This window comes from Gorilla gorilla, chromosome 11, assembly GCF_029281585.2.
Source record: "Gorilla gorilla gorilla isolate KB3781 chromosome 11, NHGRI_mGorGor1-v2.1_pri, whole genome shotgun sequence".
Taxonomy (NCBI): Eukaryota; Metazoa; Chordata; class Mammalia; order Primates; family Hominidae; genus Gorilla; species Gorilla gorilla.
The window spans coordinates 32,804,402-32,876,490 of record NC_073235.2 but is presented as its reverse complement, the minus strand read 5'-3'; the positions used below and the strand labels follow the sequence as shown (position 1 = coordinate 32,876,490).

At 41.8% G+C, this 72,089-nt stretch overlaps 1 protein-coding gene and 1 non-coding gene across 2 annotated transcripts; both read right to left on the bottom strand.

Annotated features, from left to right (window-relative positions):
* Positions 1-25,777: 25,777 nt before the first annotated feature.
* LOC115933765 (POTE ankyrin domain family member H-like) lies at positions 25,778-63,257 on the bottom strand. The gene is given in 12 exon segments (XM_031008733.3): positions 25,778-26,349; positions 26,352-27,102; positions 28,610-28,733; positions 41,015-41,199; positions 41,545-41,589; positions 43,258-43,328; positions 48,630-48,700; positions 51,163-51,300; positions 52,606-52,712; positions 55,492-55,665; positions 55,825-55,939; positions 60,600-63,257. Coding segments are annotated over 12 exon segments (2,985 nt in total). The 5' UTR covers positions 61,232-63,257.
* On the bottom strand, positions 49,823-49,929 carry LOC115933811 (U6 spliceosomal RNA). Its single transcript, XR_004069665.2, has one exon. It is a non-coding gene; the product is annotated as a U6 spliceosomal RNA (small nuclear RNA).
* Positions 63,258-72,089: the final 8,832 nt, after the last annotated feature.

Below are 72,089 nucleotides of genomic sequence, written 5' to 3'. Positions count from 1 at the left end.
CGGAGGACTATTCAGCCATAACAAAGAATAAGATCCAGTCACTGTCAGTAACATTGATGGAATATTATGGATCATTATGTTAAGTGAAATAAGCCAGTCACAGAAAGACAAATGTCACATGTTCTCACTAATTTGTGGAATCTAAAATCAAAACAAACTCACGGACATAGAGAGTATAAGGATGGTTATCAGAGGCTGGGAAAGGTAGTCGGCAGGGGCGGTTTGTGGGAAGGTGGGGATGGCTAATGGGTATAAAAATAGAGAGTTAATAAGACCTACTATTTGATAGCACAATAGGGTGACTATATTCAATAATAATTTAATTGTACATTTTGACATAACTAAGACTGTAATTGAATTTTTTATAACTTGAAGGATAAATGCTTGAGGGGAGGGATACCCCATTCCCCATGATGTGCTTATTTCACATTGCATGCCTGTATCAAAACATCTCATGGACCCCACATACTATGTACCCACAACACATACGATGTACCCACAACACATACTATGTACCCACAACATTTTTAAACAATCTAATACAATTTTTTAAATGGCACTTACTTTTTGTTACCTTCAACTATTGTAAAATATGTTCTATTATTTATGATTAGCCCTGTTTGAAAACAAATTTTAAAAACACTATTTAAAACCAAATAAATGGACTAGGAGTAACTTGCATAAAAATGACAGAAATTGCTGCTACTTCTTCTAATTATTGAGATGGTGTTTCTATATTTGTGAAATTATCTGATAGAAAATTGAATTGTTTCCAACATTATTTTTCATAATTAAACATGTTATATTGCTACTTCTTTAAAAGTAGCCTTTAAAATATTACCAACCTATTTTAAAGTCTACTTGCCAAAATATTAAACTATTCTTTAAAAAAGTAATTTATTTAATTACCTAGCTTCCTCAAGCAATGTCCTCATTTTCTCAAGCAATTATCTGATTTTCCCAAGCAATTGATATTATCAAGTTGCGCTAGTTAACTGCTGAGAATCATTGTCTACATATGAGATAAATCATCTGTCAGTCCTTTAAAGACTTTATGAGCCATAGAGATTGTAGTCCAATCTGTATGATCGACTTTAAACATTGGATAATTGACACTCCATGTTGCCTGTAAGCCTATTTCACAGCAGCTGAGTGATGTTAATAGGTACTTCTTGGAGTGCCATTTTCCTTATAACCCTTAGATTAATTCAGATTGACTGAGTTCTGTGTCAGTGGAAATTGCCAGAATTATATCATTGTGCTTTGCATCTAGTTTCACTTTTCCAAAAGCCTACACAGATTTCAGATGTTTAGAAAATAGCTCGTTTTCCTTCTGGGTAATCTTTTTCATGTCACCACTCTTGTCAGCATCTACGTTGGGCAAATTTCCTAGAACCTCCCTTTTGCTTCTTTTAAAATACGAAAACAAAATCAACGTAGCGCAGCAAGCCAGGGAAAGTCTGCTTTGATTGACTTACGACCATACTCACCCAGCAGTTCCTTCAGATGTGGCTTCCGAAGTCAGACACTGAGTCCACGCGCTGTCCTCCTGCCTGCAGAAGTGGCTCTGAGAGCTGTTTGAGGAGAAAATGTGGGACTTTGGGCTTCAGCCCGAGGAGAACACGGTGGAGATGGAGGAGCCCCTGGGCGTTCGCAGGTTAACTGAAAACATGAGAGGACACAACCTGTCACTAACCTGTAAAGAACTCTGACCAAGCCGACTGGGCACTCTTGTCTGCGCGCCTGCCTTTGCCACCACGTGTGCGAGAATGCCTGGGGCATGACTGGGCCATCCCAGTGTTCTTATTTCTAGCCATTCCGAGGTTATCCCTCAGCAAAACGCCAGAGGCTGGCAGACACAGTGGAGCATCCTGCAGTAGGGATCCGAAGCCGTACAATCTCCAAAGGGCCACTTGACCGCGTCCCAGAAGCTCCAGCTCAGGCTGAACATTGCCCAGAAAGCACAGATCGTCTTTGGCAAGACCTCCCGGATTGTGGTTTTAATTTGCATTTCTCTGATGGCCAGTGATGAACATTTATTCATGTGTCTGTTGGCTGCATAAATGTCTTCTTTTGGTAAGTTGTCTGTTCATATCCTCCCACTTTTTGATGTGATTGTTTTTTTCTTGTACATTTGTTTAAGTTCTTTGTAGATTCTGGATATTAGCCCTTTGTCAGACGGGTAGATTGCAAATATTTTCTCCCATTCTGTAAGTTGCCTGTTCACTCTAATGGTAGTTTCTTTTGCTGTGCAGAAGCTCTTTAGTTTAATTAGATCCCATTTGTCAATTTTGGCTTTTGTTGCCATTGCTTTTGGTGTTTTAGACATGAAGTCCTTGCCCGTGCCAATGTCCTGAATGGTAATGCCTAGGTTTTCTTCTAGAGTTTTTATGGTTTTAGGTCTAACATTTAAGTCTTTCATCCATCTTGAAAAGTTAATAATAATAATAATAATAATAAAATGGAAGAAATTTAAAAAAAAAAAAAAAAAGGCCTCCCGGAGACCAGGAACTTGGTCGGTGCTCGCGGGCTGAGATCGAGCTCTGGGGCGCCTTCCTGTCCTTCTGCTTCTTCCTTGGCCGCCTTAGTGGGCGCGCCTCGCCATGGGTCTCCCTGCGGGCGGCGCGGTGGTGCTCCTGGATGTCACCCCCAGGCGCTTTTGAGACTGCGACCGGCACGGGCGCATGGCACCTGCGGATTGGCCTCCCCACGCCCGGCTCAGGTACCTCCAGCGCTCCGCAGTGCGGGCTGCAGGCGACCTCAACGTGGAGCTGCTGCCAGCGCCACAGGCCCCAGGGAGGCCCAGGATCTGCTTCCCAGTCCCAAGAAGGGCAGTTTCGGAAAGTCTTTGGCATGATGGAAGGCGGCGCCCATGCGGGGCGGGGCTGAGAACTAGGCTGGCGCCGCTGCCTGGTAAGCGGGAACCAAGAGACCCACGGCCTCCATCAAGAACCAGGTGCTTCTCCAAATCCCGGACTTCTAGGAGGAGCAACGGCGTCAAGCTGGCTGACACCAGGAACACCCATAAGTCCCCGCTCCTGTCTGTCCTTCCGCACTCAGGAGCGGGGATGGCCGCAGGGACGCCATCCGCCCATAAACCGCTGGTGTTTGCTGCCATGGTGCGCGGAGATGCGGTCCCCGAGGCCACTTTCGGCCAGGACGCCAGGATCTTATCAGCGGCGGCATCCCGCTCTGACACTCAGTACTGACTTTCCCCAGACATTGCTGGATTTTTTCCTTTTTAAAACAATTTTGCAGTGGGAGAACAAAAAAGGGCATAGTCAGAGCTTTTGCAAAATTCTCCTGGACCTGTTGTTCTATGGTGTTCACCTCTGCGTTTTACTGACCACTAATGGGCCAGAGCTCCTAAGGCCTATAGGGGTCCCCCTGCCCCACCGGGCGCTTTAGACACCCCTGAGGGACATTCGCAGCTCAGGAGGATAAAGATCCTCAGGGGCCTGCTGCGAGGGGGACACACAGCCCCTCGGCCGTCACGTCTTCCTCCATTCCAGCCTGGAAAGAGAGACCTTGCCCTCCACCCCACAGGCCTTCATGACCTTGGGACCCACTCTTTAGAGGCCACGTGCGTTTCCACTGCCAAAGCAATGACACAGGAGATGGAAAGAAATTCTTGGCCGGGCGCGGTGGCTCACACCTGTAGTCCCAACATTTTGGGAGGCCAAAGCAGGCGGATCACGAGGTCAGGAGATCGAGACCATCCTGGCTAGCAAGGTGAAACCCCGTCTCTACTAAGAACACACAAAAAGTTGGCGGGCACCTGTAGTCCCAGCTACTCGGGAGGCTGAGGCAGGAGAATGGCGTGAACCCAGGAGGCGGAGCTTGCAGTGAGCGGAGATCCCGCCACTGCACTCCAGGCTGGGGGACAGAGCGAGACGTCTCAGAAAAAAAAAAAATTTCACCCTCACTATATGCCCAAGTAATTTCTCGATCAGAGCCCAGAGTCATGGGACCCACACCACCAGCTGACACATGAAAGTGTGGCAACGATGTGGTGGTGTCTCTGTGTGACAGCGTGGTGGTGTGTCTGTGTGGCAGTGTGTCCGCATTTGTGTGGTGGTGTATCCATGTGGCAGTGTGTCTGTGTGGTGCTATCTCCACGTGGTGGTGTATCTGCATGGTGATGTCTCCGTGTGACAGTGTTTGTGTATGTGTGTGACGGTCTGTGTCCTTGTGTCCACATGGCAGTGTGGTGGTGTGACAGTGTGGAGGTGTGTCCATGGGACGGTGTGGCGGTGTGTCTGTGTGTGGCAGTGTCTGTGTGTTCATGTGTGTGATGGTGTGTCCATGTGACAGTGTGGTGATGTCTCGTGTGTGTGTCCCTGTGGTAGTGTGACGGTGTGTCCATGTGGTGATGTCTCCGTGTGTCCATTTAACAGTGTGCTGATGTCCCCATGTGTCTGTGTGTCCCTGCGGTAGTGTGGTAGGGTGTCCGTGTGGCGATTTCTCCGTATGTCTGTGTGTCCGTCCATGTGACTGTGCCAGTGTGTCCGTGTGACGGTGTGTCCATGTGGTAATGTCTTCACGTGTCTGTACATGTGAGTCTGGTCATGTATCCATGTGGCAGTGTCTCCGTGTAACAATGTGGCGGTGTTCCCTCCCAGCTTGCGGAGCTGGCATCTTTCCCTCTCAGCCCAGGATGCCTCAGGAGGCCCCAGCTTGAACATAAAATATTGATATTTTACACATTTGCACATAATTAGAATTTCGAAGCCGTAATTTCAGATAAGGTAGTCTAGGACATGACAATATTGATGTAAGAAAGCCATAAGCAATGTTTATTTTCAATCAGATTTACTAAAAAATTTTATTGAACTGGTCAATTTTCTTTGCCAATATTACTATATTCTTATTTCTAGTAATAGAAGTGTGAAAAAGCATCAAGGAAACTTAAATTGCATTCTCATACTGACTGCATACAACAATTCTGAAAACAGTGGAAGTTATATATATCCCCCATAAGTAAAACATGAGTAACACAACAAAAGAAAAATTAATAGGAGACAATTCAAATAATGGCGACTTGTTATTCTCATCTAGTTAAGTACTATTATTTTCTAACAGCAATTTGCTATTTCAAATATATTATCTGAGATGTCTATAATATATTTATATTTTGAGACGCTATACAAATTTGAGCCAATGACATAGAATTCTACAAATCAAGAAGCTTATTCTGGGGCCATTTCTTTTGATGTTTTCTCTAAACTACTAAAGAGGCATTAATGATCCATAAATTATATTATCTACATTTACAGCATTTAAAATGTGTTCAGCATGAAATATTAGCTACAGGAGAAGCTAAATAAATTAAACATGGAATAACGATTTGTCCTTAAATATAATTTACAAGAAGACTTTGATATTTGCTTTTCACAAGTGAAGCATTCTTATAAAGTGTCATAACCTTTTTGGGGAAACTCTGGGGAAAATGGAGAAACTCTGAAGGGTTTTAAGTATCTTTCCTGAAGCTGCAGACTCCATAACCTCTCTTTACAAAGAGCTCCTGCAGCTCCTACAGAAATGAGTGGCTGAGATTGTTGATTGCATAGCAGAGCTTCTCATCCAAACCCTTTCCCTTTTTAGTGTCTGTGTATCAGTATAAAAGTTCTATAAACTGTAGTTACTTATTTTAATCCCAAAGCACAGTAACAATATATTTCATCCTAGGGTTGGCAGTTTCTCTGAGTGCTTTGTTTAATTATCATGATAATATCTCCGGGATTCCAAAGAGCCTAAAAAGTAAAATATTTTAAAAAGAGGAAAGGGAGAAAGGGAAAGAAAATAAAATTAACAGCCCATTCTGTCACTATTATTAAACAGAAGAATACCTTTCTGTTAATCTAATTAAAATTAGTGACATCATTTAAAATTTATGTCTTCAACAAAAGTTTGGAATCCAGAAAAAGACCTTTAATTTGCTAATAAATATATTTGAATTGAAGTCCTTATATATTACTTTAAATAAATAACACAAGATGAATTATGATGTAGAGAATTCTATCCCTCATTGTCCAAAATCTAATAGTTAAATTGAACTTGTTAAATAATATTTTTGTCCAGGCATGAGGCTTACACCTGGAATCCCAATAGTTTGGGAGGCAAAGGCAGGTGGATTGCTTGAGCTGAGGAGTTGCAGACCAGGCTTGGCAACATGGTGAAACCCAATCCTTACAAAAAAAAAAAATTTAGCCAGGCATAGTGGCTTGCCTGTAGTCCCAGCTACTCAGGAGGATGAGGTGGGAGGATCACCTGAGCCTGGGGAAGCTGGGGTGCAGTAAGCCATGATTGTGCCACTGCACTCCAGCTTGGGCAACAGACTGAGACCCTGTCTCGAAAGAAGCAAGGGAAGGGAACGGAGGGGAGGGGAGGGGGAAAAAGGAGAGAGAGGAAGGAAGGAAGGAAGGAAGGAAGGAAGGAAGGAAGGAAGGAAGGAAGGAAGGAAGGAAGGAAGAAAGAAAAATAACGGTTTTGGTGCCAATAATCTTTGTAGAATTTTGCTTTAATGAAATAGATTTAACTAAGTAGTGACATGATCTGCTTAAGTGTATTGACCCTAGCAATCAGAGGCATCTGAATCCCCACAATGACTTGACAGTTACATTTGACATTGATTCTCCTATCATACCTACGGCATAGTCGGAATTTCAGAATTCCAACTTTCCCTATGCTATTTGAGCACATTGTTTAACATCTCTAAGACTCGATATTTTTACTCTTAAGATACTACTACTAATAGTACGTAGTTTTTATGATATAATGTGTATCAAAAGCATTATACTTTCAGGCAGACAGCAATTTCTCAATAAATATTTACTAATGTTTTAGTACAAACATGAAAATTGGATGATATTTATGACACTGTTGGTTCTCCTTCTAGAAACATTTGTTTCTAAAACTTGTTTTCATGTTAGAGCACTATTTTGTGTTCAAATTGAAAATACTATATGTTCAGATTTTTTAAAAAACAGTATTGCATGAATGTTTTAATAAAAATATTCCTAAATGAGCTTGAGCAAGGAGGACAGGGGAGAAAAGTAAAGTAAGACTTTGTGGCATAGGAGACATTTGGTGGAAATCTTTCAGCTCAACTAAGATTTGAAAAAAAAAAAAATTTGTTATAAAAAATGTAAAGGCAGGATTTACCCTGATGAGCTTGTGGAGAAAATACAAAGTCTAACATAATTCAAAAGAGACTAATCAGTCAAAGTAGTTTTGAAGGAAATATCTTGAAGAGAGAGAACATAAAATGCAGATCAGGTATGTAATTATTTTAATAATCTATCCATGAGATAAAAAGCATTGGCTTTTTTTTTTATTTGTCAAAAACGGACAATAGTTTCAAGAACCATTCTTTGTTGAGCCTAAAGAGGATTTTACATTTTGAGCCAGTGACATATTGTGCTAAGTAGGATAATATCCTAATTTGTGTCTATATCAACAATTTTGTTCTCAATAAAAACACTTTATTCACACAACTGATGATCATCTGCATTTGATTTAGTGCTGAACTGTCAAAGGGGAGCTAACAAAAACAAAATATTAGAGTTGCAAGCAGCGTAAGTGGAAAATAATGATCATATTCAACGCATTACTGAAATAAGAAAACAAAGCAAAAAATAAATAAGAAAAAAATTGACTACATGAACATTTGCTTCTCTCCTAAGAATCAAAACCCTTAATTTTCTGTGGCAAAAAAGCATCTGGGTCCATGAACCCACGCAAAAGTCTACTGTTTCTGGGAGATAAGAAGAAGCAAAACACATCAGCTTTCAGAGAAGGTTAAGAAACCTCTCATACCCTACCCTATCCCACCTGAGACCAGGCAAAGGATCACTGCTTCTGGGGGAGGGATGTAAGAAAAATACTTCTCCATCAGGACAGGAACAAGGATTGTTTTGGGGCCCAGGATTTTGCACTAATGCAGAATCGTGCTACTGTGGTAAAGGGTTGGAAAATCTCCATCCAGTGACCACAGACAAAGGTGCATTGTTCCTATGGAATGAGAAATAAAATAGTATGTCCTTATTGTGGGGTTGAAATTTTGCAATGATATAAATCAAAGGTTTTCTACCACTGAGGTGGGAGGAGGGCAAGGTATTATTTCTTCCTCAAAAAACAACACAGATAAGAGACAGTTTGACTCCCACTAGAATAAGAGTCAGGAAGTGCTAAAAATATCCCTTCTCTGAGTGTCCAATGATGAAATTGGCTCAAAAATAACATGAATCATCCCTCTGCCCCCAACCTGAATTTTCTGCCTAGTCACACACACACACACAAAATGATGTTCTACAGTTACAGAGGAACAAGAAATTGGAGAGAGACCCTCCTATGACATATGTGGTAAGGACTACAGAAAGATAACTGTGCAACCGGAGCACTGGCATATGCCCTCCAGAGCCTAAGGCCCCACACAAGGCGCATGATATAGCAGCCGACTGCTGGAGAAATCTTGAGTTACATGTTTCACTGAATGTTTCAGACACTGCAGCAAAAACCAACCTTTGTTCCTGCCCACACTAATAGCATGACACAGACCAAAATGAAATGTAAATATAAAACAATCTCGACATAAATAATTGTCTCATCATCTACTGTTTTTCTACATCTGATGATGTGCATTTTTTAGAAATTGGAAGACACATAAAAGCAAGTTAGAAATTTGAGTTGTGAGTTATAATATTTTCAAAAGATAAAAAGTCAACAGAATCAAATTCAGAGATAATTCAGATGTTGGAACTAAATGCAAGTAATTTAAAATAATAATGATCAAAATGTTAAAGAATCTAGTTAAAAAAAGACAACATGTAGGGAAAAATGAGGAATTTCAGCAGAGATAGGAAGAGTAAAAGGCAAAAGCTAGAAATAAGTGAAAGCATGAGAACAGAGATGAAGAATTACAACAGCAAGTTGATTAGCAGACTGGTCATCAGAGCTAAAGAAAGAAAACAGTAAATTTTATGCTATGTCAATACAAATTATTTGAATGGTAGCACAAAAGGAGAAAAGAGAAAAACAAAATAAACCAATGAGCCAAGCAAATAAAATACTCCAGTGAATCCACCAATTCTCTGGTAATATGAAATTAACTAAAATACAATTAACTGGAATACCAGGAGAGTAAAAACAGAATGTGAGAGAAGAAAAATTTGAAAAAGATGACTAAGGAGACCAAATAACCTCAAAAAGATCCAAGAAAGATTAATACAAAATTTAAAGAACGCAAGAATAATCACACAGTCAAACTGCTGAAAACCAACGATTAGCATAAATCTTGAATTCAGTCACAGAAAAATAGGAACACTGTGTAGAGAGATAAACAGAAACAGACATTACACTGAACTGCTTGTCAGCAACTCTACAAGTCAGAAACCAATGATACAAAATTTTTAAATAACTGAAAAAAGTCAACCCCCAATCTTATATCCATTAACTCTATAGCGAAAATAACAATTAAATGAAGACATTTTCAGATTAACACTGGAAGAGTCCCTTGCTAACAGGTCTGCACTAAAATAAATGTCAAAATCATTTCTTGAGGCAAAAGGAATATGGAAGCAGATGAAAGTTGAAACTACACAAAGAAATAAAGAGTGCCAGAGAAGATACAAAGCTATATTGCCCAATCATTTTACATTGCTCTAAAGATAATTGTCTTACTAAAAAAGAGTAACTTTATATTATGGAATTCATAATATTTGATATTATAATGCATGACATAAAGAGTATAAAGGAGAGAGGAAACAGAAATATACATTTTAAGGTTTTTACACCATAGTTGGTATAATACAAATTATAGGTTACTGTAATAAGCTAGAATAGGTATTGGAATCTCTAGAGAAACCATGAACATTTTCAAAAGATGGTATGTGCATTAATATTTTCATAGAACTTCCAGCTTTTGTTTTTCTTCATTTAATTTTATTTATTTATTTATTTACTTTTGAGATGGAGTCTCGCCCTGTTGCCCAGGCTGGAGTGCAATGGCCTGATCTCAGCTCACTGCAACCTCCACCTCCCAGGTTCCAATGATTCTCCTGCCTCAGCCTCCCAAGTAGCTGGGATTACAGGTGCCCACCACCATGCCCAGTTAATTTTTGTATTTTTAGTAGAGACAGGGTTTCACCTTGTTGGCCAGGCTTGTCTCAAACTCCTGACCTGGTGATCAACCACCTCAGCTTCCCAAAGTGCTGGGATTACAGACTTGAGACACCATGCTAGGCCCCAGCTTTTATTTTTCCAGGTAGTTGTTGTGTTATTACATGTGAAGTAAGGTTATTCTTAAATATCCATGTTTTGAGAATAATGACAAATTAATTTATCTCAATCTAAATAACATTTTAATATGGAATATTTAAATATTTTTATTATTTTTAACAGAAGTCATTCTGACTGGTGTGAGATAGTATCTCATTGATGTTTTGTTTTGCATTCTCTAATGATTAGTGATGGTATGCATGTGTTAATATGCTTGTTGGCCACATATGTGTTCTTTTGAAAACTGTCTGTTCATGTTCTTTGCCCATTTTTTAATGGGGTTATTTTTTTCTTGTTGATTTGTCTAAGTCTCTTATAGATTCTGGATAGTAGGCCTTTGCTGTATGCATAGTGTGTGAATGTTTCCTTCCATTCTGTATGCTGTCTGTTCAATCCCCCTTGAGTTTCTCATGCTGTGCAGAAGCAGCTCTTTAGTTTAATTAAATCACACTTGTCAATTTTCATTTTTCTGGCAATGCTTTTGAGGACTTACCCATAAATTCACTGCCATGTGCAAAGTCCAGACGAATATTTCCTAAGTTTTCTTCCACGATTTTTATAGTCAGAGGATGTAATCTTATGCCAATGGGTCTTAATAATCAAATGACTCCACAGTAATAATCATTACTCTGAAAAATCTATTTTGTTATAATGATGGAAATTTAAATATTTGAAAGTAAAAACAGATGCCACCTTTTTGCTAGAACTCTACAAGGCAAATTGCTATAAGAGAGGCAGAGGAAACACAATATATATATCCAAAATATAATTTGCAGTGAAATAAATGAAAGCACATTATAAATAAACTTACCTGATTTTACAAACTAACCTGTAAAGGGATTTCTACTAATTTTTCTATTGCCTGCATTGCCCTTTCTTCTACATCCAATTTATATTTTTGTACTTTACCAATGTGTCTTCACCAATGTGCAGTTTCCATGTTTTTTAAGATTTAATATTACTTCTTCCAACATCTTTTTATCCTCCTCAAGTTTTTTATATTCCGGTTGTACTTTTTTCATAGATAATAACTCCTGTTGAATAACTTCTTCTTAGTCAAATAGACATATTTTGAAGATACAGCTTCCAGCTTTGCTGTAAGATCATCAAACTACATTAATAAAATAATATAGCTTGATAATGAAATAGGCTGAGAATAATCTCATACAAAACCAATAACAAATTCTGAAATACATTTACTTGCAATAAAATGTTATCTATAATGTTGATTCTTTAAATGTTAACTCGTACTCAGAAATTCAAGAACAAAGTAAAAGCCACCATGAATCACAAACATATATTCTTTACTCTCATCATCTTTGCCACAGAACTTTTGCACTTGATCTTACTTTTATTTTTCTGATAATTTGTGTTTTTTCCTTCTTAAATGGGTCTAAGTTAATTCTTATTAGAAAGTTTCAAACCCCCTTCTCTCATCATCATGCCCCAAAATTTGTCAAAAAAAAGTTTCAGAGATATTATATTGAGTTATTTAGGCCAAAGTCAATAAATGACTCTTAGAATAAGACTTTGAAAATAATGTAATACTCTACGCTAGGCATGGTGTATCATGCATGTAATCCTAGCACTGTAGGAGGCTGTGGAAGAAAGATCACTTGAGGTCAGGAATTTGAGATCAGCCAGAGCAACATAGTGATACCATAATCTCGACAAAAAAAAAAAAAAAAAACCATGTAAAAAAATTAGCCAGGCATGATGCTTTATGCTTGTAGATCCAACTAGTTGGGAGATTAAGGCAAAAGGATGGCTTGGACTCAGAGTTCAGGGCTGTGGTGAATTATGATCAAACCACTGCACTTCTGCCTCGATGACAAAGACCATATCTCAAAAAAACACAAAATAATCCTATAAATAAGTATTCTAATGCCACAAGCCTTTTCCCAGGCTGTAAATGTTTTATGCTAATTTGAATTGCATTTTAAAAAGTAATGACTCTTGGGGTAAAGGACATAGAATACAGCACTGAGAAATAAATCCACTTATTTACCTTACCAGAAATAAATGCACATTCTTGCGTTACAAGAGCTCCTGAAGTAAGCACTAAACGTGGAAAGGAACAACCAGTACCAGCCACTACAAAAACATACCAAATTGTAAAGACTATTGACACTATAAAGAAACTGCATTAACTAATGGGAAAAATTAAAAACTAGCAACAACATGACAGGATAAATTTCACATGTAACAATACTAAACTTAAATATAAATGGGCTAAATGCCCCAGTTAAAAGACACAGACTGGCAAGTTGGATAAAGAGTAAAGACCCATTGGTGTCCTGTATTCAGGAGACCCATCTCATGTGCAAAGACACACATAGGTTTAAAATAAAGGGATGGGGGAATATTTACCAAGCAAATGGAAAGCAAAAGAAAAGCAGGGTTTGCAATCCTAGTCTCTGATAAAACAGACTTTAACTGAAAAAGATCAAGAGAGACAAAGAACGGCACTACAAAGCAGTGCCATCAGCTTTTCCTCAGGCCTCTGCTCCATCAGCCATCAGGTGGCAGCCACTCAGGCTGTTGGAACCTGGCCATCCCTGCTTCTTTGAGTGGGTGAGGTTGGTGGCTGCTCCACCTGCTCCTGGCACACCCTTGCAGAGGTGGCTGGTTGCTCTTTGAGCCAGCTTGGCCTTGCCTGGCATGCACAGGCCCCGGGGACTGACATGCTGCTCTGAATGAGTTTATCCTGACTCTGTCAAATTCTACGTCTGGCCTGGGCCACAGAAGCACAAGTCCCCTGGGTGGTAATACTGGCTGCTTTCTGGACTGGAACATAAACTCCTCCTCAAGACGACCTGTGGTCTGCCTCTTGGCAACCAAGAAGCCTGCAGTGTCATATGACCCATGAGGCATGGATGGAAGGCCCAAAGGCAGCGCGCACCCTGGTCCTGAGCCTGCTGCTCCTTTCCTCTATATGGCTCCATTTGTAGCACAGTTGTTTCACTGAGGCTTGTGCATGCCGGGCAAGGGCAAGCTGGCTCAAAGAGCAACCAGCTATCTTTGCACGGATGCGCCAGCAGCAGGTGGACCAGCCACCAACCTAACACGCTGCTAGTCAGGCTAAATCAGTTCTTCTACCATAAAGATAGGGCCACAGTGCCATCTGGTTTTACTAAGGCCTCTGCTTCATCAGCCATTAGGTGGCACCCACTCAGGCTGTGGGAACCTGGCTACCCGGGCTTCCTTGAGTGGGTGAGCTGGTGGCTGCTCCACCTGCTCTAGGCGCACCCTTGCAGAGGTGACTGGTTGCTCTTTGAGCCAGCTTGGCCTTGCCTGGCATGCACAGACCCCAGCTACGGACACGCTGCTCCAAGTGAGCTTGTCCTGTCTAGGGCCAAATTCTAAGTCTGGCCAGGGATACAGAAGGCCGAGTCCCCTGGATGGTAATCCTGGCTGCTTTCTGCACATGAACATAAAGTCCTTCTCAAGATGGCCTGTGGTCCGCCTCTTGGCAACCAAGAAGCCCACAGTGTCATACGACCCATGAGGCATGGACTGAAGGCCCAAAGGCAGCGCACACCCTGCTCCTGAGCCTGCTGCTCCTTTCCTCTATATGGCTCCATTTGTAGCACAGTAGTGGCACTGAGGCTTCTGCATGCCGGGCAAGGCTAACAGGGCTCAAAGAGCAATCAGCCACCTCTGCAAGGGTGTGCCAGAAGCTGGTGGAACAGCCACCAACCTCACTGGCTACAGGACGTGGAACACCAGTTTTTCTACCATAAAGGTAGGACCACAGGGCCATCCACTTTTCCTAAGGCCTCTGCTCCATTAGCCATCAGGTGGCAGCCACTTGGGCTGTGGGAACCTGGCCATCCACTTCCTTGACTGCATGAGGTTGGTGGCTGGTCCACCTCCTCCAGGCGCACCCTTGCAGAGGTGGCTGGTTGCTCCTTGAGCCAGCGTGGCCTTGCCTGGCATGCACAGGCCCCAGCTACTGACACGCTGCCCCGAGTGAGCCTCTCCTGCCTTGGCACAAATTCTAAGTCTGGCCAGGGCCACAGAAGGCCGAGTCCTCTGCATGGTAATCCTGGCTACTTTCTGCAGTGGAACATAAAGTCCTTCTCAAGACGGCCTGTGGTTGGCCTCTTGGCAACAAAGAATTGTACAGTGCCATACGAGCCCTGAGGCATGGACTGGAGCCCCGAAGGCAGCGCACACCCTGCTCCTGAGCCTGCTGCTCGTTTCCTCTCTGTGGCTCCATTTGTAGCACAGTTGTTGCACTGAAGCTTGTGCATGCCGGGCAAGGCCAAGCTGGCTCAAAGAGCCACCACACACCTCTGCAAGGGTGTGCCAGGAGCAGGTGCACCAGTCACCAACTAGTGGCCGGACATGGTACATCAGTTCTTCTACCCTAAAGGTGGGCCACAGTGCCATCTGCTTTTCCTAAGGCCACTGCTCCATCAGCAATTAGGTGGCAGCCAAGGCAGGACAAGCTCACTCAGAGCAGCATGTTAGTACCTGGGGCCTGTGCTTGCCAGGGAGGCCAAGCTGGCTCAAAGAGCAACCAGCCAACTCTGCAAGGTCTGGCCAGGGCTACAGAAGGCCACCCTGAATGGTAATCCTAGCTGCCTTCTGCACTTGAACATAAAGTCCTCCCCAAGATGGCCTGTGGTCTGCCTCTTGGCAACCAAGAAGCCTGCAGTGCCATATGACGCCTGAGGCATGGACTGGAGCCCCAAAGGCAGTGCACACCCTGCTCCTGAACCTGCTGCTTATTTCCTCTATATGGCTCCATTTGGAGCACGGTTGTTGCACTGAAGCTTGTGCGTGCCAGGCAAGGCCAAGCTGGCTCAAAGAGCAACCAGCCACCTCTGCAAGGGTGTGCCAGGAGCAGGCGGACCAGTTACCAGCCTCAGTCGCTGCCGGACATGGTACATCAGTTCTTCTACCCTAAAGGTAGGGCCAAGAGGCAGACCACAGGCCGTCATGAGGAAGAATTTATGTTCAAGTGCAGAAAGCAGGCAGGATTACCACTCAGGAGACTCAGCCTTCTGTGGACCACAGTGCCATACGAGCTCTGAGGCATGGACTACTGCCATCTGCTTTATAGAAAAATTAACTTCGGATGAATTGAAGAGTTAAATGTGCCATCTCATTTTCCTCAGGCCTCTGCTCCATCTGCCATCAGGTGGCAGCCACTCAGCATTCTGTAACCTGGCCATCCCTGCTTCCCTGAGTGGGTGAGGTTGATGGCTAGTCCAATTGGTCGAGGAGCACCATTGCAGAGGTAGCTGGTTGCTCTTTGAGCCAGTTTGGCCTCCCTGGCATTCACAGGCCCCAGGTACTAACACACTGCTCCGAGTGAGCTTGTCCTGCCTTGCCACAAATTCTAAGTCTGGCCACAGCCACAGAAGGCCGAGTCCCCTGGGTGGTAATCCCGGCTGCTTTCTGCACTTGAACATAAAGTCCTCCTCAAGACGGCTTGTGGTCTGCCTCTTGACAACCATGAAGCCCGCAGTGCTATATGACGCCTGAGGCATGGACTGGAGCTCCAAAGGCAGCGCACACCCTGCTCCTGAGCCTGCTGCTTGTTTCCTCTCTGTGGCTCCATTTGCTGCACAGTTGTAGCACTGAAGCTTGTGCATGCTGGGCAAGGCCAAGCTGGCTCAAAGAGCAACCAGACACCTCTACAAGGGTGTGCCAGGAGCAGGTGCACCAGTCACCAACTAGCGGACAGACATCGTACATCAGTTCTTCTACCCTAAAGGGGGGCCACAGTGCCATCTGCTTTTCCTAAGGCCTCTGCTCCATTAGCAATTAGGTGGCAGCCAAGGCAGGACAAGCTCACTCGGAGCAGTGTGTTAGTACCTGGGGCCTGTGCATGCCAGGGAGGCCAAGCTGGCTCAAAGAGCAACCAGCCACCTCTGCAAGGTCTGGCCAGGGCTACAGAAGGCCCCCCTGGATGGCAATCCTGGCTGCTTTCTGCACATGGACATAAAGTCCTCCTCAAGATGGCCTGTATTCTGCCTCTAGGCAACCGAGAAGCCCGCAGTGCTATACAACCCGAGGCATGGACTGGACTTCCAAAAACAGCACACACCCTGCTCCTGAGCCTGCTGCTCATTTCCTCTCTGTGGCTCCATTTGTAGCACAGTAGTTGCACTGAGGCTTGTGCATGACGGGCAAGGCCAAGCTGGCTCAAAGAGCAACCAGCCACCTCTGCAAGGCTGGGCCAGGAGCAGGTGGACCAGCCACCAACCTCACTCTATGCCAGACATGGTACATTGGTTCTTCTACCCTAAAGGTAGGGCCAAGAGGCAGACCACAGGCCATCCTGAGGAGGACTTTATGTTCAAGTGCAGAAAGCAGCCAGGATTGCCACCCAGGGGACTCGGCCTTCTGTGGTCCGCAGTGCCATACGAGCTCTGAGGCATAAACTGGTGCCATTTGCTTTACAGAAAAATTAACTTAAGATTCATTAAAGAGTTAAACATGCCATCTTATTTTCCTCAGGCCTCTGCTCCATCAGCCATCAGGTGGCAGTCACTCAGGCTGTTATAACCTGGCCATCCCTGCTTCCTTGAGTGGGTGAGGTTGGTGGCTGGTCCAACTGGTCCAGGCACACCCTTGCAGAGGTGGCTGGTTGTTCCTTGAGCCAGCTTGGCCTTGCCTGGCATGCACACGCCCCAGGTACGGACACGCTGCCTTGAGTGAGCTTGTCCCGCCTTGGCACAAATTCTAAGTCTGGCCAGGGCTACAGAAGGCCGAGTCCCCTGGATGGTAATCCTGGCTGCTTTCCGCACTTGAACATAAAGTCCTCCTCAAGACGGCCTGTGGTCTGCCTCTTGGCAACCAAGAAGCCCCCAGTGCTATACGATGCCTGAGGCATGGACTGGAGCCCCAAAGGCAGTGCACGCCCTGCTCCTGAGCCTGCTGCTTGTTTCCTCGCTGTGGCTCTATTTGTAGCACAGTTGTTGCACTGAAGCTTGCATGCCAGGCAAGGCCAAGCTGGCTCAAAGAGCAACCAGCCACCTCTGCGAGGGTGTGCCAGGAGCAGGTGCACCAGTCACCAACTAGCGGCCGGATATGGTACCTCAGTTATTCCACCCTAAAGGTGGGCCACAGTGCCATCTGCTTGCTTTTCCTAAGGCCTCTGCTCCATCAGCAATTAGGTGGCAGCCAAGACAAGACAAACTCACTCAGAGCAGCGTGTTAGTACCTGGGACCTGTGCATGCCAGGGAGGCCAAGCTGGCTCAAAGAGCAACCAGCCACCTCTGCAAGATCTGGCCAGGGCTACAGAAGGCCCCCCTGCATGGTAACCCTGGCAGCTTTCTGCACTTGAACATAAAGTCCTCCTCAAGATGGCCTGTGGTCTGCCTCTAGGCAACCAAGAAGCCCGCAGTGCTATATGACCCCTGAGGCATGGACTGGAGCCCCAAAGGCAGCGCACACCCTGTTCCTGAGCCTGCTGCTCGTTTCCTCTCTGTGGCTCCATTTGTAGCACAGTAGTTGCACTGAGGCTTGTGCATGACGGGCAAGGCCAAGCTGGCTCAAAGAGCAACAAGCCACCTCTGCAAGGCTGGGCCAGGAGCAGGTGGACCAGCCACCAACCTCACTCGCTGCCAGACATGGTTCCTCAGTTCTTCTACCCTAAAGGTAGGGCCAAGAGGCAGACCACAGGCCGTCTTGAGGAGGACTTTATGTTCAAGTGCAGAAAGCAGCCAGGATTGCCACACAGGGGACTCGGCCTTCTGTGGTCCACAGTGCCATACGAGCTCTGAGGCATGGACTGGTGCCATCTGCTTTATAAAAAAATTAACTTAAGATCCATTAAAGAGTGAAACATGCCATCTGATTTGCCTCAGGCCTCTGCTCCATCAGCCATCAGGTGGCAGCCACTCAGGCTGTACATCCCTGTCATCCCTGTCATGTACATCACTTCATGTACATCACCGTCATGTACATCACTTCTTCCACCCTAAAGGTAGGGCCACAGGGCCATGTGCTTTTCCTAAGGCCTCTGCTCCATCAGCAATTAGGTGACAGCCACTCAGGCTGTGGGAACCTGGCCATCCCTGCTTCCTTCAGTAGGTGAGGTGGTGGATGCTCCGCCTGCTCTAGGTGCACCCTTGCAGAGGTGGCTGGTTGCTCTTTGAGCCAGCTTGGCCTTGCCTGGCATGCACAGGCCCCATGTACTAACACGCTGCTCCGAGTGAGCATGTCCTGCCTTGGCCAAATTCTACATCTGGCCAGGGCCACAGAAGGCCAAGTGCGCTGGGTGGTAATCCTGGCTGCTTACTGCACTTGAACATAGAGTCTTCCTCAAGACGGCCTGTGGTCTGCCTCTTGGCAACCAAGAAGCCCGCAGTACCATACGACGCCTGAGGCATGGAATGGAGCCCCAAAGGCAGCGCACACCCTGCTCCTGAGCCTGCTGCTTGTTTCCTCTCTGTGGCTCCATTTGTAGCACAGTTATTGCACTGAAGCTTGTGCATGCCGGGCAAGGCCAAGCTGGCTCAAAGAGCCACCAGACACCTCTGCAAGAGTGTGCCAGGAGCAAGTGCACCAGTCACCAACTAGCAGCTGGACATGGTACATCAGTTCTTCTACCCTAAAGGTGGGCCACAGTGCCATCTGCTTTTCCTAAGGCCTCTGCTCCATCAGCAATTAGGTGGCAGCCAAGGCAGGACAAGCTCACTTGGAGCAGCGTGTTAGTACCTGGGGCCTGTGCATGCCAGCGAGGGAGGCCAAGCTGGCTCAAAGAGCAACCAGCCACCTCTGCAAGGGTGTGCCAGGAGCAGCCGGACCAGCCACCAACCTCACTTGCTGCCAGACATGGTACATCGGTTCTTCTACCCTAAAGGTAGGGCCAAGAGGCAGACCACAGGCCGTCTTGAGGAGGACTTTATGTTCAAGTGCAGAAACCAGCCAGGATTGCCACCCAGGGGACTCGGCCTTCTGTGGTCCGCAGTGCCATACGAGCTCTGAGGTGTGGACTGGTGCCATCTGCTTTATAGAAAAATTAACTTAAGATCCATTAAAGAGTTAAACATGCCAGCTGATTTTCCTCAGGCCTCTGCTCCCTCAGCCCTCAGGTGGCAGCCACTCAGGCTGTTGTAACCTGGCCATCCCTGCTTCCTTCAGTGGGTGAGGTTGGTGGCTGGACCAACTGGTCCAAGCGTACCCTTGCAGAGGTGGCTGGTTGCTCCTTGAGCCAGCTTGGCCTTGCCTGGCATGCACACGCCCCAGGTACTGACACGCTGCTCCAAGTGAGCATGTCCTGCCTTGACACAAATTCTAAGTGTGGCCAGGGCCACAGAAGGCCGAGTCCCCTGGATGGTAATCCTGGCTGCTTTCTGCACTTAAACATAAAGTCCTCCTCAAGACGGCCTGTGGTCTGCCTCTAGGCAACCAAGAAGCCTGCAGTGCTATACAACCCCTGAGGCATGGACTGGAGCCCCAAAGGCAGCGCACACCCTGCTCCTGAGCCTGCTGCTCATTTCCTCTCTGTGGCTCCATTTGTAGCACAGTTGTTGCAGTGAGGCTTGTGCATGCCGGGCAAGGCCAAGCTGGCTCAAAGAGCAACCAGCCACCTCTGTAAGGGTCCACCTGGAGCAGGTGGGCCAGCCACCAACCTCACCCACTCAAGGAAGTAGGGAATGTGTGTTTGTGCCATTCATTTCCCTACAAGTACATTTCCCCTGAGGGTGGTGGCCTACCTTTTCTTCTAGGTTTTTTGCTTTTAGGTCTAACGTTTAAGTCTTTTATCCTTCTTAATTTTTGTATAAAGTGTAAGGAAGTGGACCAGTTTCAGTTTTCTGCATATGGCTAGCCAGTTTTCTTAACACCATTTGTTAAATAGGGAATCCTTTCCCCAGTGCTTACCTTTGTCAGTTTTGTCAAAGATCTGATGGTTTTACACGTGTGGTGTCATTTATGTGGCCTCTGTTCTGTTCCATTGGTCTATATACCTGGTTTGGTACCAGTACCATGCTGTTTATATTACTGTGGCCTTGTAGAATAGTTTGAAGTCAGGTACTGGGATGCCTCCAGCTTTGTTCTTTTTGCTTAGGATTGTCTTGGCTATACAGACTCTTTTTTGTTTCCATATGAAATTTGAAGTAATTTTTCTAATTTTGTGAAGAAAGTCAATGGTAGCTTGATGGGGATAGCACTGAATCTATAAATCACTTTGGGGGGTATGGCACTCAGGCACAGAAATGTCCTTGTGTTAGGCAATACCATTCAGGACATAGGCATGGGCAGAGACTTCATCACTACAACACCAAAAGCAATGGCAACAAAAGCCAAAATTGACAAATGGGATCTAATTAAGCTAAATAGTGTTTGCAGAGCAAAAGAAACTATCATCAGAGTGAACAGGCAACCCACAGAATGGGAGAAAATTTTTGCAATCTATCCATCTGACAAAGGGCTAATATGCAGAATCTACAAAGAACTTAAACAAATTTACAAGAAAAAAAAAACCCATCAAAAAGTGGGCAAAGGATATGAACAGACACTTCCCAAAGAAGACATTTATGCAGCCAAAGAACAAGTGAAGCAAACCACATCATCACTGGTCATTAGAGAAATGGAAATCAAAACCACAGTGAGATATAATCTCACGCCACTTAGAATGACCATCATTAAGACATCAGGAAACAAGAGATGCTAGAGAGGACATGGAGAAATAGGAACGCTTTTACACTCTTGGTGGTAGTATAAATTAGTTCAACCATTGTGGAAGACAGTGTGACAATTCCTCAAGGATCTACAACCAGAAATACATTTAACCCAGCAATCCCATTACTGCGTATATACTGAAAAAATAATAAATCATTCTAATATAAAGACACATGCACACGTATGTTTACTGCGGCACAGTTCACAACAGCAAACACTTGGAACCAACCCAAATGCACATCAATGATAGACTGGATAATGTGGCATATATACACTATGGAATACTATGCAGCCATAAAAAAAGGATGAGTTCGTGTCCTTTGCAGGGACATGGATGAAGCTGGAAAGCATCATTCTCAGTAAACTATCGCAAGGACAAAAAACCAAATACCGCACGTTCTCACTCATAGGTGGGAATTGAAAAATGAGAAAACATGGACACAGGAAGGGGTACGTAACACACCAGGGACTGTTGTGGGGTGGGGGGAGGGGGAGGGATAGGATTAGGAGATACACTTAATGCTAAATGACGAGTTAATGGGTGCAGCACACCAACATGGCCCATGTATACATATGGAACAAACCTGCACGTTGTGCACATGTACCCTAAAACTTAAAGCATAATAATAATAAAATTATAAAATTTAAAAAACGTTTTAAAAAATTTCCAACTGGTTTTTTTGTTTTCTGTTTTGTTTTGTTTTGGTTTGGTTTTTTTTGTTTTGGGGTTTTTTTTTTCTTTTTTTATTGTTTGTTTTTTTGTTTTTTTGTTTTGTTTTGTTTTGGCAGCCACAGGAGTTTTAGCCAATTCAGATGCCTTGCTCCCCACAATTTGGAACATTCCTTTGGATTTGACCAAGTCAGGAAGAGATGGGAGAGAAGTGAAACAGCAACAATAAACCCCAAACATAAACAAAAAGAGTTAAGCAAAACAAACAAATGCACAATTCATATGATTACTGAGTGTTCTAATGGTAAGGAGAAATTAAAAGCAGCTGGTGGGTCATCTTAAATGTTAGTCATTAAGGAAAAATTTTAAGACAAACTCTAATTCAGCTACTTACCTGGAAATAAGGCTCAGGCTGGTGATTGTTCTCTGCCATCTTAGATGCTGGAAAAAACTTACACTCACCTTCCCTGTCAGAAGCAAGCTGAAACTCAGGAAAGGAGGTGCCTGCTCTCCATCATCATGGAAGCAGGAAAACTTGCCTTCCTTGCTGGAAATGAGCAAAACTTCAGAAAAGGAGTTGTACAGCAAAATCAACCTTACATCTCAACCAAATTTTGGGAGATCAGGGACTCTCTGCAGGGGAGAAGCTCCACAACCTCAGCAAATTATCCTATTGGTTTGGGCAATAAAAATAGCCCAGGTTGGTATCAAGCAATAATGAGAATTATCAAAGGTCAGGACCACCTTTGTAATGTCCTTCTCTTTTTTTATCTTTATTGGTATAGTCTGTTTTGTCAGAAACTAGGAGTGCAACACCTGCTTTTTTCTGTTTTCCATTTGCTTGAAATATCTCTCCATTCCTTTATTTTGAGCCTATGCATGGCACTGCACGTGAGATGGGTTTCTTGAAGACGGCATACTCCAGTGGGTCTTGGTTCTTTATCCAGCTTGCCCCCTGTGTCTTTCAATGGGAGCATTTAGCCCATTTACATTTAAGCTTAGCAATGGTATGTGTGGATTTGATCCTGTCATCATGCTGTCAGCTGGTTATTTTGCAGACTTACGTATGTGGTTCGTTTTTAGCATCACTGGTCTGTGTACTTCAGAGCGTTTTTATAGTGGCAGGTGATGATCTTTTCTTTCCATATTTAGTGCTTCCTTCAGGAGCTCTCGTAAGGTAGATCTGGTGATACCGAATTCTCTCAGCATTTGCTTGTCTGAAAAGGATCTTATTTCTCCTTCACTTATGATGCTTAATTTTGCTGGACATGAAATTCTGGGCTGAAATTTCTTTTCTTTAATGGCAGTTGATGTGGGTTGGGGTGTGTGCTGCACTCCCATGTGCTGTAGGGCAAGTACAGCAAAACCCACCTGTGTAGACACACACAGCAAAGTGATGTAAGGCAGTATGGAGAGGTAATGTGCAGGCTGGTTTGTGGCTGTAGGGGCCACCTTGCTGCAGCTCTCCACTGATATGGTATGCTACACTAGCACGGAAGCTATAGTGTGGGCATCCGAGAGTGCCCTGTAAGCAGGTGTGGCCAGGCTGGGGCCCTGGGAGAGACAAGCAGACTAAGGAGTGCTGAAATCAGACCAGCCCCATCTCAAGTGCAAGATTGCCCAGCCTCCAGATATCAGGTCTCAGAGGAGAACTCTCTCAAAGTGAACCCCCAGCACAGCACAGCTGCTCTACACAAACATGGCTAGACTTCTTTTATTAAGCAAGTCCCCTTTTTTAAAACAGGAACTCTTGGACCTGATCTCTGCTGGGCAATCTTGCACATGAGATGTGGCTGGTCTGACCTCAGCATTCCAAAAGTGCTGGGATAAAGTGTCTCACAACGGCAAGTAGACCCTAGAGAGAGAGCTGTCCCAGCCCTCTGGGCTCCACATCACCTGACTTGCTGCTCCAACACTTTGCTTGTCTCCTGGGTGCTCCATCCCAGAGACATGTGAGTTAGCAATCACTTAGTGTAATCGGCCCAGGATGGAGGGTCTGTGCTGTGGGCCCAAGCCAGGGTTCCCTGTCTGGTGATGAGTAGTGGAGGGTGTGTGGTACCCGTGGGAGATGGACTGGCTTGTTCTTTGGGTCAACTGCAGCTTATTGGAGGTGTTGATATGGCACTTAGGGTCTTTGCTCCCTTGATATATCTTCTGAGGGTAGCAAGGGCAATTCTACTGCAGAGGCAGTGGCAGAAACGATTTCATTTGCTCCTGGAAGCTCTGTCCAAAAAACTGCCGAGCTGCTCCTGGCTTGATAGCTCCGGTGGGGGGCTGGCTAGAGACCCAGGCCAGGAGGACCTGCCCATCAAGTAGAGTCCGGCCACTTTTCTGTAGGGCTGCTGTGGTATGCTGGGGGTCCCTCCAGTCCCTAATTGCCTTGTATTTTCCAGGGAAGATGATAGCCTGGCCCTTCCTCTGGGAGCTCTGTACCACTGAGGTACGAACCTGTTGCCAATCTGAACACACCTATAAGATGTGGCTGGAGGCAAGTTGAGGAGTCTTACCTAGTCAGGAGGAACAAGCACAGGGACTTGCTTTAAAAAAAAGTCTGGCCACGTTTTTATAGAGCAGCTGTGCTGTGCTGGGGGTTCACTTCAGCCCCTGGTCCGCCTCAGACACTCTGAAGCCCTAAGGCTGAAGTGCCTGGGTTACCCAAAAAGCAAAGATGACAATCTGGTCCTCCCCCTGGGAGCCCTGACTCAGGGAAGCCTGAGACCTCTGTCAGCCAGACAACAGCAGTCAAGGTAGCCAGAGACCCTGGTTGAAAGACTTCACCCGCTGACTAGAAAAGTGATCAGGGACTGACGTAAACAAGAGTCTGGCCACGTTTTTGTAGCGTGGCTGTGCTGTGCTGAGGTACCTCTTCCACCCCTTGTCAGCTTGGGCTCTCCAAAGCCCGCAGGCCAGAAAGGCTAGTCGCCAAAACAGCAAAGGTGGGGGCCTGTCCCTCTCTCCGGGAGCTCTGTCCCAGAAACATTTCACATTTCCATTGACCAAGGAATGCTGGTGGGGGTAGCTGGAGGCCCCACTTGGGAGGTCCTGTCCAGTGAGGTGGAACAGGATGAGGGGCCTGCTTACAGAAGCAGTCTGGCCATGATTTGGTAAAGCAGCTATGCTGTGCTGTGGGATCTCTTCTGTCTCTTGTCGGTTTGTACTCTCCAAAGCCCGCAGGCTGGAATGACTAAGTTGCCTGAACGGAAAGATGGCAGCCTGCCCCGTCTTTTCTCTCAGAGTTTTATCTTGTTTCATGGAGCTTAATTTTTAGTCTGTTGATTTTACTGTCTTCATTAGACTTATTGAGAAGGAATCTATTATATTTTAGGTTAGATAAATGAGAATTCATTGTCTTCTGTAAATAAACCTGTTTATGTCTTGTTCTCTGGAAAGAAGTCTCTTTCAGATATCTGACTTTGGTCACAATCATGTAGAGCAGTAGCCAGTCTACAATGATGTAATTGACTTTCCATTTCCAGTGTTTCCTCGTTGTGTCTTACATTGTCCAGTTCAGAACTGAGCATTTTATTCTCAGTTGTCAACATGCTAAGCTGTCCACTGTACTGAAATATTGTGCTTCCTCATTCAATTTTTTTTAAGGTGTGCAGTTTTATCCAACTCTCCTCAAGTCAGAGTACAGGTAAGCCCTGGCTGCCTCCAGCCACTCTCAGGGAGACCAAAAGCCTTCATATACCCCAAGTTGAGGTACAAAAAAGGAGGGCCATGAAGGCTGATCATTCAAAATAAAAAAAGTTAAAAAGTATCAAGGCGAAGATTCAAAAAATTTTGCATTACGTAATCTGCACGAAAGCAATGCTATCACCTCCCCTGTGTGAACTAGGGAGAGGACTGGGCCATTCTCCTTAGAGAGAAGTGGGGTGGCTTTTAACAGGGCAAGGGGCTTCCTGAAACAATGCATCTCACATTATTTGGAATGACTATTGAAAAGAAGAACAATGTACAATCAAAGTCCTTGGCCACATTGTAGAACTTTGGGGGAAGCTCACTCCAACCGACTGCTATCACCTTCACCATTCCGGTTTTTAAATCCTGAGTCAAGCCAATAAAAAACAAAACAAAAAATGAAAACAAGGAAACAAATAAAGCCATGCCAATCTCATGTTGTTTTCTGAGAAGTTTGGTTTTGTCAAGAAAGGGTGTAACGCAACTAAGTCAGAGTCCACCTAGAAGCATTTGCAGTGGACAATGGAGGGGCCTGACTTATCATACTCCTGCTTGCTGATCCACATCTGCTGGAAGGTGGACAGCGAGGCCAGGATGGAGCCACCGACCCACACGGAGTACTTGCGCTTTGGAGGAGCAATGATCTTGATCTTCATCGTGCTAGGCGCCAGGGCAGCGATCTCCTTCTGCATCCTGTGGGCGATGCCAGGGTACATGGTGGTGCCGCCAGACAGCACTGTGTTGGTGTACAGGTCTTTGCGGATGTCCACATCAGACTTCATGATGGAGTTGAAGGTAGTTTCATGGATGCCACAGGATTCCATGCCCAGGAAGCAAGGCTGGAAGAGCGCCTCGGGGCAGCGGAACCGCTCGTTGCCGATGGTGATGACCTGACCATCGGGCAGCTCGTAGCTCTTCTCTAGGGAGGAGCTGGAGGCTGCCGTGGCCATCTCCTGCTCGAAGTCCGGGGCAACATAGCACAGCTTCTCTTTGATGTCACGCACCATTTCCTGCTCGGCCGTGGTGGCGAACCTATAGCCATGCTCGGTGAGGATCTTCATGAGGTAGTCAGTTCCCGCCCAGCCAGGTCTAGGCGCAGGGTGGCATGGGGGAGGGCATTCCCCTCATAGATGGGCACAGTGTGGGTGACCCCGTCACCAGAGTCCATCACGATGCCAGTAGTACGGCCAGAGGTGTACAGGGACAGCACGGCCTGGATGGCCACGTACATGGCTGGGGTGTTGAAGGTCTCAAACATGATCTGGGTCATCTTCTCGTGGTTGGCCTTGGGGTTCAGGGGGGCCTCAGTCAGCAGGATGGGGTGCTCCTCAGGAGCCACACGCAGCTCATTGTAGAAGGTGTGGTGCCAGATCTTCTCCATGTCGTCCCAGTTGGTGATGATGCCATGCTCCATGGGGTACTTCAGGGTCAGCATGCCTCTCTTGCTCTGGGCCTCTTTGCCCACATAGGACTCCTTCTGATGCATGCCCTCCATCATGCCCTGGTGCCTGGGGCGCCCCACGATGGAAAGGATGACAGCCCGGGGGGCATCGTCACCCGCAAACCCAGCCTTGCACATGCCAGAGCCGTTGTCAATGACGAGCACGGCGGTATCATCATCCATGGTGAGCTCATTCAATTGTAGAGCCTTTAAAAGATTATCATTCTTTTTTTCCACACTTTCAGTTTCCTCCAAATATTTCTTTTCTCTTAGCTGGCTCTGATGTTTCATTGTGTCTAGCTCCAGTCTTAGCATGGCAATTTCTTCCTGCAACGTACTATTTTCATGCAAGAGGTCTTTTTCTTTCTTATAACTAAGAGAAAGCTAAGTAAACAAAGGCAACTTTCAGTTAGCACTCAATAGATTGACATATCATGATTTCTTCTGAAATTAAAAAATAACATGTATTTGTATAATGAAAGAATCCCCATAGTGGATATTTAACTGGAAAAAAATTGGACAAAACTTCAAACCTAATAGAGTGTAAATTCCTCTAGTGATTTATTTTTCATAGTCTTTAAATAAAGATTTAAACTTTTAGGAATCTTCTCCTGAATTCCTAAAAGTTTAAATATTTACTTAAAGACTATGAAAAATAAATCACTAGAGGATTTTGAAGAATCTCAGAATTAAAAAAGACTTTCTCTGAGTTACAAAAAACCCAGAGGCATAAAATATAAGATTAATACATTTGACTGTATTTTTAAGATTAGGTTTACACTCTGATATGTAACCTATCAACCACACCATCCTAACAGCCTTAGCTATGCATAGATTTGGACAGAAGCAATTTCTCAAACTTCTTTAAGTTTCTTTTACTGAAGAGTGTTTCACCGATATTCTACATTTCTAATATTTTTATACTGTTATAAGAATTATATTTATTTATAACTGTTAAATCTAAGCACCGTACCCTTCCACACTGTACACATCTGTATCTAGGCATTGCACTTCTACATACAATACTGAACTCATTTAATTAAGATCGCGATTCTTAAAAGGAGAGGTCAAAAAATATACACAGATGCAGGATTTTCCCCAGGCCTGCTGATGCTACTTCTAGTGATCCTCCACAAAACCACAGTTACTTCTGTGGTGTAAATATATAAATACAAGAGAAGCCTTTTGTTTCAAAATATGAATGGTAAATAAGATACAACTTATAGAGATTTTCTTAGAAATCATGAGATTATTTCCCATTGTGATAACTTATTTCCTCTTTATATTATTTGAAACAGTAGTAACTCTGAAATAGGGGAAATATACTGAACTATTTCTCTAGCAACAAAATACTTATCAATAAATGATCACTAAATGTGTATCATGGCATGTCATTGTTTTCTAACCTCTTTACATTGAAATGAGAAACTACTTGGAGCAAACTGTTCCTCTCCACAAAAGTAAGGATAATGACATCCACAATGTGGCCTCTGACCCAGCTATACATTTCCTACTTTCCTATCAGTGAAAACAATCAATTGACTTCTCTATTAACATTTTTTAAAAAACTAATGTCCAAAAACAAGAAAATCTGTTTTCAGTAGCAAAACTTTTTATATGGAAAGATCATCAATTCTTATGAAAAGTATCAAATGCTTCTCCTCTGGACTGAGGCCATTGTGAAGGTCACTACTCAACTGTTGCAGGCAAATGGAGGTGAATTAAGAACATGGCTTTATCCTATATGTACATATATAGATACATGACAAAGCATATATAGAATATATACAAAAATATATATGACTTAAAAATCCTTTATATTTCCAAAATATCTACTTTTTAAAAAATATATACACATATAAAAACATTTGAAAATAACTAAAGAAAATACCTCAGAATTCATTTTCTTTTCTGCCACTTCTATCTGCTTTTCTTCATGAATCAGAATCTCATCTTGTAATATTCCAGTGTTCTGTTCTTCAGAAAGTTGCTTCTGAATATCATTTTGTTCGTCACTAGAAGAAATTTTAATTTTCATGAAATACTGGAGGTGTCCCTAAAATGATCTACAGGGCAAGATGGCGCCATCAGATGTCATTCACACAATGTATATCTGCACATTATTCCAAGCAAGGCAAAGGGGTCACACATTTGTTAAACAGGTGTCCCCAACCATGCTGGCACCAGGGACTGGTTTTGTGGAAGACAATTTTTCCAGGAACCTGAGGTGGGGGATGGTTCCAGGATTCAAGAACATTACATTCATTGTGCACTTTATTTCTATTATTATTAATATATAATGAAATAATTATATAACTCACCAAAATGTAGAATCAGTGGGAGCCCTGAGCTTGAGTTCCTGCAACTAGATGATCCTATCTGGGGGTGACGGGAGATGGTGACAGATCATAAAGAATTCAATTCTTATAAGGAGTGAACAACCTATATCGCCCTGCATGAGCAACTTACAACAGGGTTCAGGTCACACTCTTAGGACAATCTAACGCCACCACTGATCTGACAGGAGGAGGAGCTCAGGCAGTAATGCGAGTGACACAGAGTGGCTGTAAACAGATGAAGCTTCACTTACTCACCTGCCTCTAACCTCCTGCTGTGTGGCCCAGGTCCTAACAGGCCAGGGACTGCTACTGGTCCGTGGCCTGTAACCCATACTTTTATGTTTATTTTTTGGAAACACTTTCCACTTATATTCTTGATTCCTATGTATTTTACAAACAACTTAGAAATTCCTTTTAGAACAACACAGGGTCTAATATCATGCTTTTAACATAGGACTTTGAATTAATTTTATCATTGTATGAGAGAGATGTGAAATAAACTAATCATTAAGCACTTTCCATTTTACTTTTATTTCATGCATATTAAGAATAAAACTGGGAAGTCCTAGGCAGAGCAATTGGGCAAGAGAAATAAAGGGCATCCAGATTAGAAAAGAGGAAGTCAAACTATCTCTTCACCAATGATATGATCTTATACCTAGAAAACCCTAAAGACTCCTACAAAACACTCCTAGATTTGATACATGAATTCAGTAAAGTCTCAGAGGTTACAAAATAAATGAATACCAATCAGTAGCACCACTATACACCAACTACGACCAAGCTGAGAGTTCATATCAACAATCCAATCCCTTTTACAGTGGCTGCAAAACACTGTGAAATACCTAAGAATATACTTAACAAAAAAAGTGAGTGATCTATATAAAGATAACTGGAAAACACCACCGAAAAAAATAATAGATGACACAGACAAATGAAAATACATCCTATGTTCATGTACTGAAAGAACTGATATAGTGAAAATGACCATAGTGCCCAAAGCAGTCTACATATTCGATACAATTCCTACCAAAGTACCAATGTCATTCTTCATAGAATTATTTTAAAACGCTGACATTCATGTAGGACCACAAAAGAGCCTGAACAGCAACAGACATACCAAGCAAAAGGAACAAATATGTTGGCATCACATTACCTGACTTCAAATTATACTCTAAGGCCACAGTAACAGAAACAGCGTGGTACTGGTATAAAAACAGATACATAGATCAATGGAACAGAACAGACAACTCAGAAATAAAGCCACTACAACCAAGGGATCTCTGAGCAAGGATACAAAAACATACACTGGAGAAACTACAGGTTATTCAGTAAATAGTGCTGGGGAAAAAAGAGAGCCACATGTGGAAGAATGAAACTGGATCTCTATCTCTCAACATACACAAAAATTAATTCAAGATGGATGAAAGGCCTAAACCTAAGACCTGAAAACATTGGCCTAGGCAAAGAATTTATGAGGAAGACCCTAAAAGCAAATCCAACAAAAATGAAAATAAATAAATAAGACCTAATTAAACTAAAAAGCTTCAGCACAGCAAAAGAAATAATCATCAGAGTAAAACAACAACCTATACAATGGGAAAAATTTGAAAATTATGACGCTAACAAAGGACTAATATCTATAACCTACAAGAAATTCAAACAAATCAACAGGAAAAACACAAATAATTCCATTAGAAAGTGGCCAAATTACATGAATAGACATTTCTCAAAGGAAGATGTACAAACGGTAAACAAGCATATAAAAACACGCTAAATATCTCTAATCATCAGGGAAATGTACAATAAAACCACAGTGAGATATCACCTCACTGCAGCCAGAATGGCCACTATTAGAAATCAAAAAACAACAGATGTTGGTGTGGATGTGGTGAAAAGACAACAGTGATACACTGCTAGTGGGAATGCAAATCCATACAAATCTATGGAAAACAGTATGGAGAGTTCTCAAAGAGCTAAAAGTAGATCCTACCATTTTATCCAGCATTCTCATTTCTGGATATCTACCAAAAATAAAAGAAATCATACTCTCAAAAAGACACCCGCACACATATGTTTACTGCAGCACAATTCACAATATGCAAAGATATGGAATCAACCAGTGTCCATCAACTGATGAGTGGAATAAAAAAACTGGACGTATATACATATATATATATCTCACATCACATATATGTATCATATATATGTATGTGTGTATATACACTCACACATATACATACGAACATACCAGAGACTGGGTAATTCATACACATACATACCTGAGACTGGGTAATTCATAAAGGAAAGAGAATTGATTGATTCACAGTTACGCGTGGCTGGGGAGGCCTCAGGAAACTTAACAACCATGGTAGAAGGGGAAGGGGAAGGGGAAGCAGGCACCTTCTTCATAAGGCGGCAAGAGAGAAGAGAGAAGTGAAGCGCAAAGAGCCCCTTATGAAACCGTCAGCTCTTGTGAGAACTCACTCACTATCACAAGAACAGCATGGAGGAAACCGACCCCATGAGCCAATCACCTCCCAGCTGGTCTTTCCTCTACACCTGGGAATTACAATTTGACATGAGATTTGCATAGAAACACAAAGCCAAACTATTGGAAGCGGGGGGTTTCCTTATTTTTAAAATATCTAAATGTCATTATTTATAATTCAAAATAGCAATTTTTATTAGTTATGATTTTGTTTGAAAATAAAATGATCTGGTAAATTTTCTTCACTTTTAACCTATTCAGTCAAAATACAGAAAAAGCTAGATTTGCCAGCAGAAAATTGTAACTTTTTAATGAGATAAAAATGTATAACAATCTCACTATTATTGTACAGAGAAAAAAGTGAACATGAAAAGGAATTTAAAAAGACAGAATATGACTATCATATACATACATGAACTGACAAAGAGACTAAAATCTCCTACTGGAGATTATGTTAGGACTTGAGCAAAAGCTTCTAAAAATACCAAAAACAAAAACAAAACAATTATTTTTAAGAAATAAATTATACAGAGAATTCTTCTGGTTAAGATGATGTATAAAAAAAAAATCTTCGTGAGAGCTATTATTAACAAAGTCATCATAACCAAAACTTTAAATCCACAATTCTGGAATATTAAAAAGTTTCATTTTGAACATATCTAATGGAAGGCATCTTTTGAACACAAAATTTCTAGTTAAAGTTGACTGAAACTTAGGAAAGAATTGACCTGTAGCCATGGTAACAAGAAGCCATCCAGAGCCAGTTCAAAATCTAGTCAATCGATCAACGACCACTGGCCTTGCTCACCAACCAATATCAATGTGAGCAGCTTGCTTCTGAAAGACAGCCAAGCAGCAACAGCTGCTCCATCAGAATAGACAGTGCCTGACAAATACAGTTACTATAGGAAGCAAAAATTCCAACTCTGTCTTTTTATGTCAAATACCAAAGGTCCATAATCCCTTGGAAAGAATTTGTGAGTCCATTACATTTACCACCCTAATATTTTTTTAAATAAAATACTAGTGGCCAGACGTGGTGGCTTATGCCTGTAATCCACCCAGCACTTTGTGAGGCCAAGGCAGGTGGACTGCCTGAGGTCAGGAGTTCGAGACCAGCCTGACAAACAGGATGAAACCCATCTCTACTAAAAACACGAAAATTAGCCGGGCGTCATGGCATGCACCTGTAATCCCATCTCCTCAGGTGGCTGAGGCAGGATGATCGCTTGAACCCAGGAGACGGAGGTTGCAGTGAGATGAGGACATGCCACTGCACTGCAGCCTGGGTGACAGAGCGAGACTGTCTCTAAATAAATAAAATACCAGTAAAGTTTGCAATTCCTCTGACTCATTTTACCATAATTGCAATTATCATGATTACCAGTAAAAGAATAGTGAATAACCACAATATTAGGCTTTTCTCCCTAAGTGAAAAAATATTAATATAAAGAATGTAGCCAATTATAAAAAGCCAAAAGTAGTTTTAAAATACATATAATTACCCGGCAAAATTGTTAAAATGCACCTTATCGAACATTTTTTAAGTGAGAATCAATCAAACAATATACCCAGGATAAACTCCATTCATTCATTTAATACCTATTTATTAGGTAGCTACGTCTGATAGGCTAGGCCTTTTTCTAGGAAGTGAGGATACGGTAATGAACAATAAAACCCCTATTCATGAGAGTGAGATAAACACACAATAACAACAGACAGATATGGCAAAATATACAGTACATTAGAGGAGAAAATCTAAAGCAGGAAAATGAAATGTTCATGTCTTTGATGGGAAGAGTAGTGGGAAAGTTAGGATGGCCAGAAAAGTCCCTGCTGAGAAAGAGATTTTTCTTTAATACAAAGAAACTTCTATTTATACATCAAAGACTCTAAAAAATGATGATGTTAACAGAGTCGATGTCAAGACACAAATAGGTTTGAAGTTAGAGACGATAAATCACTTTGTTTCATTGAACCTTCCCTCAATTACGTTAGAGAGCATCCCTGGTATGCTCCCAATTGAATCTCAAGTCTGACACATCCTGGTGATACAATCCTAATTCCTTTCTGTTAGTAATCATTCTCTTTTTTTTCGTTTTCTTCATTTTCTCTGGACTAGGAATTGTGCTGGTACATGGTTCTTCCTCAAAAAGTGGTACTTCCTTAAATGTGTTTCTTTTTACCCTTTTTCTTTTTCTTGGAAAGGGGATTTTAAGTAAAGAACTGAAGTAATGGAAAGAGTAAGCTAGAAGAATATCTGGGGAAAAAGCATCCCAGACACAGGGAACTGCTAAGTGCAGAGGTGTGCCTGGAGTCTTTAAGCACTAGGGATAAGTAAGGAATAGCAACAAGTTCAGCGTAGCTGAAACACAGCAAAAGAGATAAGAAACAGAAGTTTCAGCAGGAGAGGTAACATGCCAGATGGTTTACTGCCTTTCAGTTATTAGGAGGAACTCTGGCACATACTCAGAGTGAAATGGGAGGCAATCAGAAGGGCTGGGGCAGAGGAATGACACAATTTGACTTATGTTTTAAATACATCCACTGAGTTAAGAATTAACAAAAGGGGAAGTTTTTAAAAACAAGGACTATCAATTCCAAGTCTATGACACTCATCTAGACTACAGATGACGGTGGCTCAGATGTACAAGATAGACTGACCTCTGGATATATTCTTCAGGTAGACCTGAGATTTACTGAGAGATTAGATGTGAAGTGTCAAGACAGAGAGAAAGATGAGTCAAGAATGACACTGAGGTTTTTGGCAGAGCAACTGGAAGAGCTGCCATTAACCAAAGTAGGAAAGACTACATGAGGTGTAGATTTCAGGAAGGACATCAGTAGCCCAATTTTGGATCTGACAAGTGTGTGATACCCAACAGCTAATCAAACAGAGATGTCAAGTAGGGGAGCTAATATAGAGATCTGAAATTAAGGAGAGAGATCTGAGCTGGAGACATACATTTGAAAATCACTAGCATATACACAGTGGAAAAAGTCAAGAGGGGCCAGGCACAGTGGCTCACGCCTGTAATCCCAACACATCGTGAGGCCAAGGCGGGCAGATTACCTGACGTCAGGAGTTTGAGACCAGCCTGGCCAACATGGGGAAACCCTGTCTCTACTAAAAATACAAAAATTAGCCAGGCACTGTGTCACGCACCTGTAATCCCAGTTACTAAGGAGGCTGAGGCAGGAGAAGCGCTGGAACCCAAGAGGCAGAGGTTGCAATGAGCCAAGATCATGCCACTGAACTCCAGCCTGGGTGACAAACTGAGACTCCGTCTTAAAAAAAAAAACAAAAAGTTATGAGAAAGAGGATTGAGGACTGAGCCATGACAAACAACAATGTCCAAAAGGAGAAAGATTAGGAGCAGCAAGCAAAACAGACCATGACGAATGGACTAGAAAGGCAGGAGGAAAAGCCTGAGGGAGTGAGGTCCTGAAAGCCAAGTGAAGATGCCGTTAGGGAGGAGATGCCCTCCATTGGCTGAAATACTGCTGACAGATTAAATGAGGTGTAAAGAAAAATGCCTAGATTTATTACAGAAAAGAATTAGTGATAATCTTTTAACACCCCACTGTCAATATTAGACAGATCAACGAGACAGAAAGTTAACAAGGATACCCAGGAATTGAACTCAGCTCTGCACCAAGCAGACCTAATAGACATCTACAGAACTCTCCACCCCAAATCAACAGAATATACATTTTTTTCAGCACCACACCACACCTATTCCAAAATTGACCACACAGTTGGAAGTAAAGCTCTCCTCAGCAAATGTAAAAGAACAGATATTATAACAAACTGTCTCTCAGACCACAGTGCAACCAAACTAGAACTCAGGATTAACAAACTCACTCAAAACCGCTCAACTACATGGAAACTGAACAACCTGCTCCTGAATGACTACTGGGTACATAATAAAATGAAGGCAGAAATGAAGATGTTCTTTGAAACCAACGAGAACAAAGACACAACATACCAGAATCTCTGGTGTGTAGAGTGAAATTTATAGCACTAAATGCCCACATTTAGTGCTATAAATGTGGGCATATATAGCACTAAAGCAGTGTGTAGAAGGAAATTTATAGCACTAAATGCCCACAAGAGAAAGCAGGAAAGATCCAAAATTGACACCTTAACATCACAATTAAAAGAACTAGAAAAGGAAGAGCAAACACATTCAAAAGCTAGCAGAAGGAAAGAAATAACTAAAATCAGAACAGAACTGAAGGAAATAGAGACACAAAAAACCCTTCAAAAAATTAATGAATCCAGGAGCTGGTTTTTTGAAAGGATCAACAAAATTGATAGACCGCTAGGCAAGAATAATAAAGAAGAAAAGAGAGAAGAATCAAATGGATGCAATAAAAAATGATAAAGGGGATATCACCACCGATCCCACAGAAATACAAACTACCATCAGAGAATACCACAAACACCTCTATGCAAATAAACTAAAAAATCTAGAAGAAATGGATAAATTCCTCGACACATACACCCTCCCAAGACTAAACCAGGAAGAAGTTGAATCTCTGAATAGACCAATAACAGGATCTGAAATTGTGGCAATAATCACTAGCTTACCAACCAAAAAGAGTCCAGGACCAGAAGGATTCACAGCCGAATTCTACCAGAGGTACAAGGAGGAACTGGTACCATTCCTTCTGAAACTATTCCAATCAATAGAAAAAGAGGGAATACTCCCTAACTCATGTTATGAGGCCAGCATCATCCTGATACTAAAGCCAGGCAGAGACACAACCAAAAAAGAGAATTTTAGACCAATATCCTTGATGAACATTGATGAAAAAATCCTCGATAAAACACTGGCAAACCGAATCCAGCAGCACATCAAAAACCTTATCCACCATGATCAAGTGGGCTTCATCCCTGGGATGCAAGGCTGGTTCGATATATGCAAATCAATAAATGTAATCCAGCATATAAACAGAACCAAAGACAAAAACCACATGATTATCTCAATAGATGCAGAAAAGGCCTTTGACAAAATTCAAAAACGCTTCATGCTAAAAACTCTCAATAAATTAGGTATTGATGGGACGTATTTCAAAATAATAAGAGCTATCTATGACAAACCCAAAGCCAAGATCATACTGAATGGGCAAAAACTTGGAAGCATTCCCTTTGAAAACTGGCACAACACAGGGATGCCCTCTCTCACCACTCCTATTCCACATAGTGTTGGAAGTTCTGGCCAGGGCAATCAGGCAGGGGAAGGAAATAAAGGGTATTCAATTAGGAAAAGAGGAAGTCAAATTATCCCTGTTTGCAGATGACATGATTGTATATCTAGAAAACCCCACTGTCTCAGCCCAAAATCTCCTTAAGCTGATAAGCAACTTCAGCAAAGTCTCAGGATACAACATCAATGTACGAAAATCACAAGCATTCTTATACACCAAAAAGAGACAAACAGAGAGTTAAATCAGCAGTGAACTCCCATTCACAATTGCTTCAACGAGAATAAAATACCTAGGAATCCAACTTACAAGGGACATGAAGGACCTCTTCAAGGAGAATTACAAACCACTGCTCAATGAAATAAAAGAGGATACAAACAAATGGAAGAACATTCCACGCTCATGGGTAGGAAGAATCAATATCGTGAAAATGGCCATACTGGCCCAAGGTAATTTATAGATTCAATGCCATCTCGACCAAGCTACCAATGACCTTCTTCACAGAATTGGAAAAAACTACTTTAAAGTTCATATGGAACCAAAAAAGAGCCCGCATCGCCAAGTCAATCCTAAGCCAAAAGAACAAAGCTGGAGGCATCACGCTACCTGACCTTCAAACTATACTACAAGGCTACAGTAACCAAAACAGCATGGTACTGGTACCAAAACAGAGATATAGATCAATGGAACAGAACAGAGACCTCAGAAATAACGCCGCGTATCTACAACTATCTGATCTTTGACAAACCTGAGAAAAACAAGCAATGGGGAAAGGATTCCCTATTTAATAAATGGTGCTGGGAAAACTGGCTAGCCATATGTAGAAAGCTGAAACTGGATCCCTTCCTTACACCTTATACAAAAATTAATTCAAGATGGATTAAACACTTAAACGTTAGACCTAAAACCATAAAAACCCTAGAAGAAAACCTAGGTATTACCATTCAGGACATAGGCATGGGCAAGGACTTCATGTCTAAAATACCAAAAGCAATGGCAACAAAAGACAAAATTGACAAATGGGATCTAATTAAACTAAAGAGCTTCTGCACAGCAAAAGAAACTACCATCAGAGTGAACAGGCAACCTATAAAATGGGAGAAAATTTTCGCACCCTACTCATCTGACAAAGGGCTAATATCCAGAATCTACAATGAACTCAAACAAATTTACATGAAAAAAACAAACAACCCCATCAAAAAGTGGGCAAAGGACATGAACAGACACTTCTCAAAAGAAGACATTTACGAAGCCAAAATACACATGAAAAAAGGCTCACCATCACTGGCCATCAGAGAAATGCAAATCAAAACCACAATGAGATACCATCTCACACCAGTTAGAATGGCAATCATTAAAAAGTCAGGAAACAACAGGTGCTGGAGAGGATGTGGAGAAATACGAATACTTTTACACTGTTGGTGGGACTGTAAACTAGTTCAACCATTGTGGAAGTCAGTGTGGCGATTCCTCAGGGATCTAGAACTAGAAATACCATTTAACCCAGCCATCCCATTACTGGGTATATACCCAAAGAACTATAAATCATGCTGTTATAAAGACACATGCACATGTATGTTTATTGCGGCACTGTTCACAATAGCAAAGACTTGGAACCAACCCAAATGTCCAACAATGATAGACTGGATTAAGAAAATGTGGCACATATACACCATGGAATACTATGCAGCCATAAAAAATGATGAGTTCATGTCCTTTGTACGGACATGGATGAAACTGGAAATCATCATTCTCAGTAAACTATCGCAAGGACAAAAAACCAAACACTGCATGTTCTCACTCATAGGTGGGAATTGAACAATGAGAACACATGGACACAGGAAGGGGGAACATCATACTCTGGGGACTGTTGTGGGGTGGGGGAGGGGGGGATAGCATTAGGAGATATACCTAATGCTAAATGACAAGTTGCTGGGTGCAGCACACCAGCATGGCACATGTATACATACGTAACTAACCTGCACATTGCGCACATGTACCCTAAAACTTAAAGTATAATAAAAAAAAATTAGTGATAATCTGGAGGAAAAACAACTCTGGAGGACTGCTGAAACTGAAGACTTACCGGCGCTGAGATCAAGAGTGAATGGAAAGAAAATTTGAGTTCATGAGTGTAGACAGTTCTTTAAGGACAACATACTTAACACTCGTGACTGAGAATAATGTAATTTTCGTCCACAGTCATGGAAAAGTGATAGACAAGAAATAGTAGTTTCCAAATTTATATAACAGGTGGAGTTTTCAAATTTTATGTAACAATTATATATTTTAAAGGTTATAAAAATTATACACATATGGCATTTAAAAATGCCAGACCAAGGTTTTAAAGGCCCCTTGAACATTTCTAGATTACATAAGCTGATTATCATTTATTTCGTGCTTATACATAAAGACCAAGAAATACTAAAAGTCTCAAGGAGAATATTTCTTGCTTGATAAAAATCAGCTAATTCTAGGACAGTTGACACTCATCAAATATACAAAGTAACTGATCACAGTAAAATACTGAGTTCTATTAACAGGAATAAAGTGGGAGAAATGCAGGAAATAATCTTACTTTATACATGAAGTTTTCAAAATCATATGAAGTCACTGGAAAAATATGGTGAGGTGAATACTGAAATATATCTTTTTCTCAAATGAAGGATAATGTCACGCACGCAGGGCACTTTTACAAGTAGGAGTCACTGCATTAGCAGCACCTTCCTTTTAGCAATAGGGTCAGCAAATAAGCACCTGTGGGCCAAATCCAGCCCACTGCCTGTTTTTTTAAGTCAAGTATCTTGGAACACAGCCATGCTTATTCACTTTACAGTCCATAGTGTCAATTAGCTGAGTGTGATGTTGCACACATGTGGTCCCAGCCAGTAGAGAGGCTGAGGTGGGAGGATCACTAGAGCCCAGAAAGTCGAGGCTGCAGTCAGCCATGATCACACAACTGCACTCCAGCCTGGGAAACAGAGTGAGACCCTGTCTCAAGAAAATACATATATGTAGTCCACAAAGCCTAAAATATTTACTGACTAGCTCTTTGCAGAAAAAGCTGGCCAACTCCTGGTTTAGTAGATCAAAGATTCTTTGATGTATTTTAATAAAAGTTTTACCCAATATACTGAAATGTTTATATTAAATACGGATCCCCATGTACAATCCCTTGGCAATATTCAGATTGAGGGTCCCATATTTCAGCACTCAGGCACTGACAACAAAAACTTTGTAACTATCAATCTTGTTGCTAACAAGGTACAGTGTCGATGTAGCATGTAGCTTCCATTTGCAACACAGCAGATATTACAAGAATTCTAACAAGAACTCTTAAGATGTGTCATCAAACTAAACGCTTTAAATACATTTTAATTGTGAAATGATCAGTATACTCTAGATATAACCTCATTTTTTAAAAATGGTTGCATAATACATTATTTTGGGGGTATGGAAATTGAGCTATTTCCTATTGATAAGGAATTAGAATAGCTCCAAATTTTTTATATAATAATGCTATAATAAATGTCCTTATATATAAGTATACATGTAACATATCTATACAAATATCCTTTATATGTATTATATATGCTTACTCTGTTATATATGTGTGTGTGTGAATATGCTACTAAATTAATGTTCAAAATGTATTTACCAACCGTGTATGAAATGTCTTTTTCAATGAAACCATTTCCTTTGCAGCAACACGGATGGAGCTGGAGGCCATTATCCTAAGCAAACTAATGCAGAAACACAAAATCAAACGCCACATATTCTTACTCATTAGTGGGAACTGAACATGAGAACTCATGGACACAAAGACGAGAATAACAGACACTGGGATCTACTTGAGGGTGGAGCGTGGCAGGAGGGAGACGACCAAAAAACTACCTTTCGAGTATTGTGCTTACTATGTGGCTGATGAAATAATCTGTACCCCAAACCTCCATGATACAGTTTACCTATATAATAAACCTGCACACGTACCCCGAAGCTAAAATAAAACTTCACTGAAAAGAGAAGAAAATGCCTTTTCCCTCACATTTGCCAATACTGGCTATTTTTCAAATAAATTAATGACTGGAAAAAAAATGGTAACTCATTGTTTGCTGATTTTCATTTTTCTGATTAACAAGCAAGGCTGAATATCCTAGTAAAAGTATAAAATTTGTTCATCATGACTATTAGCCCAAATTAGGATTAGTTTGACAGCACATAGTTACCTCCTGTTCAATGTTGCCACTAGGCTCACCTGTGATACTCTTCATGCTCAGTGTCAGGAAATTGCTGGCTTTCAGGTGTTCTGCTCTTCCTTGGAGGAATTAATCCATCATCACCATTGCGAGCAGCGGCACCGTTAGTCAGGTTTTCTGGGAATCCCACATGAGTACTTCCGTGCTTCTTCATTTCTTCTTCAATAGCCATAAAATCTTCTAGCTGGAAAGTACAGAGTAAGAAATTATCTACTTTAGCCACATTATCTATTGATAATCAGACTAAAACCAAGAAAGATAAAATAATTGGTCCAAAGCTCCTAAAGTGGCATTACCTAGCATTTTACAGCACCATTCGGGATTATTCCATGATAATGAAAGAATATCTCTGGCGTTTGCATCTCTTTAAAATTCAATGTACAGAATTCTGAGTTAAGTATTAAATTTTTCACTGATGATTTATGCTACTTACATGATAGGATCATGTATGCCTACATTTACTACACTTTGTTAAACAACATAGTGTAAAAATCTAATTCAACACAAACATTTGAATATAAAGGTATACCTCTCTATCACCATCCTTATTTATTTCTGGTTCTTGAGACATTTTCTGCAGATGCAAAAACAGAATGTTAATTTGCTTGTTGTATTTCTGTGACGTCTCCTCTTTTGGAGTGCATGTTTTTAAATTAATTTTATTCTTAAGTAATCAAGTATGGACAATAAAAATTAGAAAATAATTAAAATTAAACTGTTAAAATAAATAATAATTAAAATTAAGAATCAACTTTTTAATCTATGTTTAGCTACCGCCACATCACTGGCTTCTAACATGTGAAAAATAATTCACCTTAGACAACAGGAGAAAAAAAACATGAACCAGCAAACTTAACTTTGTCACTATTTGTTTGGTCTAAACTTAATTTGTTATGTGTTAAATCTACCAAAAATGAATCAGCAGATGATTTGTAGTGTTGCAAAATCTTCCTCACTTGAAAAGAGTTTACCTCACGAAACCCTAACTAGTGAGCCCCTACAGTGCACTGAAGTGTTTTTTAAAAGATCCCTAACTGGATTGTAGGCACCCTTTAAACTATTAGGAGCCAAAATCAACACCAAACAGAAAGAAATGCAAATTCTCAAATTTTAATTGAAATTATATACTGTAATATGATAGTGTTATGTATCCAGATTATCTGCTTAAGTTCAGTTCTAATACATTCTAATGTGTACTAATGACAGCAGATAAAAATTTTTAATCTGTACTCATTTTCTGTAACTGAAATAAATTAGAATGTTATTGTGTTTGTGCACTAACACCAAAGGTTCCATTCTGCAAGATATGATTCTTGTAATAGGCAGTTGGGTTGCTTTTATGACCTGGTTCCCTCCCTGAACAGAAACACAGAGGTCAGTGAGAGACAAGGCAGAATATATCTTTAACCTTCGTATCAGTGACTGGCAACATAAAACCGCAGATTTTCAATCACTGGCCATGATTACTCTTTAACCCTGAATCCAGCTCAGGGACCATCAGTGTTACATTGTTCATAATTCCTATTAATCATATGATTCAATAATTGATGTTACTTTCTTTATCATGTTACGGTGTTGTAAAAATAAAAGAACAAAGTTCTGAAATTTGTTTTTGCCTCTATTCCAAAAGCAAAGATAAGCTATAAGCTAATCAAGAAGGCAGATAAGAATATTTTAAAATAAGAGTATTTTAAATTTTATAGTGGGTTATATTGAAGTTAAATATCAAATACTAAATTAGAATCTATTGATTCTTCTGTTAATAAGGTTACTGAATTTACTACAATAAATTTTAAGAATCTATTAAAATATTCTTTTTTTTTTTTTTTGAGACGGAGTCTTGCTCTGTCACCCAGGCTGGAGTGTAGTGGCGGATCTCGGCTCACTGCAACCTCCACCTCCCGGGTTCATGCCATTCTCCTGCCTCAGCCTCCCGAGTAGCTGGGACTACAGGCACCCACCACTACACCCGGCTAAGTTTTTGTATTTTTAGTAGAAACGGGGTTTCACCGTGTTAGCCAGGATGGTCTCGATCTCCTGATCTCGTGATCCGCCCACCCCAGCCTCTCAAGGTGCTGGAATTACAGGCGTGAGCGACGGCTCCTAGCCAAAAGATTCTTAAAAAAAGAATCTATTGATTCTCAAAGCCTAGTCTCATAGGTAATTTCGTTTGGACTAATATTATTAAGGCAAAAAAAAAAAAAACATTAAGCCAAAAGTTTAAATTTAAAAGTTTCCATGCCGCTGGCTGGCTATTTTCGCTTCCTTTAAGCCTTTGTGACTCTTCCTCTGATGTCAGCTTTAAGTCTTGTTCTGTTGAAAAATCGATATATTCAGTTAAAATCAACCACTTAGAACAGTTAAAAACTATTGCCTTTTAAAAGCAGATTTAAGACATTTCATTTCATAAATTGAGCGTTTAATCTTTCGTGAAATTGTCATTTAAGAAAAAATTCACAAAAACTTCAAAAAACCACTTGGGGAGATACCAGATGTCACCAGATTGAAGACATACAAACATGTCAAAAATTCCCTTACAAATTCATCCACCCAACATCAATAAACAAACCCACCAGAAACACAGCTTCAAAATACAGTAGAAACATATAAGGTGACACAGTGTACTGTTCTCCACTTCCTAATAGTACCTTATAAATGATTTCCAAAATCACTGCTGACACCTTTATTAGTGTACAACATCTTCCTAATATCTAAAATGTTTCCCTCCACTATTCTGACAGATTTATTTTCATTTTTTTTTTATGAGTCAGGGTCTTGCTCTGTCACCAGACTGGAATGCAGTGATGCGATCAACTCACTGCAACCTCCGACTCCCTGTTTCAAGCGATTATCCTGCCTCAGTCTCCTGAGTAGCTGTGATTACAGGCAACCACCACCACACCCAGCTGATTTTTCTATTTTTAGTAGATATGGGGTTTCACCATTGGACAGGATGGTCTTGATCTCCTGACCTCGTGATCCCCTCCAGAAGTGCTGGGATTACAGGTGTGAGCCACCACACCTGGCCTTATTTTCATCTTTTGAAACAATGCTATGTGAAGTCTTCCTTGATTCTGCATGTCTTTCCCCAAATAAACAGGTACCTCCTTGCTTGAGGCTGCCTTAGTACTTTACTGATTTTTCTACTGCATCTTTACCATCTAAACTGTACATTTTTCCTCCATGTCTGTCCCCTCTGCTCCAAGACTGCAGGGGAGAGTCTTGCACATCATCTTTGTAAAAACAGTCTTTGTTTTACTCAAAAATTTTTTATTGAGTCCTGCTACATATATGCTAGGCGTTAGGGTCTAAAAAGAATGAAAATAAAGCATGTCAGGGATGGCTTTTCTAGAAAACATGCCCAAGCAGAGACTTAAATATTCAGACTAGCCAGATTAAAAGGGGAGAGGGCAGGAAAGGGTGACAGTATGCCACGCAGCAGCAAGAGCAGGATCGAGGCCTGAAAGAGTGAAAGTATTTGCCTACAATAGAAGGATGAGTGAGTAGGGCACTGCCAGCAGCTCAGTAATGCCAGAGAAAGGGCACACAGGGAAAAGGGCTAAAGATGGAGAGTGGGGCAGAAGTCAGATTATGAAAGCCTTATGTGTAATTTTAAGATGCTTGGACATTAATGTTCAAGAGTGGTCCTGGGTCCTATCGGCATTAGATATAGATCACTTTAAGTGCCAAAACCAATGTTTCTAGTGAACTATTATTCATTAACACAAGGTGACAGATAGCTCATGTCGACACAGCTGAGATGATACAATGTAGCAAATTCTAAACAATTTTCATGAACACTTGGAAAGTCAGTTCTATAATAAAGTCATACAAATTATAATAAATCAGTAAATATTTGGTTTGGGAAGATGCTTTGTAAAGTTATAGTGCATATGAATACAACTAAGAGTTGTGACTTCAGAGCTGTGACAATAAATCAAAGAAACCACATTGTGTTTGAGTCAGCAATCTTTAGATTTGTATCCAGTCTTCCCATCCAGTCCATAAATTCTAAGTATAATCCTGGTACTCACTCTCAAGTTTACGTTAAATACTATCCCATACAAAAAAACACTCTTTCTCTTACTTCTTTTCATTATTCATATGTTGCCTTCTTTAAAGGAAGAACACAAAAATGCCCTGCTAAAAGGATTCTGATTGGCTGCAGGCGGCAAGAGGGAAAAACACAAAGCACGTTTTGCAGAAAATGATTTTTTAGAAGTCAGAACTATGACATGAAGCCAAGCAGGGCACTCTAGGACTGAATTTGCTGTGCTGCCTTCATACGCTCCTTGCTCTTTCTTTTCTGGCAGCTGTGACTCACACAGGTCATGGAGAGTATCATTCCCTAAGAGGAACAACTCTGATGTTCATCTTTATCTATTAAGTTCATCTGTCCCAATTCTGTGTTCTGTGGATGCTGACTTTTGGTCACGGATGGTGATACACATGGACATTTATCATCAACTTTCAGATTCTTGGATCTTTGACAAGTCTTATTACTGAGAGTCAAACTAGCAGGATGCGAGTTATAAATGCTGGTCATCCAACTACCTACTCAAAATATCCTACACGAATATTCCATTAAACATGCATAGAAAAAAATTAGTCATTCCTGCTGACCTGCTGCTCTTTGTTCTTCTGTATTCACCAGAATATTTCCTACTCTTTCCTCATGTCCAGGTTAAATACTAGTGTACAACCTGGAAACCTGTAAATCATCTTGAGATTTCTCTCTGTCCCCCAAGCCTTTCTCATTCAATTATCACTAGATCATATTGACTATACCTCTCTTCTGCCTCCGTTTTATATTCCCACTGCCACCGGGAACACAAACATTTACAAAATGGCTTTTATTTAAAAGAAAACTGCCAACTCTTAATGTTATTTCTTACATGAAAAAAATTAAGCAATACAAATGAAAAAGGCATAACGAAGGCTAACATATTAAAATGAGTAACTGAGATTCCTAACGTCATTTATTTCACCATGGACGGGTGAAAACCTTATAATACATTGATACTAGTCCAAGGATGTGTGACATGGAAACTATAGCTGACTACTGCAAAAGCTTCCTTTGTCTCCTGGTTTCTTTACATGGTTATCTTCCATCAATCCCAGGAAACTATAGGCCACAGGCCAAATCCAATCTGCCTTATGGCTTTGTAAATAAAGTTTTATAGGAACTCAGTCATGCCTGTTTGCTTACGTATAATCATGGTGGCTTTCACACTACAACAGCAGACAACAGCAGGGTTAAGTAGACGTGACAGAGACCACATAGTCTAAAATATTTCCCACCTCGTCCTATACAGAAAAAGCTTGCTAACCCATATTACACCATAACCAGAATGCCTTAATACTCAAATTTAATCTGGTGACTCCCCTGCACAAATTTCTCCAATGAGCCCCTGCAGCACACATTGTTGCCTCCCTATCAATAGCCATTCCTCATTCTTTCTTGCAGAAGAAACACAAGTCTATTGGGATATTTATTATCCCAATCCCCCTCCTCAGCCTCAGAAAGAGAAATGTTTATTCTAAGCTAATCAGGTATTTGCCTTCCCAGTGCCTGGTTTGGGAATGAGCATGTGGTGTGACCCAGCCAGCGAAATGTTACAGGAAGCCCCTTGCATGCTTCTAAGTTTTCTCCCTGTTTAAAAGACAAATGTGAAGAAAAGCAGCCCTTGTGATGTTGTGTTGTGAGAACATGATGTTTGGAGCTGCTGGGGACTAGCCAACCATGAAAGGAGACGTGAATAAAACACTGCCAACACCACAGCTGAAAGAGGGACAGGTGGGATCCTAGGATATCAATGAACAAAAAAACAATTCTGGTTCCTACTGTTTTAGCCGCTGCTCATCTAGTATTTGCAGTCCAAAGCATTCTACCTGGTAAATTTCCCATGGCCCACAGGATAAGACCTACTCATTTCTATAGTATTAAAAAGTCTATCATAAACTTGCCTCAGCTAAGTATTCACCTCTTTCCCAACCTCTGGTATCTCACACTTTTGGTACTAGCAAAAGTGAACTGCTCAGAAACCCTGCAAAGTCCACTCAAGCATCTTGTCTTTTGCACTTGCTGCTCTTTCTGCCAAACAGGCAATCTCATTAGATGTTCCTGCTGGCAAACACACAATCTCACTACATGTTCCTTCTGCCAAACATTCTTCTTCTGCTTCTTTACCTAGAAAAATTCTTCTCTCTCTGCATGCTTACCTTAAATCATACCTACATTTTTCCAAAACCTTCATTCCTCATCACATATGTCTGGCACATAATCAATATATAATAAATCATAATTATAAGCTTCCAGTGGGCATCTAGCACACAGTAAGCACTGAATAAAGTAGTAAAATAATGAAAATGACAATGATAATAAGCTCCTGTCTGCCTTTTTAATTGTGTTCTTTAGCATTAGAAGAATGGTTAGTATCTAAAAGACATTTGATAGTTATTTGTTAAGTGGACAGGTGAAAACATAAATAGAAATGTTTTCTTTGTAAATTCCATTGAAAAAGCACAGAAATGAAATAGAGACAGCTCTATTATGAGCACCTTAAAGATCAAAACCACATCTATTCCATCTTTGTCTCCTGCAACTTATAAAACCTAACTTACAGAAGGTCTTTGATAAATAGACGGCTAAATTAAAGGTGTCCTCATACAGTTTGGACTATACAATGTATTAGATGTCCACAACCAGGTAGCATACTAGCATTTTTGTTAGTGTGAAACATTTTTCTGCTCTTATTATAATCTGCTGAGCCTAGAGTTGGGCAATTTGTACATTTATTATGACGATCTTTTGGCAAATGGTAGCAGAGCATCCTGTTCTAACAAAATTACTGTTATCATGACAATTAGCCAGCAGGTAGAAGAACACATCTTGTTCCAACAAAATAAATGTATCTCTTTCCAACTTCAAATGAGGAGGAATGAAGTCAGTCATAGTGATACTTTGTTGGGACAAGCATATGTAACATGACTTGTGCTTCAGTGTTCTTCTGTGATCAAAAACTCCTTACTTTTACTCTTTTATCTATGGTAGAACCACCCAGAGCAGGGGTCCTCAACTCCCAGGCCACACACTCGTACCAGTCCATGGACTATCATGAACCACACCACACAGGAGGAGGTGAGTAGTAGGCAAGCCAGGGAAGCTTCACCTGTACTTACAGCCACACACCATGGCTCATATTACCGCCTGAACTCTGCCTCCAGGCAGATCAGTGATAGCATTAGATACTCATTGGAGCATGAAACCTGTTGTGAACTGCCGATCTGAGGGATCTAGGTTGTGTGCTTCATATGAGAATCTAATGCCTGATGATCTGTCACTGTCTCCCTTTGCCCCCAGAAGGGACCATCTAGTTGCAGGGAAACAAGCTCAGAGCTTCCACTGATTCCACATTATGGTAAGTTGTATAATTATTTCATTATATATTACAATGTAATAATAATATAAAGTAGCACAATAAGTATAATGTGACTGAATAATCCTGAAACCATCCCCAGCCCATGGAAAGATTGTCTTCCACAAAACTGGTCCCTGGTGCCAAAAAGATTGGGGACAACTAACCTAAAGTAATTCACTAACACAAGTCTTACCTGGATTGCTGTTTTCAGAAGAGATTTTTAACATCTGTTTTTCTTTGTAGTCAGAAAGTAACTGGCAAATTCTGTGTGTAAAAATGTAATAAACCAAATTACCATTTTACTACTGATATAAAAAATACTTACCAAATGTAAAATTCTTAAGCATATTTCAAACAATATCAGAATATCAGAACCCAACAGTATTATCCCGTCCACTTATGAGTACATTCTACAAACTTCTCTTAAAGCTTCTAATTAAAGAAGAAAAACATGTAAGGTGAAATACTCATAAATCAAGGGCACTGTGACCCAGTAAATTAGCTCGCATTAACCTGATATAATAGAAAGTGTCCGAACTCTGCATTAAGTCCTAGCTCCATAATGAACAGCTATTTGTTCTTGGACAACTTGCTTCTCTTAGGCTCAATGTCTTCTTCAACAAAGTGAGGACTTTGCTGCCTTATTTCACTAGGTTGTTATAAAGATTTAACGAGATAACATTTTTTAAATGCTGAGAAAAATAGTAAAGCAATGGAATAATCTGTTCCTAAACTTTATGACTAAAATTATCTTGGAATCCCAAATAAAACCCAATGCGTATTTTGTTCATAGGTTCTAATATACAAATGTTGTAGTTTTCAGAAAATATTATTAAGTCCTAATTTTGCTTCTTAGTTGTCCTACTCCTTATGGCTTATAATTCAGTGCATCTCAACTATGTCATACTTTGTAACTAAATTTATTCATAAATATCTCATTAAAGTAGATAATGTGATTGTCCACTACTACGGAGTTGATCAATCACGCCAAGGGCAGAAAAACCAATGGATGTTAAGACCTGGTTTGGACCAACGATCCTTCTCTACAGACTCAAACTCTCAGCCAGCAGATGTTTGTTAGGATAATGCTTTATATTGATGTTCAATTCCAGCTGACATGGGAGACCAAAACTCTACTTTTATTTTTTTTAGTTTCCATGAAGAAGTTGCAAGTTGACTTTCTCTAATTTTCAACATACATACTAACAATATATTTTGCACTGAACACATTATTCAGCTCAAAGTCATCTCATAGACCATCTTACATGACTATTTTTGCAGCGCAAATCACAATTTCAATATTTGGGTGGCACCCATTTTGCTCTGATTCACACTATTTCCTTAGAGCTAGTCAGCAAATAGTCAAATGACCTTCCAGTGACTGCACAAAATATGGAATGCTTCAAAGATTTGTGCTGCCTCCTTATGCAGAAGCCATGCTAACTTTCTCCATATTGTTCCAATTTTAGGATATGTGCCGCCGAAGCAGGCACAAAGCCCTACTTTTACACATGACTAGTGATGAGTCATGGACAAGGCTTCGCTCTGTTAAGTCCAACTAACCTACTTGAGATACTGAGAATTCTCTTCAATGGCTTCCTGTGAGCTAGAATTTGAAAATATTTTAAAATCTTGAGCTAGAGATGGAAGTAGCTTGAACGATTTTCATTATCATGTAAATCAGATCACTGAAGGGGCCAACCACAGCTGGGAGCCACTGCTCAGGGGAAGGTTCATATGGGACTTTCTACTGCCCAAGGTTCTATACAGGATATAAAGGTGCCTCACAGTACAAATCTGGTAGCAAAGAGGAAACAAACAAACACTGATCTCGTTCTGCCACATTATTTGAACCCCTCTCACCCTTTAGAACAAGCCCACCTAATATCTGCTAGAGAAAAGATCAACAACAGCCTCAAAGGATCTCTTACCATGAAGGTCTCAGCTAATTCCTGGCTAAGATGTGGGTTCCACATTAGGTTCTGAATATGTGGGGAAGCGTCAATTTGCTCACTTTGTGTGCGGATAAAGTCAGGATGCCCAGTGGCAAGAGCAGGGGGCTGGTGCTCTGGGAACAATGGCATATAAGCACAGGTATGGGAACTAAAAAACATCAAAGTCACTGTATGAATCACCATGAAGACTTGAGGGATCTGAATCTACCAATTCATCTTAAGACAGCAGGACCAGTTTGAGTGGCAACAATGCAGCAACAGAATCAATGGAAACAACAGAATGATTGCAATGTCCTTTTTTTTTCCTCCTCCTTCTGACTTGATAAAAGGGACTGTCTTCCTTGGATTTAGTGAACTCCTTCGGTCCTTCAAAAATTCAGGGAGTATGTAGGACATAGTCCCCAGAAAACAGTACAAGACTTTCTGCTAAACTGGACATTTCAAGACTCAAATAACTAATCAGAAAAATTAAAGATGTGACACTATTTTTTATCCCTACATAGGTGTTATGCTTGGATCAAATGAACAATGCTGGGATCTCTAAGGATAAAGGTCTTAAAAGTCCTGAGATAAAGAATCCTGCACCCATTGGTACTTCTAACTTGTCTTGCTTTTTGTCTGATTTCTGGCTGATGCAGGGGACTAACTCACTGCCACTCTAAAACTACCTGAACCAAACTATGACATCTCACCTGATATGTAAGATGCAACTGTTATAATTATTTTAAACCTCAATTTAGCATTAACTAGCCTTTTAATGTAAACACTTACACATGATGATGACTAGAAACAGCATACTCTCTGGCCATCTGTCCAGATAGATCTTGAGAAGATACATCAATATTTTGCTCAAGTAGAAGGCTGACTATACTTGCTGATCCACAACATACAGCAAGTATGAGAGCAGTTCTAAAATGACAGAGATAGGAACTGTAATAAGTTATTTTTAAAGCTAATTTGATATACTTTACCAATGTAACACCTTGCCTGTCCGTGCAGAATCAAACATTTACATGCACTAAAAGACAAGCATCTTGAGTTCTCAAGTGTTCATCTTTCTAAAATACCACAAAGGTTAAAAGAAAGGGACCAAAAAAAAACCTCTTATCTCAGTGGGGTATTGCATAGCAGAAGCTACTAATTTAAAGTCCTTTGATGGGCAAGAAACAATGTTAGGGCCACTTATCTGAAGTGGACAAAGATTTAAGTGAAGAGTTCGTCACAGCTTCCCTAGACTGATACGCTGTAATAGAAAATCAGCTAGGGGGTAAGAGAAATAAGAGCTCTCTGCATGCTGAAAGCAGTAATATTAATAATGGTAAGAATAGTAGTCACAGGAGTTTCAGTTAATGGTGCCAATAACCATGTGCTAGGCACTGAATTAAATGCCACATGTATCTTTCTTACTTATGCACAGCCAACTTTGAAGGATATATTCTCCTACTTTTCATATATGACAAGATATCTGGTGGTAAATAACGTCCCCAAGGTCACACACCTAGCAAGTAAGTTAGGAATTAACCCAGTCTTGTGTGAATCCAAAGCCTAGCTCTTTACTCTTTATCACCCACCTACATCTTGCCTTCATCAAAGGAAAAGTGTATCCACTTAAAACTATCTTGACTCCCTCTCTCCATACCAATTAAAAATAAAAATAAAAAATACACTGGAAATAAAAAAGGAAAAAAGCTGTTGAACCCACAGTATGTGGGAACAGCAATTAATTGTCATGTAGGGATAAGCTAACATTAATATTCTTCAAAGAAAGGAACTTAAAGTAGAGTCATTGAAAAGACAAAAGGATTTTCAACCCCTATTTATGTTTAATACAGCATATTTAGTGGAAAAGCATGTAAGACACAGAGGTTAAAAACTATTAGAAAGGGTTAAGAAGTTCAATACTCAGTCATAAAGTAAACTAAAAGTTAAAGTTCAAACTTCTTAAAATTAATATGAAATCCTATAAGCTAACATAAGATCATGTAACCAAAAACGTCACATAACAAATAACATCAGTCAATATAATAAGAGAAGATGAATCCTACTAAAACTGTTCTTTATCTTGCCCAGTCCAAGTAATTGTTTTTCTACCTAACTGATTTGTGTTGATACTGATCACTATATGCCAGTAAGTATACATTAATCTTATCAATATTTATGACTTGAGTGACTGCTATCCATCTAGAACACACAGATTAAAAGAAAGAACTATACCTTCCATATCTATCCAGTGCATTTAAATTTGCTTTTTTCTTGATTAAAAATTTCACCACTTGCTGTTTTTGCTCATGTACACCAAGTAACAGTGGTGTGAGGCCATGCTGTAAAACAATATAAAGCAAAAACCTATGTAATTCAAAAAAGTACATATTCCTCAACCGAAGTGGAAACTTTATATAAGATCTTATGGACTTACACGCATAGAAAGTAAATAAAATGTAGTCACTTCCTTCTCACTCTTCTGTGCTTTCCCACATGCTGCTCCTTCCCTTGGAAAACACCCCTTCTCTGCCTCACCACAGTAACTCTAATCATCTCAAAAACTCACTTTAAACATTAACTGCTTCCAAGGCTCTTTGCTTCTAACTCAGCATTTGGCATGGTGTTATTGGATGATAATATTTTTCCCATCTAAACAAAAAGCTCCTTGAGGGCAGGGGCTGTATCTTTTGTCTCTATATCCTCAACCCTAAGACAAATTGTGTATAAAGCAAGAATCTGCATGTAAAGTATTTCTTTAGTTTCATGTTTTACCAAAAGTTCAACCTCCAACAAGCAACAAAAATTGCTATTAAAACTCATACTGCCCATTTGAAAAAATTTTCCAACATTTATTTATTTAAAATCTATTTGTATTTAATTTTCCCAGATTGTTAACTAAATCATCAGTTCATAGGACTACTGAAACTAAATTAACAGAATTCCTATCTGTATTCTTAATAACTCCACGGTTTTTAGTGTTTGAAACTGCCATGCTGATTATGCCAAAGCTCTACATACTTAAGAGACACACTGGATAGTCCATAATACAGCATCAATTGACAAAAAAAACAGTTTAGAATTTGCTACAATTCTAATTGAGAAAACTCTGCTCTTAACGACTTACTGACCTAACCACTTGAATGACTGAACAAAGAGACACAAAATCCTGAGATGGCCATCCTCTACTTATTGAAAGACTACTCACAGCAAATTTCTAAAGACCTTCTGAATGGCAGTGAATAACTGATGGTAGGAAGGAAAAGATATTATTCTGTAAGCTGATACATACTACCAATAATATTCATTTTAATGTCTCAACCACAGAGATAAAAGTCAGACTAGGCCAAGAATGGTGGCTCACACCTGTAATCCTAGCATTTTGGGAGGCTGAGGTGGGTGAATCGCTTGAGCCCAGGAGTTCAAGACCAGCCTGAGAAACATGGCAAAACCTCATCTCCACTAAAAAAAAAAAAAAAAAAAACTGAGATTAGAGGACCATCTGAGCTTGGGGAGGTCGAGGCTGCAGTGAGCTGTGATCACACCACTGCACTCCAGCCTGGGAAACAGAGTGAGACCCCATCTCGGGGAAAAAAAAAAAAAAAGTCAGATTAATGTTATTGGAAAGATTTAAAGAAATCAGCACATATCCAACTCCAACTCTTCTAGAGATACCTTAAGTTTCTGAGACATAAGAATTTACATATTACTTTTATGTATTGAGTGGTTCTTAAGCAGGAGTGTATCCAGATTTTGAGAAAATTGTTGTTGCTGTTGTTGTTAGAGACAGGGTCTCATTATGTTGACCAGGCTAGACTCGAACTCCTGAGCTCAAGCAATCCTCCCACCTCAGCCTCCCTAGCAGCTGGGACTACAGCCATGCGTCACCATGCCTGGCTTCAAGGAAACATTTTCAAATATACATATTCAGGCATTATTAGACTTACTGTATCAAAATATTCAGAAAAAGCCTAGACTTGTTGATTATTTAAAAATTTTCCTCAGGTTACTGGGATGCACAATTCTAGCTGAAAGCTAGTGCAACAGACAATTATTTCAGTCTCATTTCTCACCCATATGACCAATTCCCTTTCTCATTTGAAGATCTGGCCAAAAAGAGTAAGGAGTAGGAGAGAGACCCATTTGCTGAAAACACCACATGATTTTCCCCAGTAAGAGAAGAACAGGGTCTAGTCAACTCAAAATCCAACTTGATCTTGTTACTTATTTATCTTCTACCTTCCCATCCAGACACTCTAGATTTGAAAGCAGAGCTGAGACTCTAATTGGCCATTTCTACCAGAATAGGACACTAAGTCAGTTAATTACTTGATATTCCCTCTGCTCAAGGGTTTCCCCTTACATTACCACCTATTCACTGCCAATCTGGTTCCTCAGAGGCCTCCTAAAATTGATCTCTAGGCAGTTTACAACCCACTAACTCCCTCTCCCAAACTGAAAACTGTCATTCTCTAAAATTGAAGAGAACCTTGTCTCACCATACAAAGGAAACAAATCAATCAACAACAACAACAACACACACACACACAACTTCCTCGTGGTCTTTTCCCTCTATTACCTAATTTCCAAATTGGCCTTGATATTTCTGATTGCTATCTTTTTCCCTTTCCACTTCTGCCTCATGAGCAATCAGAAATATCTTAAGCCTTGCCAGTGAGAGGCGCATCACCTCGTAACTACTACTGTTTTTTAGGAACTTGCCAAAGGAGCAGGATCTCTATTCACTGAAACATGTTTAACTTTTCTTGGAGTTTTCATGTAAAACCTATTTCAGGGCAAATTTTGCCATTTTACATTCATTAGGGGAAAAAAATCCTAGGAGGGAAAAATTGAAAAATAGTAAGTATTACCTTTTACAAATTCAGTGTTTTCAACAAAAGTATTTACCAGAAGTGCATTTAAAAAAAAAAAACTGTACCCTCTAATGCTTCTTTGAAAGTAACAATATTTAAAATTAAGTCTTAGATAATTAGGTCATTTCAAAATATTTTCATTCAGGTTATGCTTGAGCTTCCAAATACGGAAGACTGGCCCTTACACACATCGATGTTAAAATGAATGCATTTCAGTATTTTGAAGATAAAATTGGTAGATCTATACCTTGTTTTTTGATTCGATATCAGCACCGTATAAGAGCAGTGCTTTGGCCATTAATTTATCTTCATTGTAGACAGCGTAGTGTAGAGTGGTATTTCCATACTCATCTGGAATATTTGGATCAGTGCCATGTTCCAGCAACATTAACGCACATTCATCTTCCTGGCATTGTACGGCCTGTCAGTATTAGACCAAAAACAAATTACAAATCCTAGGAATTCAAAATAACATTCCACAGCTTTCACCACCTAGTTATATTTAAAGCAGAAAACTCATTTTTATGCTATGTATTGAAATCAAACCCACCTCATGCTGATATAGTTGGCTACTGCATACCTTTGTCAGAGCTGTCCTCTTTTTGTTGTCAAGGACATTAAGTTGACATCGTCTGTCCAGCAGGAGTTTTACTACTTCTGAATTCCCATTGGCAGAGGCCAGATGTAGAGCAGTCCTGTGAGAGTGACAAGACTTTTTAGGAAATTGTAGTGCACTAGCTACAGCCATAGCAATGATTCATGTAATTGCAAACACTGAATAGCCTGCTATTACTCTGCCTTCAAAACATTTAACTTTCCCATGAAAAAAGCACACTATTTATCATCTCTCATTGCTCGCTGTATTAATGAAAGAGCATCCTATATGAATACAAAAAGCATAGCCCTTGGATGACATTCAACTTGGGCTGGAATCCTACTTGAAGCTCTGTCACTTCCTAGCTGTTGCTTAGCCTTTTGGGGTCTCAGTTTCCTCATCAATAAAATAGGAATGAAAATAGTAGCTTTCTCACAGGAAACCACTCTAATGCTTAAATGAGACTCTGCACAAAAGATATAAAAGAGTTCCTAACACAAATAACAGCTCAATAATTGTTAGATATTATAATTTTTACTAATACCACTAAAGACAACATTTGAATTGAGATGATACAATTATACCTACACTTTCAGGAGTGTTTTAAATATTACAGGTAACATTGTATTTTAGTGATTCTGAGATGATCATTGTCTCCATGTTGTCTCCACTGAAATATCACTTACAATTCATGATTTACTAAAATTGGCGGCATTTAAATAATTATCTTATTGAGACATAAAATAATGGGGCATCATACAATCCCTGGTGTCTTACATTAAGTAGAATATGTTATAACAGGTCTGGGGCGGTTCCAGTCAGATGACCAGCATTTAGATAAATTATAGTTCTTAAAAGAACCATGGAATAAGAAAGCTGAGGTGAAAACAAAAATAAATTTTTAAAATAAACCAATTCTTACTTTGGTTTTCAATAAACTTTAAGCCAAAGAAAACTTGGAATTCAAATGAATAGCATGGGCTCATTTTTGTCAATACTTAGATTTATACAATATATCTACATCAGATATTTCCAATCATTCATATTAGGATTTAAGACTGTTATAAATGTTCTCTTTTTAAAATGGACTTATGAAACTATTTGTGGAGCTTTTTTCAACTTTTACATTCAGGGGTACATGTGCCGGATGTGCAGGTTGGTTACATAGGTAAACACGTGCACCAAAGGGGTTGGTTGTACAGATTATTACCCAGGTGTTAAGCCCAGTACCCGTTCGTTCTATTTCCTGCTTCTTTCCCTCTTCCCACCCTCCTCCCTCTGATAGGCCCCAGTGTGTGTTGCTTCCCTCTAGGTATCTGTGTGTTCTCATCATTTAGCTCCCACCTGCAAGTGAGAACATGCAGTATTTGGTTTTCTCTTCCTATGTTAGTTTGCTAAGAATAATGGCTTTCAACACCATCCATGTCCCTGCAAAGCACCTGCTCTCGTTCCTTCTTTTACGGCTGCATAGTATTCCATGCTGTTTATGTACCACATTTTAGTTCTTAAAACAACTAAAACAGTCTTTATCCAAGACTTGTAAATTTTCAAAAGGGTAGTTAAGGTTTGTCTTTTACTATTTTCTACCTTCAGAAATGCTTCTGTTTGAAAGGAGGGAGGAAAAGCTTCAATTGAGATTAAGTCCTAATGCCCCAATTTTAAATCTCTCAGCTTGCTCAAGCCCAGCAGGTAAACATGAAGTTTTCAAAGCTGGAAGGATCCTGAGAGACAGCAGAATATGCCTGCCACATAACAGGTGTCTGGCTTATGTCTGATGACTAAATGGATTGAAAGAATGGATGAACACGGCTTGGGAGTTCAGTATTTTTAAAGAAAACTCCTGTAGAGTAGGGCAATACATTTCCAATAGTAATAGTCATTTTATTTGCTATTTTAATTTTCATAAACATATAACTCAACTAAAATAATTCATACTTTACATGTTAATCTATATATAATGAAAAGATAATTATGTAATAAAATGTATATATAATAAAATCTACAGGAACAGGTAAACACGACCCCTCTACTTCTGAAGAGGGTAAAAGTTCACGGAACATAGCCAACCACAGAAAGAAAAATAAATAATAGAATGTGATAAATTATTCGCATCTATGCAAGAAGCATATTCCTTCTCTTCCCAAGGATTATTTCATTACTAATGAACCTTAACTAAAACCTCAGATGTTCATTGCAGAAATCACAGATAAGAGAAAGGGAAAAACTTCACTTACAAATCCCCAGAAACAAGTTTGATTGTATTTTCTACAGATTTTCAGCTAACACGAGCAGATTCTGTTCGTGTATATGTGTAACCAACTGACTTTTTTCTCACTTGTTATAGCAAAGTACATCTTTGCACGTCGACATATCTCTGTATCTACTGACACCCTTAATAGTTACATATTATTCCATCCTATGGATGCACTGAAATTTGTTCATGAAATCTTTATATGGGTTCTTCTAAATACACTGCTATTTTAATCAATACTAAGAAAAACAGACATCTATTTGGTAAAGATATTTCAGTATAAGGGAATTGATGAGTAAAAAGCATAACATTTTTAAAATGTGGTTCTTACCACTAAAGTGTCTGTTTGAAAAGCTGCAGCAACTTAAACTTTAAACAACTACATAAGTACCACTGTTCTTCATCCTCACAAACTTTGTGGACAGAAAACAGTATTTCATTCATTTTTGTTTTGTTTTGTTTTGAGATGGAGTCTCACTCTATCACCCAGGCTGGAATGTAGTGGCACGATCTCGGCTCACTGCAACCTCCACCTCCCTGCTTCAAGCAATTCTCTTGCTTCAGCCTCCTGAGTAGCTGGAATTACAGGTGCGTGCCACCATGCCCAGCTAATTTTTTGTATTTTTAGTAGAGATGGGACTTCACCACACTGGCCAGGCTGGTCTCAAACTCCTGACTTCATGATCCACTTGCCTCAGCCTCCTAAAGTGCTGGGGTAACAGGCGTAAGCCACTGCACCCGGCCTTTCATTCCTCTTCTAACTTAAATAGAAAACAGTATTTCATTTTCCTCTTCTAACTTATATTCCTTCTTCTACCAGCAACGCTATCTTTTCCTATGTGCATAGGTCACTGGTAGATATGCAAAAAAGTCCTTTGCCCAATTTTAAAATGAGCTTATTTTATTATATCTGCATATATAAGCCAGGCACAGTGGCTCACGCCTGTAACCCCAGCACTTTGGGAGACCAAGGTGGGTGGATCACGAGGACAGGATTTCAAGACCAGCCTGGCCAAGATGGTGAAACCCCATCTCTACTAAAAATGCAAAACGATTAGCCAGGCGTGGTGGCAGACACCTGTAATCCCAGCTATTCAGTAGGCTGAAGCAGAGAATTGCTTGAACCTAGGAGGCAAAGGCTGCAGTGAGCCAAGAACCCACCACTGCACTCCAGCCTGGGCAACAGAATGAGACTCCATCCAAAAAAAAAAAAGGTATATATATATATATCTGCATATATAAATAGGCATTTGTGTTTTCTTCTGGTATGTTTCTCTTTTTGTATATTTAAAATTTTTAATCTATACTCTTATTTCTGTGACATAAAAATCTAGCTAGTTTTCTCCAAAAATGAATTATGAACAATCCATCTTTTTTAAATAATACAAAACATCACCATTATCAAGTGCTAAATTCTTACATATATTTGGGTATTTCTAAATTTTCTATTCTGTTCTATTCATTGATGTCTTTTCAGCTGTTAGTAAACAATTTGTGGAAATAAATAACATGCACATTTTGATATCTGGAAAAGCAAGCCTTTTTCCATTCTGTTACAAAAAATTAGTTTATCACAATAATAAAAGACAGCATGTGTAATTTAAAAACGCTAAAACTTTGCTATTTTTATTTGGCTTAGGTAAAAGTGCTAAATAAAAAAAGCTCACATCTTTTTGTTTTTTTGTTTTTTTGTTTTTTTTTTGAGACGGAGTCTCGCTCTGTCTCCCAGGCTGGAGTGCAGTGGCGCTATCTCAGCTCACTGCAAGCTCCATCTCCCAGGTTCACGCCATTCTCCTGTCTCAGCCTCCTGAGTAGCTGGGACTACAGGCACCTGCCACCACGCCCGGCTAATTGTTCTTGTATTTTTTAGTAGAGATGGGGTTTCACCGTGTTAGCCAGGATGGTCTCGATCTCCTGTCCTCGTGATCTGCCCACCTAGGACTCCCAAAGTGCTGGGATTACAGGCGTGAGCCACCGCGCCCGGCCAAAAAGCTCACATCTTAAGAAAATTCAATCTTCCTATTCAAGCACAGGAACCATCTTCCCATTTCAGTTTCCTTCTAAGGTTCCTCAGTAAAGAACATATTTACATACTGTACATTGATATAAAATCCATATTGGATTTTATTTGAAGAATATTTAGCCCTGAAGTTGATGTGTTATGGGGTTTCGTTCTTAGTTCTCAATATATACTTTTCTATAATGTATAGAACATTATTTTACAATCTGTAGATTAAAAAACTCTGCTGCATCGGTAATTTTGCGAGTTAAATCACTTTAAAACAGTCTATTAGTGTTCTATGAGGGAAATTATGATTGGAAATCAGCTATTGTTTTTGTGTTGCTGTTCATAAAGGGGCCTGTGCCCTGATCTCTCTGAGGTTTCCACATCCAGGGTGGTGTGAGGCCTGCGGAGGCGAGAAAGCCAGGTCCCCCTCCTCCCCCGCCAGGAGGGTATGTCCCCATCATCCTCCCACGTCCCACCTCCTCCCAGCCCAGGCCTGGTTACCTCTTTTGCTTGTCCCTCTTGTTCACGTCAGTGTCCCTGAGCATGACAATCAGATCCTTTCTGGGGACTTTACCCCACCAGGCAGCTCTGTGGAGCTTGTCCAGATCTTCTCCATGGACGTGGTACCTGGGATCCATAAAGGCGCTGTCATCGTAGTCTCCCCAAGCACCCACGTTGCTCTTGCCGCTCCCCCTGCAGCAGTGGAAGCAGTGGCGGCACCACTTGCCCATCTTGCTCCTGAGTGTCTTCACAGCGGAGTCATCGTGGTCTCCAGAAGTGCCCACGTTGCTCTTGCCGCTCCCCCTGCAGCAGGGGAAGCAGTGGCAGCACCACTTGCCCATCTTGCTCCTGAGTGTCTTCATAGCGGAGTCATCGTGGTCTCCAGAAGTGCCCACGTTGCTCTTGCCACTCCCCCTGCAGCAGGGGAAGCAGTGGCGGCACCACTTGCCCATCTTGCTCCTAAGTGTCTTCATAGTGGAGTCGTCCTGGTCTCCAGAAGTGCCCACGTTGCTCTTGCCGCTCCCCCTGCAGCAGGGGAAGCAGTGGCAGCACCACTTGCCCATCTTGCTCCTGAGACCAAATGGCTTCTTCACAGAAGAGGCAGCCGGCATGGAATCAACCTCAGCCACCATCTGCTTTTTACAGCCAGGAGAAACCAGTAGTAGCCAGCAGATCACGTCTACCAACCAGTTTCACTAACTAGCAGGTAACTCCGGGTTTCCCATCTGTTTGAAGAGAAAAGTCAATCCCAGCCAAAACCTGCCAACCCCAGCAGGGGATCCCAGCACAGCCCACCCCACCCCACCCAAGGAAAACCCACACCCACCCGGGGAAAGCCCACGCCCCCCGGGGGCGACCCCACGCCCACCCCAGGAAGGGCCAACCCCCCCCCAAGAAAACACCCAGCCCACCCAAAGGAATGCCAAACCCAGCAAAGAAAAGGTCAAGTCCAGCAAAGGAACGCGAGAGAGGAAACGTCAATCCCAGGAGGAAACGTCAATCCAAGCGACCAACGCAGAGCCAAGCAAAGAATGCAAAGCCAAGCCAAGCTGCTACAGGCCAGTCAAGCCGTTAACGCGCGTGCAGCATGCGCGTGCAAGCCATTACAGGGCAGTCAAGCCGTTAACGCGCGTGCAGCATGCGCGTGCAAGCCATTACAGGGCAGCCAAGCCATTACGCGCGTGCGGCGTGCGCCTGCAAGCCGTTACAGGCCAGTCTGACGGTTATGCGGGGGCGGCGTGCGCGTGCAAGCCGTTACAGGCCGGCCAAACCGTTATGCGCGTGCGGCGTGCGCGTGCGGCGTGCGCGTGCAAGCCGTTACAAGCCAGCCAAGCCGCTGCCGCGCGTGCGGCGTGCGCGTGCGGCGTGCGCGTGCGGCGTGCACATCTCAGGGGGCGTCAGTGCACGTGGCACAGACACTGGCCGATGCGTGCAACCCGCGTGCTTAAGTCTTGGCGCCAGGAATGTCACTGGCAGCCCTGTGTTCCCAGCAAACTTTGTGGGAGTCAGCTGAGCTTTCAGGCCATTTGAGAAGCCTCTGGTGAAAAAAAAAAAAAAGCCTCTTGAAAGAGGACTGGGGTTAAGCAGCTGGAACTTGAGGATGCTGACAGCCTCTCCTGAAGAAAGCCCCCAGGACACTCATGGTGGTGCTGTTGTGCATGGCAGCAGCTGCAGCTCGGAGCTCGGGCTGGCGGAGCTGGCTGCAAATGGCCTCAAAATCACGGAGCACAAGACGCCCACTAAGCCCAGCGCCTGCCTGAGGTGCCTTCGACACCTGCTCCTCTTTGCTCCGCACCCAGAACAGAACACGAAGCCATCAGCGAGGGAGCATTTGGGGCCACAGGATTGCAGCCAGCCCCTGCCCCGGTGCCCCCTGCCCAGCGTCCAAGCCAGGGCCAACAGCTGTGGGGCTTCTGGCCTGGGGGGCTCTGCTCCACTGGCATGCAATAGGGTCAAGGTGCAGACCGCTGTGTCCAGGCCGGCATGAGGGGGCTTGGAGAAGCACCTACCACTCTGATGGGGAGATGCAGAAAGGCAACCCCATGTGCAGATCCTGGGAACAGGACACTGAGCCTCCCTGGTGTTGGCCTCTGAGCTGGACCAGGGCAAGTAGCACCTCGACCCTCCTACCGGGACCCTCCTGCTGCAAAGCTTTATGCAGCCAGGCTCCAGGCTGCTTCACCCAAACCACAGGTGCTTTGGTGTGGGAGGAAAAATGGATTCTGAGCCTGGACACCAACCTACTCTTACCAAAAGAAGTAGAGGGGAAGCCAATCACAAGTGCAAAGAAAAAAAAAAAGTACTATTTTGTAATGAAGTCTTATGCAGAGTTAAGCTACCTTGCTTGATACTAAAATGAGGAGCTTGATACTAAAATGAGGAGCTTGATACTAAAGCTCCTCTTGCTTGATACTAAATTAAATTTTGAATGAAACAAAAAGAAGACACACACACTAAATTTCCTTGTCCCTCTGTGATCCCCTGAGCCAGGAAGCAAGGGGAAGCCTGGCCTCCTGGACTCTCTCCCCAGCTGGGGGCTGAGTAGTTTCCTCCAGGGTCACAGGGAGAAGCTGGGCTCAGTGGGGCCAGGCTGCCCTTCTTTCCTACATGGGCGTCCTCAAACCTTCCATTGCCCCACACAGAGTGCCATGATCCGGGTTCAAATCCCAGCTCCGGCACTCGCCACCTGTGTTACCTGGCAAATGCCTTACCCCCCAGGCACTTGCTGTCTGTGTCCTTCCTGACAGGAGGGATGGGAGCTGGTGGCCCTGGCATGAAGCGCTGTTAACAGTCAAACACAAGCAGGAGCAGGCAGACACCTGGGTGGGGGACTGCCCTGCTGGGGGTGCTCACCAAAGAGCACCTACCCATCTGCCCACGTGGCCTTGCACGTCTCAACACTTGTCAGGCACCTGACTACAGGAAATCCCTGAACAAAGCCCTGAGCTGCCCTGGGGAATATGACCAGGGCGATGGACCAGGAAGGACATTCTGGGGTGCTTGGCATGAGTGAGGATAGGCTGGGGAAATGCCAACCTCTTCCACCAGCTTTGCATCCCAGGGCACCCTCAGTGGACAGAGAACCCAGAGATGCCATAAGGCTTGAGCTGCATCCTAACCATCCTGAGTTCCAGCCCAGCCATGGCCCCGGCCCAGGGGTACTTTGGGTGCTAAGTTGGGATGACGAGGGGCCAGGTGACACTCCTGTGTTCCAGGATCCGGTCAAGAAGGTGGTACCCTGTCACTGCCTGGCTCCATCTGGTCCCAGTGGAACAAGAAGGGCAGGAAGCCTCTAGCACCCACCCTCTGGGCCACCAACACCCAGGTCCACAGTGTGGCCACCTGAGTCAGCACCACCTGCCTCGGGGACCAGAGCATGAAGGCTCAGATACGAGGAGCATAGTGCAGCAGTGGATGCAGGTATGCAGGATGTGCTGTGCGGATCCAAGGAGCCCCTCTCTGGAGGCTTGGGCATAACCTCTCCATCTTATTGACACATAATATTTTACCTCTTTGTAAGGTGCATACAAATACTTGTTACATGCATAAAATGCGTATTCTGGTTACTTTGAATATTTACACATAATAATATTACTTAGCCACCACAGCCTGCTGTCAAACATTACAGCCTATTTCTTCTAAATGTAGGTTTGTACCCAATAGCCAACTTCTCTTCATTCTCCCTTCCACATACCCAGTCTTCCTGGCCTCTGGTACTGCCATTATATTCTCTGTATCCATGGGATCAAGTTTTTTTAGCGCTCACGTGAGTGAGAACCTGCAGTATTTGTCCTTCTGTCTCTGAAAATGTTTCTGAAAATGACACGATTTCCTTATTTGTTATGCCAAATAGTATTTTACTGTGTCTATGTAGCACATCTTATCCACTCATCTGTTGATGAATACTTGGATTGATTCTGTGTCTTTGCTATTGTGAATAATGCTGTGATAAACAAGAGCATGCAAGTTCCCCTTTGTTACACTGAACTCTTTCCTTTGGCTAAATACCCCCCCAGTGAGATTGCTGGACCATACAGTAGTTCTATTTTTTCTTTTTTTAGAATTCTCTATACTGGTTTCCATCATGCTTGTACTGATTTGCATTCCTACTGACAGTGTAGCAGAGTTTCCATTTCTCTTCATTCTCACCAGCATCTGTTATTTTTTGTCTTTTTAATAATACCCATACTAACTGACGTGAGATAATATCCCACTGTGGTTTTGATTTGCATTTCCCTGATCAATGATGTTGAGCAGTTTCTCATATACATCTTAGCCATTTGTATGTCTCTATTCCTGTCCTTTGCCCACTTTTAATGGCATTGATTTTTTAACTTTTGAGGAGTCTGAGTTCCTTGTATACTCTGCACATTAGTTCCCTGTCAGGTGAGTAATTTGCAAATATTTTCTCCCACTCCAGGGGCTGTCTCTTCACTGTGTTGATTCTTTTGCTGTGCAGAAGTTATAGCCCACTCATCTATTTTTGCTTTTGCTGCCTGTGCTTTTGAGATTTCATCCATAAATTATCTGCCTAAGCCGATGTTCTGAAGAGTTTTCTCTATGTTTTTCTAGTAGTTTTATAGTTTCAGGTCTGACATTTAAGTCTTTTTTTCTTTTTTTGAGACGGAGTCTGGCTCTGTCGCCAGACTGGAGTACAGTGGCGCAATCTCAGCTCACTGCAACCTCCGCCCCCCGGGTTCAAGTGGTTCTCCTGCCTCCTGAGTAGCTGGGACTACAGGCACCCACCACCGTGCATAGCTAATTTTTGTATTTTTAGTAGAGACGGGCCATGTTGGCCAGGATGGTATTGATCTCTTGACCTCGTGATCCACCCACCTCGGCCTCCCAAAGTGTTGGGATTACAGATATGAGCCACCGCGCCTGGCCCTAAGTCTTTAATCTACCTTGAATTGGCTCCTATTTCCAACCTGAGACATGGAAGTTCACAATGACTTTGCTGAGATAGTAAGCTGACTGCATAGTTACTAAGGGGACATTTTTATATACTTCTTTCACAGGAACAAAGAAGCCAAGTCATTCCCTACCCGGATTAAATGTATGATTTTTAAAGAGGAAGCCTTGGGAATCTAACCCAATCTAACCATTACTCCAAATTATTTGGTAAACTGTGTCACTTTAGGTGGAGGAAGGTAAGAATTATAGGAAGTTGAATTCTTTAAAAATCCATAAAAATGTACTGTGCTTGGAGACAAACTTGTAAGTTATCGCCCCTTTACAATGATTTCATGTCAAAAATACCGTAATATATTACTACTTTTATTTGATCAGATTTTTAACTGATTAAAGATTTGGTCTTAATCACTATTTTACAAAATAAATGCTCACTCTGAGTGTATAGTTCTACAGCCAGTTTTTAGGAACTTAAAATTTTTATATAATTTCAAAAGTCACAAGAATAGTACCAAGAATCCTCCTCCTTCTCTTAACCAAGACTCACCAAATTCTAAAATTTGTAGAAATTTGCTCCATTTTGTCCCATTTGCTTTGTCTGTTTACATACCTTTTTTAATGATTTCAGTGTAAACTATAGACATAATTACCCCAAAGTGTGCATTTCCTAAGGGTATTCTTTTACACAACTCTAGAATAATTATTAAAACTGGGAATTACTGTTATTATTTTTTGAGACAGGTTGTCACCCAGGCTGGAATGCAGTGGTGCAGTCTTGTCTAACTGCAGCCTCAACCTCCCAGGCTCAAGCAATTCTCCCACCTCAGCCTTCTGAGTAGCTGGGACTACAGGAGTGTGCTACCATGACTGGCCAAGTTCTGTATTTTTGGTAGAGATGAGGGGTCTCACAATGTTGCCCAGGCTGCTCTCCAACCCCCAGCCTCAAGCGATCCTCCTGCCTCAGGCTCCCAAACTGCTAGGATTACAGGCCTGAGCCACCATACCTGGCCTGATCCCAGTTTTAGAAAAACTCTGTAACTAAATTTAGATGAAAATATATGAATATGTTCAGTGATTGCTTTCACATTTTCTAAACTGTGCTTTTTTATATCATTGAGAGTCTTCCATAAATGTACTTTGGTTTGAAATATTTTCTTGAAGTCAGACATACTTAGCTGTGACCTGGAACAGTTCTCTCACAGCATCCCCTCCCTGCAAACTGCAGGTCTTGAGGTCAGTGGCGCTTGACTCTAGGGACTCTATGTTCTTCCTTGGATCCAGGCCCTAACTCAGGGGATGGTGGCACCACCTCCTGCCCAGCTCTCAGCTGCCTATACTGCTGGTCATGGGTGAGAGGATGGCCTGCCCCAGATGAGTGTCAGTGTGTGTGTTTGTGTGCTTTTGCTGCATTTCTTGTGTCTTGCTTTTGTCATCTCTTTCTCCCTTTCCTCCCTGAGGCCTGCACAGGGCAGCTGTGCTACCCACTTCTGAATGTGGGGTGAGCTGTGGCCCAGGCCTGGGTGCCTGCTGGAACCTCCCAGGAGATGTGTGGGAGCAGACACCAGGGGGGCTCAGACACTCTAATGGGTACACTTGTGCCTTGTTCTGTCCCTGTCATTTGAGGCCATTCTGGCCAATGGGAAAGCAGACCCCTCTGGCAGAAAAAGGTCCACTTTGCCTCAGGCTGGGGTGGCAACTCTGCCTGCAGGTTGGACCCGTGGGTCTCATCGTGAACCCCCATGGGCGAGTGACACTGGGAAAAGTAGAGGACGTGTGGGTTCTGCCTGCTGTCTTTGCGTGTGGAGACAGGGTCCTGCCAACCAGTCTCCTGGAGGGTGCACTGCCTCCTGTGGGTGCCATGTGTGCCAGAATCCAAGCATGGGTGTGCACAGGGGCTGAGCCCACTCACAACCCAGGACAGAGCTGCTTGGCTGTTTTGGGGCTGGGAGATCTCGAAAAGCCTACCAGACCCAGCATCATCAGTGGCTCTCCCACTCCCAATGCCTTGGTCTTTCTGCTTTGGCTGTCACATTGGCACATTTCTTGGTGCCACCAAAACAACTCAAAATAATCTCTTTTCAGTCATGTCTGAATAACATAATTGGCTTCAGGTTTCCTGAAAACAGAGAAGGTGAAAATCCAGAAAAAAGGGCTACTTGTTTTCTTCCTCTGATGGTCCAGCCTGTCTTCAACCACAGGACTCCATGCTGGCCTGGGGTCTGAGCCTCCTGGTTCAGTCACTGTCTAGCTTCGATCAAAACCATGAGCAACTGAAGCAGAATATGGAAGTGGAAAATGCTCTGGGTTGTCCCCATGTTGGGAAATTATTGTCCAACAAACGAGTAGCTGTCCAAAGCACTGCAAGACAACCAGTGTGCCTCAGAGCTTGTCAGAGGAAGCGTTCAAGAGTGCTTTCTGTCTCACTCAGCAAGTCTCACTTCTTTTTTATGTTCTAAATCAGAACATAGAATCACGGGCCAGGCTTGCAAGAAGCAAACATTAACTTCTATCCACATGTACTTAGCCAGGGCTCATTTGAATGGCCACATGTAGCAGCAAAGAGGCTGGAAAGGAGTGTAATGGTGTGACTAGTGGAAAGACGAGACATGTTTGTTGTTCTTCACCCCATGTATACTAAGGATGTTTTCAGAAAAAAAAGAAAAACTTTTTTTTGCTCAAGCACAGTTTATGCAACAAAATGTGATTCAGAATCTAATTTCACAAAATAAATCCAGAGGAGAGACTTGAAGGAAAAGGGCAAAGATGTAACTCAATAAAGCCCATAACATCACAGAATACGGTGATGGTGATGGTTTCTAACCTTGAGAAAGTAAGTGGGTTCTTCAGTTTCTAAAATTTATTTATCAGTTCTTGAACCCAAGAAATCAAAATAGATCATAACAGAAAAAAATGATCTAGCTTTCACCTAGACAAGTTAGAAAATGCAGAAGTAGCCTGGCAGAACTACAACCATCTGACCTTTGACAAAACCACACAAATAAATAAAGAAAAGGCTCACTATGCGACGAATGGCGCCCAGATACATGACTAGCCATGTGCAGGAGAATTAACACTGCAGCCCTGCTTCTCATCATATGGAAAATTAACTCAAGATCAACCAAAGATTGAAATAGAAGACTTCAAATATAAAAGTCCTAACAGACAACCTATCAAACACCTTACTCAACATAGGCTTTTGCAAACCACTTAGACAATTTAGTACCCAAAAGAAATGCAAGAAAAAACAAAAAGTACAAGTCTGGCCTAAGAAACTACAGACCTGCTGGACAGCAAAGCAATTGCCAACACAGTAAACACACAGCCTACATGATGGGAGAAAATGTCCCCAAACCAAGCATCTGACCAAGTTCTAAAGCCAGAATCTAGAGGACCTTACCTAAATCAAGAAGCAGAAAAATAACACAAGTAAAAAATGGGCAAATGACACAAACATACTAGTCAAAATAAGACCTAAAAAAGACCAACAGACAGGAGAAAATGCTCAACATCCCTAATCATCAGAGATGAGGTACCAGTGCCATCACACACCAGTCAGAATGGCCATTTGTCCAAACACAAAACATATTTGTGTAGCAGTAGATAAAAGCAAACACAGCTACACTCTTGGGGTAATGCAAACTAGGACTCAAACTGTGGAGAGCAGTTTCAAGATTTCTCAACAACAACAAAGAGGGAAAGGAAGCAGAGCTACCCTTCGACCCAGCAATCCAACCCTGTGTATCCACCTAAGGGAAAAATACATGTGTCTATCAAAAAGACACAGACATTTGCATGTTCACGGGAGTGCTACTCACAAGAATAAAGACGTGGACCTGACCTAGATGTCCAACAACAGAAAATGAGATGTTTTTAAATGTGATACCTATACACCACAGAATACTAAGAAGCCTCCAAGGAAAATCAAACACAGAAACAAAATCATGCCCACAGCAGCAACACAGATAGAACTGCAGGCCACTCTGCTAAGCGAACTCAGGCAAGAACAGAAGACCAAACACCGCAGGTTTTCACTTACAGGCAGAAACTCAACACTGAATACACACAAACGTAAAGATGAAATCAACAGATGCTGGGTACTACCAGACAGAAAAAGGAGGGAGACAGGAAGCCTTGGAGGAAGAATGATCCAACTGGTGCTGTGTTCACCGCCTGGGTGACGGGTACGCTAGGACCTCAAGCATACAAAGTCTGCTGTATAGCCATGTAGTGAAATGAACCTGCAGGTGTACACCCCTCGATCACAATAAAAGTAGCTATCATTTTAGAAAACCCAGTTTTGGAAAGAGAAATAGAAAAAAAGGAAGAAAATACAAAAAAACACACAAAACAAAAGAAAAAGCCTACAGTGGCCCAATCCATCCATTAGTGGCATGAACACAGAAATGGACACAACGAAGGAGCCAAATAATCAGCCCACAATTATAAACACTGAATCCATAGGATTCTTGCTTTTCCTCCAAAAGCACACCAAAGGCACAATGGTTGAAGAAACTGGGGGGTCACATGCAAAGGACAGAAATAAACCCTTCCCTTACACAAGACACAAAAAGCGACACAAAATCCACTGAACACTAAAGGGCAATTGTGAAACCAAAACCTCCAAGGAAAACACATAGGGTGCATGTCTAGTGTGGGAAAACTTGAACCTGTGCACCTAAGCCACAAACAGAAAACACATAGGAATCAAATACCCATAGACCATACAATGGCTTCGCCATCTCGCTTTTCTTCTCAAAGGGACACAGAAATCACCACTAACAAAAGCTAATGTGACCATGTGAGACTAAGGACAACTTCAGAGCTTCACATAGCTTCAACACTGGAGAGAAAACAGTGAACCCAACAGAAGACATCCCACAGACTGGGAGAAAATTATGGAAAACTGTGGATCTGGAAGGGCTTCTTATCTAATATATTCAAGAAACTAACGGTCCCAAGTGGACAAAAACACAAAAACCAATACACATGCTAAAAATGCCCAAAAGACTGGCATAGGCATTTCTGAAAAAACCTGCAACAGACTCACGGATAATAGAAGTTTCTCCACATCAGTAATCATCCCCTAAATGCAAATCCCAACCACACTCAGATACTGCCAAACTCCCCAGAGAACGAGTATGACCAGGAACAGCAATAAAACCTTTTGAAGATAAGGCAGTGTAGATTTGCAGACAGAGAAACTCTCACACACTATTGGTAGGAATGCAAATTTGTATACCCACTGGGAGAGACAGCAGGAGGTTTCTGAAACAACAATACAACTACCAGTTCCCGTAGCCATCCCAACATTGGGTATACCAGCAAAAGCCAAGGAACCTTGTAACTTAAGGAGATATTTGCCTTCCCATGTTTGATGAAGTACTCCGGACAATAACCAGGGTATGGAGGTAACCTACCTGTCCATCCAGGAAGGAAGAAATGCAGGAAATGAAAGATGCATGCACGATGGTATACTCCTTAGCCATCAAACTTCTGGACAGCAGGTCACTTCCAGCAAGGTGGAGAAAGCTGAAGGACATTAAGTTAAAGGAAATGAGCCAGGCAGAGGAAGACAAACACAAACACAGCACGATCTCACGCGCATGGAATCTAATGAAATGCATCTCACAAAGGAGCAACGTCAATAGTGGGTACCAGAGGCTGAGGGGAGGCTTGGAAACAGCTACAAAGTGACGCTCAGATGAATGGCAAGAATTCTGGTGTTCTACAGCTTAGCAGGGTGACTAGGCTTAACAGTCTCCTAGCATGATATTCAATATAGCGGGAAGGGGTGATCGGGATACTCTCTCCACCAAGAAATCCTCACTATAGCCTGAAACAGAGACACGAGGTCCTGTAATTTGATCACACCAGCACTGATCCATATGTCAAATGGTCCCTTGCACCCTTAAAGTAGAAGCATAGACCATGTGAAATTTTTGTTTTCAAATAGGATCACAACGTATTTTTGAAAGTCCTGTGGGACAATGAAGTGCCCCGCACTCCCAAAGCAGTTCCTACACACACACAGTCGGTGGAGCCATCACACTCTTCCACTTTAACCTACTTCCCAAAGCTTTAGTTACCCAGATTCCTACACACACAAAGTCGGTGGAGCCATCACACTCTTCCACTTTAACCTACTTCCCAAAGCTTTAGTTACCCAGATGATTTGTGATAGGCCTTAGCAGAGAAACACAGACCAGGGGACACAATGAGGGTGCCCAGGAGTAAATTCAAATTGGTATAGCCTAAGCACATGCTTAGAAAGAACCACAAACGTCACCACAAGAAGGGAGAGTCTGTCCAATACAGCGTTCTGAGAACTGGATATCCCTAGGCAAAATAACAACATAGGGTCCTTATTGTGTGAAATTCACAATCATCTATTCAACATGAATGAAAGACCTATACCCAAAACTTGAAACTATCACTCTCTGAGAAGAAAGTATATGGTGTGCAGATACCTGGGTCAACCTGGATCTATGCTTACAGTTTGCAAAAAGGAAAATGAAAAAATATGGGGCAAAGAAAAGAATACAAACAACAAACAAGCAAAACTCACAATAGATTTGTATG